The sequence below is a fragment of the Hakea prostrata genome, unplaced genomic scaffold (assembly GCF_041222555.1).
Source record: "Hakea prostrata isolate BN-2017 unplaced genomic scaffold, UWA_Hpros_2 contig_80, whole genome shotgun sequence".
Lineage (NCBI taxonomy): Eukaryota > Viridiplantae > Streptophyta > Magnoliopsida > Proteales > Proteaceae > Hakea > Hakea prostrata.
In genome coordinates, this window is record NW_028291199.1 from 12,826 (window position 1) to 84,914 (window position 72,089).

A 72,089-nucleotide genomic window follows, 5' to 3' on the forward strand; every position below is an offset into this window, starting at 1 on the left:
GTTTGGGCTAGTAGAGGACTCCTGAGATAACCTTTAGCTTATGCGATGATTATCCCTTCGATAATGATTATCCGCAGCCGTCAATTCGAGTCTGCCATCATTAGGGTGATTACCCTAATCCATAAGTAGGATTAGGGCACGCTTGCAGCCGAATAAGCTTTCTTCTTCAGCAAGCCATCTTCCGGATCCGGTTCGCTCGGGAGCGAGTCGGATCTCTCCGTCTCGACCGGGGTCGAGGGTCGGACCAGGTATGAACCCGGTCTGATCATAATCACTCCATATCACGAGCCCCCCAGACCAAGCGTTCGGTCGATCCCAAGGGCTTGGTTTTTAACTGGGTTCGTCGTTAGGTGATAATCTCTGCGTGCTTCATTAAATGTCATATCACATTTAATGCGGTGGTCACTTTTCCTCGAGCGTTGTGAGTGTAAGGCCACATATCTCCTTGCAGTTGATCTGCGTGGCTCACGACATCCAAGCGACGGTTTCCGAACGCCTATTTCGGATTCGTGAGTTCAAACTTTCAAAACGTCTTTCAATCTTGATCGCTGATTTTGAATCAATCTCGATCATTCAGATTCCCGAACACTCGTGCGGGAGTTTTAAAAGCGGTTCGTTGTCTTCGTAGGTTTCATTCTTCCTGTCTGGAATTTGAACCTTTGTTGTTCCCTTCGCGCCTTCCTGCTCTCAAGCTTCCGCCTCACTGAATCAGTAAGTTTACTGGTCTTTTTCTTTTTGTAGTTTACTGAAACAAATAATGGCGAACGATAAGGCTTCTCTGGTACCCAGTGTTGGTAATAGCAGTGAGGCTTTTGCTTCTCCTGCTCCCGAACAGTCGGATAGTGATAACAAAACCCTAACTGTCCTCTGGCGCGAGTTCGCTGAAGTTTCTCAAAAAGGTTTTGAAAGAAAAACCGAAACTTCTCCTGTCCTTCTCGAGTCTGGATCTTCCAAGATTGTTGAGTCTTCTAGGCAGCTTCAAACTTCCGGGTCCGATGGTGGACCTAGCTCTGTTCCCTCCATTTACGATGAGGAAACCCTTCTTTCAGCTGTCCAAGATTTTGATTTTCCTTCCTCATATCAGGTTAGGGCTCCCCACCCCGATGAGAGGTTTGATTCATCCCTTTCGGGTGAATTTTCTCTGTATATAGATGCCTTTGGAAAGCGGGGTTCGCTTTCCCTTTTTTAATCCGTTGTTCTCCATGATTCTGAATCATTGGAACATTTGTCCGGAATGCTCCTCCCCAATAGCTGGCGTCTTATCGTCGGCTTCTTGGGTTTGTGTTTTGAACTTGGCATTACGCCATCTCTTTCTCTCTTTGTACATTTTTATGTTCTTTCTATCTCCCATCCTCCCGGATGGGTTTTTCTGTCCAAACGCAATAAGGCTGAACTTGATTGGAGGGGCAGCATCCTTGTTAAAGGAACTTGCCCTTCTAACCACAAAAGATGGCGCGAACGATACTTTTTCTGTTGAGCGCCTCCATCAGATCTTAACTTCCCAACCACCTGGAGGAGGTGTACTTCTTCTTCCGAGAATAACCGAGGCCTTCCCTTATCCGAGAGAAGACGAGGCGGCCATCGGGAAGATCAAATCCATTCCGTGGTATCAAGAGATACATGGACTTGAAGTGGAGTATAACTCCATCCTTCGATCTTGGGGCTTGGCTCATTGTGAGCTTCTAACCACCATCCTTTAATTTGGTGAAGTGATATGTTTTTAATTCGACTCTTGTCCTTCTTCTTTGCGGTGCCTCCAAGAATGAACCCCGAAAGCTGCGGGTGAAGGCCGCTAGGGCCGTTGTGACAGCCGAGCAACGATCGCCCAGAGCCTTGACCGTAGATCAAGAGGCTTCTATTCCCTCTCCCGACCCCTCTTATAGGGGTATCAGGAATATCAGGCCCGTGGCTGATGCTTCGGGTAAAGGGAAGAAACCGATGGTGGAGAGGTCTAATGTCTCTTCCTCCGCCCGAACCAAGAGGAGGCATGACACAATTGATGCTCCCTCCAATAAAAAATCCAAAGCTTCAACGGATGGTGAGGAGGTCTTCACCCCCCAGTGGACCCTGAAGCTGACCGACAGGGTGACTCGGGATCCCGAGAAAGCTGCAGAATGGAGCTCCCTCAGTCTTGCTCCTTCTGATCGCCAGGAATTTGAAGCCCTGGATGACACCTCCCTTGTTAGTCAATCTACAAGGTACCGGTCTTCTTGCTTAGTTATTTTTTCATAATTCCTTATGACTTCTTCTGATATTTTCCGCCTTTCCAGGAATGCTGTGTTGAGCTTTTATCAACACATGGAAGCATTGAGCCGGGTTGGTCGCACCAGCTCCTTGCTGCAAACCTGTGAAGAGAATTTGGCGAAAGCCAATTCTGAAATAGACCAGCTGACTGCAGCTGCCGTGGAGCTGCAGAAAAAGCATGAGGAAGAAGTGATCTTCCTCAAGGAGGCCCTCGAAGCGTCGAAGATTCGTGCCGCTGCTGCCGAGCGCGAGGCCAGGAAGCAAAAAGTAGCTGCCACGTTGTTTGGTGACAGGCTTGATTTTCAAAAGTAGGGAGCTCGAAGAACATCTGAAGTTGGCGATCCCTAGCAAGCCCGAGCATATAAAGCTAGAGCTTCGGAAGGAGTGTGTTCGAAAATACCTAAACAGCGTACCTTTCTCCGAGCTGCTAGGTATCTACAACCTTCAAGCTTATCGCTTGGGGCAGAATGACGTTTGGGAGCGAATCCTCGGATCAATCCCTGCCTTCGACACTGCTCCTTTTCGTGAGGTGTGCCACAAAGAGGTCTTCGGGAAAGTTGGTATGGATCTCCCGGACTGGGCTCAGGAAGAAGATGATCCTTTTCCAGCTGACCCTCAATATGAGGCATACCGGTGACGACGAGCCGGCACTTCCAGAGGAGAAATCACAAGCCGAGTCTCAAGTTGATGCTGTAGAGGACTCAGCCGATGCCATTCTTGAGGAAGGCTCTTCTCATGATCTTGAGAAAAGTCCTCCCGACTAGGGTCCCTTGGGCAACAATGAAGAAAAGGCTTAGGGAGTTATCTTTTTGTACAGATTTACCCTCTATTTAATGAATAGACATTTCTTTCTCATGTTGGCCTTTATATTTCCCCGTCTCCTGCCGAAATCTTGCCTTGAATATCAAAGTATTAATGATAAAACTCATCACTTAACTTTACATTCCTCGCCGAATAATAATCTTGTAGAAATATTGTGAAGATGCGTTTCGGGAAGATGCATTAATCTTCTCCACTACTTCATTTATTGCAAAGTCCGCACGTTTCCCTTCTGCGAAGTTCAAACGTTTTCTTGCCTTTGTATACCATTCACTGTTTCCAATGAATCGGAAATACATCCATTATTTTAATGGCGGTGCGACGATTGGAGGTATCTCTGCATCAGGTGCTCGCTTCCACATGTTTCCATGTGGCATCCCTCCGACCATTGATCTTGCTTTCTGCGGATTTCGAAGCGTCATTTCAATCTAGGTCGTCGGTTGTCCTTAGCCTTCAACCGTCGTCTTAATACCTGAAGCTATTTAAAGCCTTCGTGGGTACTCTCCATCTATCCTGTCTTCTGCAAGTTAGATTTGCTAAAGTGTTAAAGCGACCTTTCGTCCTTCGGCCTGCTTCCGTATTCCTCGTACTCCAACAATAGCTCTATCAACTTCTGAACAAGTGAGTTTCTTGATTACTCATCTCTTTCCCCACTCCAACAATAGCTCTATCAACCTCGGTGGTGGTTGGGGCCAGTGCGGTGGTTTCAGCTAGTGAATCCTCCAAGCGTAAGGCGACTGCTGTCGGTGAATCTTCAAGTCAGATTCCCACGGTTTCTATTGATGTCGTCCTGCGCCTCCTTTGCCCGAAGTGATCGCTCGTCTTTCCCGGGAAGATTTTGATCACTCCGTTGCCGATGGTGCTGCCGACGTCCCTGCTGGTGAGATTGTTGGTGCACCCCCGAAAGAGACTCTTCTGGCATCTGAGGCAACTATGTTGGCGTCTGATGAAGGTGTGGTCCCAGCAGGTGCTGCTCCTATTTCCAACTCCAGTGCTTGTTTGGCATCCTCCTCCTCTCCTTCCGAGTTGGAGGATTTTGCCACTAGGAAGCGCCGTCAGGTGACAAGTGATGCAGCTCATCCTTCTCTTGGTGTAGCTTATCCTTCTCATCCTTCGCTCTGAATTAGTGTCAAACGAGTTTGACAGAGCGTTGGAATGGTGTCTCGCTGCTCGAATGACTTCCCGAGAGCGCGGTTCTTTCCAAACTTCGAGATGAAGTCTTTACGAAGTCCTTGGTGATGTAAGTCTTTCTTCATTATCCTCCGATTCTGAAAAATTACTTTTCTGCTCCTCGTTAACTCGGAAGTTGTTTGCAAGAGTCTTGCTTTGGTAACTTCCACAACCAAGTGGAAGCGAGTTACTAGGCTCGATAGATTGAGCAATGAAGTTTCTAGGCTTCGGGAAATCTCCGAAGCTAAAGATGTTGAGGTTGCTCGCCTTCGGAATCTAGCTCGGGAGGTGGCAGGAGAAAAAAATTCGATGATTGGTCGTCTTCGGTCGGACTTGGATGATGCCGGGGAGAAGATCCGGCGACTGGAGCAAACAGTTGGAAAGTCGGGAGCCAAAGGATCCGAAACGTTACACGAAAGGCAAGCTGTCGTTCCTTTGCCCGAATCCCTTCCAATCGATGTTCGCAGAGCCTACGTCTTCAAGTATTTACACGGTAGGCCTTTTGTTGATATGCTTGAATGCTTATAACTTGCAGGGCGTAGCGGGATGGTGAGAACGAAGTATGGGAATCAATATTAAGGAAGGATCCTCATTTTGATACAACTCCCCTACGAGTGTTGTTTGCCATCTGAAGTATTTCTTGACACGGGTATTCCTCCTCCCGACTGGACCAAGGATAAGATTGATCATCCACATTCCGATCCAGATATTATGCATTATCTGGAAGATTCTCCTGTTTATTCTCCCCTGGAAGAAGTCAATTATGACGAGCTTGTCCTGAATGCGAGTTTGGTCGAGGACCATGCTTCTCCTGGACAAAGAGTATGAAATTGCGGAGGATTTTATGCATACCGAAATATTTTTGTAATCCTCATTTCTTCTCTTCTTTTCCTTGAATCCCCACCAATGGTTGACTCATATGTTTGTTCTAGCAAAGTCGCGTTGATCTTGTATAACTTCTCAACAGTCACCTATGATGACTTTCTTTTTTGACCGAAGATTGTATCCAGCTCTTGTAATTGTTTTGATACTAGCATCTTTGGATCTTTTGAAGAAATAAGAAATTAACTTTATCTTGAACTTTGCTAGCCACTTGAATCGCTGTTGCATTAGGTCTTAGTTGTTTGAAACAATGCCTTTACTTAAGGATTTCCAGAGAAATACAATAAGCCTGAGAAGGAACTCACTCGGGTTTTAAACCGATGCCTTTACTTAAGGATTTCCGGAGGAAATACAATAAGTCCGAGAAGGAACTCACTCGGGTTTTAAACCGATGCCTTTACTTAAGGATTTCCGGAGAAATACAATAAGTGCGAGAAGGAACTCACTCGGGTTTTAAACCGATGCCTTTACTTAAGGATTTCCGGAGAAATACAATAAGTCTGAGAAGGAACTCACTCGGGTTTTAAACCGATGCCTTTACTTAAGGATAATTCAAAAATTCAATAAGTCTTGAAGGAACTTACTCGGGTTTCAAACCGACGCCTTGCAAAAGGAACTCACTCGGATTTTCATCCGATGCCTCGACTTAAGAAAGTCCAAAAATTTCCATAAGTGTTGAAGGACCCACACGAATTTTCATCCGATGCCTTATAGTTGGATCTTGTTCTTGAATGTGGTGTATGATGTCCAAAAATTGCATTGATTGAGTTGAAAATGATTACATCGCGAACAAAATTGAAATCATCCTCAAGGATAAAACTTTTTGAGATGCCTAGCATTCCACGAACGATCCAACTCTTTCTGGGTGTTGATGTTCTTCAGCACTGTAAGCTCTGAACCGACCGGTTTCACAACCATATAAGGTCCTTCCCAGGAAGGGTCTAATTTTCTTTGGTGACGCGGGTCAGAAGCTAGGGTGTTTCTCAACACCAAATCTCCGGCTAAGTACCGACGATTCTTCACTCGAGTATTATAATGAGACGCTATCCTTCTTTGATAATGTTGAGTTCGTGCTATTGCCTTTGCCCGAACTTCGTCCAACAAATCAAGACTATCAAGCAGCCCTTGTTCATTTGTCTTTTCCTCGAACTCACGATCCCATAATGTCCCCGCCATTATCTCCACTGGTGCCAATGCTTCGGATCCATATGCCAACTTGAATGGAGTTTCTCCTGTGGGTGTTCGAACCGTAGTTCTATAAGCCCACAGTACATTATGAAGTTCTTCGACCCAAGAAGCTTTGTCAGCTTCGAGTCTTCTCTTTATTCCTTCCGGTAGCGTTCGGTTAGTAACCTCTACTGTCCATTGCTTTGGGGGTATGCCACCGAGGACATACGATGCTCGATCATATATGTTCCACAGAATTGCTCAAATTGTGGACGGTCGAGGCTGAGTACCATGGTCGGTGACAATAATCTTTGGAATCCCAAAGCGATATATGATTGATTCAAGCACAAATTTCTCCACTTTTTTCTCGGTAATTGCCGCCGGTGCACTGGCTTCTACCCATTTTGTGAGTAATCAATTGCTACTATCAAATATTCCCGTCCTTTGATGCCTTGGTGAATTTGCCCATGATATCAATTCCCCACATTGCAAAGGGAACGGGATTTAGAATTGAAGTCATAGTTTCCGCCGGGCGCTTCGATACTATAGCATGAATTTGACAGTTACCACATCGACGAACGTACTCCATAGCAGCCTCTTGGACCTTAGGCCAATATAACCCAAGTCTCAGAATTTTGTGAGCCAGGGCTCGTCCACCCATGTGAGCTCCACAAATTCCTTCATGAACCTCGGCCAAAGCTGATTTTGCTCCTTCGGGGCCTATACATCTCATAAGGGGTCCAGCATAAGATCTTTTGTATAGTCTCCCATTACGAATGACAAATCTAGCTGATCGAATCTTGATCAACCTTGCCTCTCTTTGGATCCTCGGGTAATTTGTCATCCCTTAGATACTCGATTATTGGATCCATCCAACAACGTTTCTACTTCAATATAAGAAATTTCTTTCTCATGATAACTTGGAAAAGTTATCTCTTCAATGTAGACCGAAGGGTCTAGATTCTTTTCCTTGGCATTGGCTAGTCGGGATAGCTCATCCGCCTTTGAATTTTCATTCCTCGAAATCCGAGATATCTTCAAATTCCGAAATTGGTTTTGAAATGCCTGCACTATCTCTTGATATTTCTGCAAGCGTGGTTCTTTAATACCATACTCCCCCTGGACTTGGTTGACTATAAGTTGAGAGTCACTATAAATAGTAACATCTGCAATAGATAATGCTTTTGACAACCGAAGTCCTGCTATCGAGCCTCATATTACGCCGTTATTACTTGCGTCAAATGCGAATCTCAAAGCATATCGAATAATAAATCCTCTTTGGACTTTTTAATAGAATTCCAGCTCTGCTCCATCTTTATTACTTGAACCATCCACATATACCTCCCAAGTGGTTGGTATAATGGGATCCTCAATGGTGGGTTCCCTTTGGTGCGGTAGTTTCTACTACAAAGTCGGCTAATGCACGAGCCTTGATTGCGATTCTGGGCTTAAAGCTCACTTGGAACTCGTTGAGTTCAACCGACCAGGACACCATCCTTCCGGACAAATCGGGTTTGTTAAGAACTTTACTAAGAGGAAAAGTTGTAAATACCTCAATTGGATGAGCTCCGAAAATATGGCCTTAGCTTCCTGGCGGCCATCATGAGACGAGCACGCTTCTCAATCTGTGAATATCTTGTCTCCGCATCTAGCAACACGTGGCTTACATAGTAAATCGGCCCTTGTTTTTTATCTTTTCCCCGAACAAATCTTGCACTGACCGCCGAAAAGGGACGTCGCTAGATATAGCTGTAATATTTTCCCCTTCTCTGGTGCGGACGGGATCGGTGGTTGTCCAAGTGCTTCTTTTAATTCCTCGAAAGCTTTACGGCACTCTTGATCCACTTTGCTTCCTTACTGCCCTTCGGGTCTTTAAGTGCCTTGAAGAAAGGCAAACATTTTTCTCAGGACTTGGAGATGAATCGATTTAAAGCGGCAACTCTCCTGTTAAACACTTTGTACATCCCGAACGGTTTTGGGAGCCTCCATATCAATCGAGCTTGTATTTTGGCGGGATTAGCCTCAATTCCCCTCTGTGATACCATGAAGCCCAAAAATTTGCCCGAGGAGACTCCAAAGGCACATTTTTCAGGCTTTAGCTTCATTTGATGTTTTCCATGATCTTGAGAATACCTCGAGTCAAATCTGCAATATGATTTGCTTTTGTAAAGCTTTTCACTAGCATGTCGTCAACATAAGCTTCAACATTCTTTCCTATCAGCTCTTTGAAAATCTTGTTGACGGCCCTCTGATATGTTGCTCCTGCATTCTTCAGGCCAAAAGGCATGACCTTGTAATAATAGCTCTCACGATCAGTCATGAAAGCCGTATACTTCTCATCCTCCTTATTCATAAGGATCTGATTATACCACGAGTAGGCATCCATGAAACTTAAAGTTTCATATCCTGCGATCGCATCTATCAAGAGGTCAATCCGAGGCAACGGGTAGCAATCTTTTGGGCAAGCTTTGTTAAGATCTGTGTAGTCTGTACACATCCTCCACTTCCCATTCGCCTTTTTTACCATTACCACGTTGGCCAACCAAGTTGGGCACTCAATTGGTTCTATGAAACCAGAATTCTTAAGTTTTTCAACTTCGCTCCGAACGGCTTCATACTTTTCAATGGAGAAATTTCTTCTTTTACGTATCCCTTGGTTTCGCCTTAGGGTCTATCCGAGTTTGTGCTCTGCAATGGCCCGATCGATTCCGGAGCATGTCCTCGGTGAGACCATGCAAATACATCTTTATTCCGTTGAAGAAAAAACTTCAACTCATCTTTAAATTCTTCCAATTTGTTTAGACCCGATATAAGTAATCTTTTTCTCATCCTCGGTACACAGCTGGATTTGTTCCGACTTCTCCTTTGGTTCGGGTCTTTGCATCTCTGTCTCTTCCCGATCATCTCGAACTTCTATGGGGAGGGCGAGTTACCTTCCTCGGGCCCTCCTTGTCTTTTAAATAGGCAACATAACACACTCTGAGAGATCTTACGGTCGGAGGAGACTTGACCAATTCCCATATCGGTCGGGAATTTTATCTTCGGGTGCTTTGTCGAAACAATAGCACCTATCTTGGATAAAGATGGTCGCCCGAGGATCATATTATAAGTGGCAGTTCCCGAACCACCAAAAAATTAATTCGGACAGTTGTTTCCTTAGGAAAACTTCCAATGGATAAATCCAACTGGACCGATCCTTCCGCCACTGCAGATGACCCTGCAAAACCATATAGATGTGTGGATGAAGGTTTCATCAAGTCTGATCCACCTTCAATTTTTGATACACTTCGTAGGAAATTAGGTCGAGCTGCGGACCTGTATCAATCAAAACTCTATGCACTTCCCGTCGTGCAATCTCTACATTGATGACTATAGCATCATCATGAGGTAAACAAACATCTCTTTCGTCTTCCTTGCTAAAGGTGATAGAATCTTCACCATTCAGCTTCTTCCGCTTCTGCGTCTCTCCGGTTCCAACAAATTTGGGTTTTGTTTTCGGACTCCGGAGTGATTCGGGCTCTGGTCCCCGAAGATGGTAAGGATCGGTGACCGAGTAGCTTCAATCACCTCCTTAACTTTCTTAGTCTTCGAGGCCTCCCTTGATCGTTCTGAACTAACCGAACGATCCCTTTTAGGAGCAGCCGCACGTGGCTCACGTGGCTCCTCCCTTCTTACGCTAACTTGGCCCGGACGAGATGTCCCCGAGATATCAATCTCTCAATATCGCCTTGGGATGACGACGCAGTCATTAGTATAATGACCATAGTCCTTGTGGAATCGGCAATACTTTTCTCGATCCTCTTGCTCTCCGGGTTTCAAAAGAATTTTAGGCGGCCACTTTAAAATATTTTTTCTTTTGAGGATATTTAAAATATCAGCCCGAGGAGCATTCAATGGAGTGTACTCACTTTTACCGGGGGACCTTTGGCGCCAAGGCTGAGATTTTCCAACCCGATCACGAACATTTTTCTTTGGCTTCGCCGCTCGGGGAGCCTTTTGTTCCTTATTGGAGACTTTATTATCTCCTTGGCGCGCATCTAGAATCTCCATGACTTCAGCCTACTTCTGGCATCTCTGTACCAACTCAGCATAAGTCGCAGGCATATCCTGTAGTAATAACTCCGGGAGTTTCCGATTAGTGAGTCCCGTGAATAGAGCGAGTTTTGGCTACTTGTTCATCCAAATTTTCTATCTCCATCGTCACTTTGTTGAATCTTTTCGGAAACTCTCGATTGATTCGCTCTTTCCTTGTTTGACGATAAACAAGGTTTCTTCCGTTTTCTTGACCTTGTATTCCACTCTGGAATCGCCCTATGAATTGGCGCGCCAATTCGTCAAAGTTTACGATCCTCCCCAGAGGGAAGGTTCGAAAACCACTTTTGTGCTTGCTCCGATAAGTGATGAACCAAAAACCCTGCATAAAATTTCATCAGAATTACAGAAAGCGCCATGGTCATTGGTAATAGCCGATGTGAGCTATTGGATCTCCGGAGCCATCGAATGTTGAAAAGGTAGGCAAACGGAAGTTATGGGGAGACCGATATCCCGCAATTGGCTCGGCAAAGGGAGTCTTCCGAATTAGTGAGTAAATATCCTCGGTTATTCTTCCCTTAGCCAATTGCCCTAATTTCTCATTGATGTTGGCCAATTCTGACCAATGCGGGTCGGGTGATCTTCGACAATATGATCACGACCTCGATTAACACGATCATCCCGTGCTACTCGATCATCACGAACAGCCCGTCCTTCCCAAGCATTCCTCTCGTCGCGAGCTGCTCGATCATCACGAACGGTTCTTCGACGGTGGGTGAGTGAGTTCTTACCCTGTATCCAACCTTGTGTTTGAATCGGTTGTACTCTCTTGCGGTCTGTCGAACCGATCGTCTCGCCTCGGTTGATCATCGATCCTCCTAAGTCCTCGGTCTCCTTCACGGAAATTCGATCGATATTCCGGTCTTCGCCAATCTCTGGTCACGTGGCAATGCACGTCTCCCTGAATCGCGTTGATCGGGCTCTTGTGGTAAAACCACTCGTGCAGTGAGCATGCGGAGTGCTTGGCTCACCTCCAAGAGTTGAATCTTTACCTGATCCAATTGATCTTGGATTGTATCGGGGAGGAGGATTACGTCCTCCCTGGCCACCATCTACCTCGATAGGATTTTGGCTTTCCTGGGGAATATTTGGATTATTCACTCCGGGGATCCGAACACGGAATTGCGTTGTGCGTGCGCTGCTGCTGATCTAGTCACCATGGCTTTTCAAGTTGTTTCCCACGAGACGGGCGCCAATTGATGCGTCCAAAATCTGCTCAGCCCTTAGATCTCCTCGTGATGTCTGCCAAAACGAAAGCGTCGGATGTGGCCCGACCGCTGGGGTCGGGAGTCCACCTCCGAAGGCTAAGTCGGTTGATGAACTTAATCACAAACGGCTATGCTAGAAGCGCAGAGCTTAAGGAATGAAGAAGCGGGAAGGGTGATCTAGATAGCGAGATCGGCGATAGTTTAGGTCTATCGGTATGTATCCGAACTGAGTCTCGAGATAGTATTCTTTTTCGATCCCCTCACCTTGTATGGTAGTGAGGTTTATATAGAGTGTACCTTCGAATCTCCTTCGTTGGATGCACTTGAGCCTTCTTCGGGTAGTCGTTGGATCTTATCAGTTAGATCCGTTGAGCAATAGACTTCTACTAGTTTGGGCTAGTAGAGGACTCCTGAGATAACCTTTAGGTTATGCGATGATTATCCCTTCGATAATGATTATCCGCAGCCGTCAATTCGAGTCTGCCATCATTAGGGTGATTACCCTAATCCATAAGTAGGATTAGGGCACGCTTGCAGCCGAATAAGCTTTCTTCTTGACAAGCCATCTGGGGGGGGGGGCCCCTCCGGGCCCGGTTTGGTCGGGGGGGGGGGGGGGGGCCCCGCCGGGGCGGGGGGGGGGGGGGGGCGGGGAGAAGCCGGGGGAAAAAAAATAACCCCCAAAAACCCCCCACACTCACCAAAAAAAAAAAGGGCCCACAAATTAAATTGGCTTGATTGATCCGAATTAATTACAATCAAGACAATGCAAAATCTTTTTTCGCGCATCTAGTTCACGCCATCAAATAAACACGTGTTCATATTATTATTAAGGTAATTGAGGTATTTGGGATTTTAACAATAAAATTAATTGAAGATTATTTAAGATTTTAACTATTAAGGTAATTAAGGGTATTTTGGATTTAAACAATAATTTTTTTTTTGTAACAAATAAACGGGGTTTAGCAACCTTGAAAAAGAAAACCACTCAACCATGCAAATCTTATCCGCCAGTAGGATCTCCTCCAATTTTTGGGGTGGATCCAGAAAGAATCGCGTAGGTTCCTCTAAAGAAGTTGGTCCCTTCGTGATCTAGTCAGCAGCGTAGTTGGACTCCCAGTACGCATGTTGGAAACTAATTCCTTCATAGCTTTCCACTTCTTCCTTTATTGCTTGCACCACTCTTGCTTTTTTCCCTTGTATTCTTGCATTAAGCTTTAAGAGGATCTGATTCCACATATAAAGGCATGAAATTCTTTTTGCGTGCAATGTTAATTCCTTCATAGATCGCCTACAATTCAGTTTCTAAAATATTCATCTTCATTTTTCTCTTCATGAGTCCTCCAAGGAAAGCGCCTTCTGTGTTGCGAATTACTCCTCCGTTAACAATAATTTTAATTCAAATGTACTTTAAGTTTTTAACTACTATAATAATTAAGGGTAATTTAGGGTTTAAACTAAAACGTCCTTTTGGTTAAGGAAAGTTTGGAGTTTTAAAGAAATGGTTTACTTCAAAATTAGAATTTAACTGAAAAACTTAATTGTAAAGAGGTGTTTGATACATTTGCTAGGTAAAAAATGAGGTAAATGATATTCTTCAATTAAAATGCCATTTGATCAACTGCAAGGGGAAATAAGTCACATTTAGCCTCAATTCTAGAGGTAACACGGCTAGAAAACAGGAGAAGATTAAAAAAAAAAAAAAACCTTACTCATTAGGGGAGTCTTATAAATAAAATCTAATTGAACCTGTTAAACATCCAATGTGATATTAGCTAAGGCTCTTTTTTGTATCAATTATCATTCTCAATTATGATGTTTTTTCATTATTTTAAGTTGTTTGGCATCTATTATCAGTTTTATTTTTATTTGAAATAATAGAAAACTTCTAAAATTCATAATGAACTTTTTGTCTATTATGAATTATGGTGAGAATTTCATTCTCTTCATGACTTCATTTTTACACAAATTTACTTAAACTTTTATGATTAAGATGATGGTAAAATAGTCAATACACATTTTTTTTTTTATAAAAATCATACTTTTTCCCTCTTTTATTACTTGCTCACTAATATTTACTAACAAATTTTTATTTTGACACTAAACTTATTTTTCATTCCATAAATTATTTTTAACAAAATTCATTAACCTGTTTGGTTACATGAGGCTGGATATTTCAAATATCTAGAGATTTTAAATTCATAGATTTCAAATCTAGGGAGTTATAATTTATAAAATTAGATGTTTGGTTGTGGAATGAAATTTGTGGATTCATCCTAAAAAACTATTTGATCGATGTGATTTTTGTAAATGTGCAAATGTATAGCTTTATTGAAATCTTTGGATTTCACCCCTTACCCATAAATCTACAGATTCACGTTTTGAGTATAAAAAGGTGAATCTCTAGATTTCATGAATCTAGAGATTTTTACAACCAAACGGGTATAATTCTCAGATTCATGAATCCAGAGATTTCAAATCTCTGGATTCATGTAACCAAATAGGCCCTAAATCATTTTTCATTCTTGACCAATAATGAATTCTTGTACTTATTTCTTTTAAATAGACATAATAGAAAATGAGAATCGATACAAAAAATAGTCTAAATCTCAAAAAATAATTGGATACAAATATGGTAATGCTAGGGTGTTGTCTAAATATGACCCATATAGACTATTACTTTTAAACACAAACTAAAATCGAAAATTTGATCTCAAATCGAACCATTAATAAGTTTGGATCACCTCTTTGACAAAATATTGTGTTTTCCTAGCCCTTCTTCACCATATAAAATGATGGACTCATTTGTAAATATTAATAAATTAAAAATAAAGATTATAATGAATCTCATATGAGCCCCACCTTATACTATGTGATTCAAGAGCATCAAAAAAACATATTGTTCTTCTTTGACGAGGAGCTAATGTGGACTTGCCATCAATATCTCCACTCTTAACCAAGGTTGGTAAAGTGATAAGATTCATACTTCTCAGTGGAGAGGTCATGGGTTCAACCCTTGCGGACGACAAAGCCTCTTTTGAAAATGTAATTAAGGTGCGCGCAAACTCGCCGCATGAACCTAAAAAAAAAAAAAAGAGATTAACAAACTAAACCGGCTTGATCGATCCGAATTTAAAATTTTTAATCGTGCGTCCAATTCACGCCAACAAATAAACATGTTCTGTTTTTTTTGGCCAAAAATAAACACGTGTTCATACTTTATGTATATGGATATGCGAATCAGCTTTGACTTCCAAGAAATGCCGACCAAACCAGACAACGCGTGACAAAACCATAAGATTATAATGGTGGGTCCCACCGCTGGTCAAATTAGCCACTTGGTCTATGGCGTGATTCTTCTTTTCTTCTCCTCCTCCTCGGCTCCTCCTCCTCTTCCATCTTCGGTTTGTTTTTTCGATTTTGAAGACTTTCTCCGGTTCGAGTTGGGAGCTAATTTCTGAAGCCTTTCTATTGATTCTTCAGGAGCTCCCAAGCAGCAAAGCAAGTTCCTGCTAGAAGCTTACATGGAGGAAAGCAAAATAAGTAAGTTTTCTCTCGCTAATGTTTTGTTTTCTGTCCTTCATCGGAAACTTAGACAAGAATATATATGTATATAGTTTATCTGATACGGGTTTATGCCTTTATGGTGTTTGTTAAAATTTCAAGCCTATCCAAGGGTGAAAGTGAGGGAGGAGGAAGAGGAGGAAGAAGACGAGGAGTTCTTTGCATCAGAAGATGAATCTTTTGTACAAGAGGAGACTTGTTCCTTACCTTCGACCAGGATATTAGAATCTCTCTCTTTACAACACGATTCTTCTGTACCCAGAATTTCTTCAGGTGTGTTTTCTACTGTGGTCGTTCTTTTTCTTTTTTTGCCTTTTGGTTTCTTAATTAATTTGACCCTTTTGAACTCTTGGAGCTTTGGAAACTTCTCCCCGACTTGGAATGCTAAAACTGATTTTGAAATTAGAAAATTTGAGTGTAGGTTTCATTATCTGTTATTCACTGGGAACTTTAGGCAAAGAGAACACCATGTTCTTGGGCTGGTTTGGTTTAGTTTATGATTTGGGGACCTGTTATCCAACTTCTATTTGAAAAAAAGTCTCCATTTTCATCTTCTGTAGTTAACCTAAAGAAGGGTAAAAAAATGTATTTGTATAATCATCAACAGTGAACATGCCACTGAAAATGTTCATTCAAAATCCCCAGAAATATTTAGGGTAATATTAATGATCAGGCTAATCTTTATTTGGTTTTATGCACTAATATTATACCATCTGCACCCATTTGATAAAACTCCAAGTATTCAAGTGGTGGGATTTAGTTTTATTTTGAAACAGGGCCATAAGGTATTATATGCACCTAATAAATAATGTTTTAGACGCTAAAATGGGGAAATGTAAGACTTCTTAGATGATCTTCTCTGACCAGGATGGGAAGGAATTCATTCTAGTATGGATTCCTAGAGCCAAATTGTTGGTTCTCAATACTGGTATGGACGTACATTAAACTATTGGTTCTATGAGTTCACCTCTTGGTTCTTGATTGATCATTCTTATTTGTTTCTCAAGGTTTTTGATGGTTTCTTACCAACAAATTAAAATACTCACAGTAGACTGCGAAGTCAAAGTAAGGTTCATCAAACCTGATAATGGTCAGAATCTGAAATGATTATACATGAATGCATTAGGCGATATGGTAGAGTATGCATTTCATGGTATTCTTCTCTACTACAGCAGCTACATCCTTGTTATTCATCTTTTCTAAATAAAAAGATAGTATTTATTCTGCATAAATAAAAATAAAGGCAGCAATTACTGAATCAACAGGTTATGCATTTTCTGAACTAATGAAGTAATTATAGAAAACACCATTAAGTTATTAAAAGACCTTCATGTGCACCATGTGGTATTAGAGTTACTTTGGAAGAAATGGTGAGAAAAGATATGAACAAAAATCAGTTGATGATTGATATGGCTTTAAGCAAAATTTAACTGCAATATAGGATACATATGCCAAGACCACTTTCTTGGGTAAAGCACTTATTGGTCATACCTGTAAAGCGTGAAAAAGAGTGTAGAAAAATGGAGGCCTGGAATGTCCAAGATGAGAGATGGAGAGATGTGTTTATTATGCATGTCAATACCTTCTTTTTCTGCTCTGGTGGAAAATAATACCAGGGGAAAGCAGTTCCACCTTCTAAGGGGACTTTCCATTTTCCAATTAAGAAAAAAAAGGGTAGAAAAAGGAAGTCTTCATGACTCATGATTTACAATTCTATCTTAAGTTGAAAGTTTCCTGTGAAAAAACTATCTGATGGAAGATATGCAGGAATTGCCTACAATGATGGTTGGTTTGGGCCTTTCAGGTTGCAACTTGGTCTCAACCTCAGGTCCTTAGTGATATGATAAGGAATTGATTGGTTTGAGTAAGGTACTCATCGACTATAGAGCCTTTAATGTAGAAGTTGTTAAAAAAGAACCACTCTACAGTAGGATTGCTGATTGGCCAAAAGGATGTTCCAGCAACCATGATCTCTTCTTGAAAGATGACAAATCAAAGGTAATTTTGGTTTATAGATCTTCTCCCAGCAGAAATAATTAAGTTTCGCTCATTTCTTTCTTAATCAAAGAATTATAGAAGAAAACAGAAAAATAGAGAAGGGGAAGGAGTTTGGGTAGATGGTTATCTCAGTCTTAGGCCTCTACCACAACTATCTCAGCTGTTCAAACTAGGATTCTCCCAGATCTCAATCAAGCAAACTGCAAACGACAACTTCATTGATTTAAAACTCTTGAGGGTCGAGCGTAACATAGAAAGTGTGTGATTGCTAATTGTTCACAATGAAAATAGGAACTTCCGATAAAATCTAACTGCCATACACCAAAACAGAAACACCCATGTTAGTGAACAGAAAAATAAGAACTAAATGAAATTAGAGGCTACCTAAGATTCTATTGCGATGAAATAAAATATACTTTCTAAAATAGAAAATACAAACTGAACTTTGGATGCATTAAGAATAGTGTCTTCTTCCACTAGATGGCCCCACAAATTCTTCTAAAATTGCAGTATAGGGTGTGACACTATTCACATGAACGGTATCATGAACAGTGTTTTGGTCTTCTTTTCTTCATACTTCAATCTGCATCAGCTCTGCCCCACTAAAAGGAAATGCATCTACAGTCTAATGAAATAGGGACAGTTTGGTTTGGCACACATCCAGTTTCAACCCAAAGAAGGGCTCTAGTGGCTCATGGATGTTTCGATTGTAATCTTCAAGACATAGAGCTTTATCTTAAAAAATTCAGGTGGGATCGCAAACTCTGTGGTCGGCCTAGATACCATCAATTTTTTGCATTGGTTTGCCCATGGACGTGTCTTCAACCATGTCTGCTTTAAACTTGGGTTCTTTAAGATGTTCGTAACCATTCATAGTTTCCTCAATGTTTTCTTCAGCTACCTTTCAACTTGTAGGCCAAGTTGCACATTATCCACTTTGTTTCTACAAATTCTTCTATTCAAGACATTTGAAACTTTAAGGACCAAATCTTACTTGACTACTGAATTGGAAGTCTCAACATTAGCCTCAACTTCATGTTCTAGTCACTGGTTGGAGGTTTCTTCTCTTGCTGCTCTTCCATCTCCAGAACTTCAACAACCACCATGGTAACATCAGTTGGTGGGGACCAAGTGTGTCTTTAAGTTTCTAGAGGACCTTATTGAAAGGAGACATTTTCATGAACTCCTTTAGGTACTTATTCTCCAACTCATACTTCATCTCCAAAGTCATAGGTTCACGTCCTCTGGCTATGAGTATCTTTTCATGGAGTTTTCATCATTGTCTAGCACTAGTTGATCGGGATAAACAAACCTTTACTTTTATTCTTCTGTTGGGTTGTGCCAGTCAAAGTATTCCTCTAAGGAACCCACCAATCAAGGAAGAGGAATAGATCCTGCTAGCCAAAAAATTGAAGGAATTTCTGATTTCATCTTCCTTATTTAACATCAACCCTAGGAGCTGATAAGCTCTGATACAAAACAAAGTAGAATTAGTTCAAGTAAGAATCACTCTACAGTCGCATCCACGAGAGGCCAACAGCAGGTTTCAGCATCAATGATCTCTCTTTTACGATGAACAATTTAGTAGTGTTATCCGATTTTTAGATCTTCTAGCCAGAAGCAGCAATGAAGCTTCAATTGTGATTTTTAAGATAAACTGATAACGTTATAGAATGAAACAGAAGAATAGAGGAGGGGAAGAAGAGGGCATAGAAGGATAGGAGGAGGGGTTTGATAAACAATTCACTAGTATTATCCAGTTTATAGAGCTTCTGACCAGCAGAAACAATGAAGCTCCAATTGCTTTTCATAAAAGATAGCTCATAGCATAATAGAATGATCCATAATAATACTGAAGGGAAGAAAGGACAGAAAGAAGGCACTGGGGATAGACGGCTACCTAAACCTTGAGCCTCTTACCCCAGGTATCTGTTGAATCAAAGATCTCACACATCTCCATATCTCAAGCAAGCAAACTGGTACTTCATTAATTTAGAACTCTGAACTCTGGAAGGCCCTTAGAGCATTGCACATTATATAGACTGAAGGGTTGAGCTAAAAATAAGAAGTGCTTGCTACCAATTGTCTTACTGCCAAAATAGAAACTTCTTATAATATCTGTCTGCCATACATCGAAATAGAACCGCAGGTTTTAGAGAGCAAAACTGAAAGAGTTACAAACTGAAACTAAAAGCTACCCAAAATTGTATCACAATCAAGTAAAATAAACTTCCTAAAGCTGAAACTATAAACTAAACTTGGGAAACAACCACAACAACTTTTATGATGAAAGTTTGTAGAATCCATGTAGAAGGGTTTGTCTAAGATTTTTCCGGTGCTGACTGCTGCCTGATGCGTCCTCCCATACCCGGGCTTGGGACCGGCAGCAAACATGGTGGAGTTGAGAAACTAAACTTTGGTAGAATCTTCCTCTACTAAATGGCCAAGATCTTCTAAAAAGCATCCCCACACAAGGCAAATATGGACCATAACACTATTCATGTGAATAATACTCTGAATAGTGTTTTGAAGCTTTTTCTCTTGTCATATTTCAATCTACATTGGACTTGCAGGAATATAAATTAATAGATTGTTATTGGAAAATGATTTATTAAGGTGCGGTTCATGAATTGTGTGATAGCAGTATGTTCTACTTTGAGGTTGGTGCATCTTGTTCAGAAGGTGGGATCTCCACCCTCAAAAGTAAATTCTCAAATTTGAATCTCAGTTTGAAGCTATATATGGCTTAAAAATGTTCTTCATTCAAAGAATCTTCAATCTTATTCAAATAAAATATTGAGCTGTACCCACCTTTTGTTCTTCAGCTCTCCTTTATACCTATAAAAATGTTAATACCTCAAATACCCCAGGAAAGAAACAGAAAGAACCATAACTCATAAAGCTACGTTACTTTGAATTCTAAGAAATTCCCAATTTAGTTTCTAAAAAAAACCTGTACCTTTTCCAAGTATAGGAGATCAATAAGGACAGTAAAGTCCTGTATTGAAATCTGAATATGAAACACCCATATATTGATATCTGAATATGATGACCAGCTGGATTGATTTAATAATTTCTTGTTTCTTTTTTCATTTTATTAGCAAGAATTTCTTGTTTTTTTGAACAGATGAGGAAAAGTCTGTTCTATTCTACTTGCACTTTTTCGAATCTGGGTAATAACAATCTAGTATTTAGCACTGTTCATGCCTGTGATGCAGGGAAGCAGTCTCAAAGCTCACCATCAGTTTCAAGAATCTCAGATGACGCAACAGCATCAATTTCTATAGTTAAAGGTTTGCTTAACCTTATATCTTCTGTAATCACAGTATGTTTGGTTCTCCTTTTTATATCAGCTACTTCTACTTTATAGTTATCTTTTTAAAAAAAAAAAAAATTTTCCTATAGACAACTATAAAATAGAACTAACTAATATAAAAGGAAGATGCAATATCATTCTCAGATAAGTTTCCTGATTTACAGGAGGGAAGACCATCAAAGAAATTGATGAAGAGAACAGAATCAGAGCTAGTTCAATTCCACGTCCTCGTGCTGTCATATCTAGTCCTGGTATTTGATTTGACTCTCTCAGATTTTTAATATTGTCAAGTCTGTGCACATTCAATTGTAGGATTCTCTTTCTTCCAACTTCTGAAGTAGTAAGCAGGATCAACAGTGCAACTACAACATCATATGTTTTCAATCCAACTTTGGGTACCATGAAATGGATGGGCTGTAACCCCTATAACTTTCGATATCACAAACTACCAGTTAATTTTGAATAGATTCAAGTCCGCAAATCAGCCGATTCAAATCAACTTGAACAATTATTGTCGAGCATCAATTAGTGTTACAGAAGTGTATACAGAGAAAGCATAAATGGGAAATGTTTTAAGTCTAAAGATCCCTCAAATTTAATACATCCAAGAGTTTGGTCAAGAACTCCCATGTTACCCTCCACGGGAAGCAAAGGAAAAAGGGCAAATTATCAGTCAAGTTGCTATACCATCTTTCTTGCTTTTAATTAAAGTATCATTGTTGCTAATTCACCATATTTCTTGCTTTGGTTTCAGATAACGATTGGCTGGTTCGAAGTAGAAACCGACTTGCAAGGGAGAGGTCTGCAAACCCAGAAGAGGATAATTTAGGTATCAAGTCACTCGACCAAGTTAAGGATAGATGCAGTAGAGCAGCAGGTCCAAGGAAAGGGTCAGATGAGCCCAGTTATCATAACAATGGTCGTACTACAAAGAAAAGTCCTGAGCAAAAAGTTCCAAAGCAGAAAACATCTCTTCGAAAATCAAGGCCGGAGTGGGTATCAGACTGGTAATTTAATCGTTTGATAGCTTGAAGTGGATCAGCTTCTCAACAAAGTTATGGCCGGATTGCTCACGACAGATTCAATTGCAATATTTTGCTTCTAAATATTTCATGTATGAGAGTAAATATTGCTTTTAGAGTATGTAGCCTACTACTCCCTTTTAAGAATCTCAAGAGACCTACTAGTTAGATATTGTTCTGTACAACAGTTGCACCATTACAACAGTTTCCCTCACACCATTAGCTATCTTGCCTTCTTTCTGTCCCTGGCTTTTGATATGTTTGTCGATCCTTTTCAAGAATTAATTGGATCCATGCTTTGTTGTCTTTGAATTGAAATATCAATTGTGATAATGGAGCAAAATCCAACACCATCGACCCAAATTTTCACATAATAATCCTCGGCCAAGGAACTGGACCCATATCCTGTCCTTAAAAAAATGGTTTGCCCTCAATGGCATCCAAGGTTTAATCGATTTGTATTGTAATCCAGTTTTAAGTAATAACAAGAGAAACTGTTTACCAAAAGAAACAAGACAGAACCAGATGAAAAACAGTCAAAACACGCATCTTAGCATCCATCAAGCTCAAACAGGAAGTGAAATAAACAACCTCATCGGTCGGATAACAGCAACCAAGCAAACAGTTTTCTTGGTAAACGTTTCAATCTCATACCGGTCTACCAACAACCCACATTTCAGATTTCACTAACAAAAGCCTTTCTCCGATGTGGTAACACATATACTTGGTCAAAATCTTATTATCATTACTAAACCTAATCCCACAATTCATTTTGCTGTCACTCGAAATCCACAGTTAAACCAAAATTATTTGTTCTGCAATTTTCAGTGAAAATACAATAAAAAAGAGGCTTGAAAGCCAAATGACACACTGCAAAATTATGTTCCTCCTATGCCATTGTCTCTAGGCTTTCTGATGACCCTTGCTCCTTGGAGGTGCTTCAGTCCCTGGAAACAAACAGAAAACAATGTTACTATTAACATGTGAATACTACGGAAAATGATCTCTGAGCTGCCAACGTGAAGGTGCGAGAGAACACTGTAAGCTAAGGGAGTCAATTTGGCATGGTACGATACCATACCGTGCCAAATACCGGTATTGTACCGAATTGACACCTTTAAATTCAAAACCCAACACTACCCAACCCATATCCATTACAAAACCCACCATCGCTCAACTACGGGTATCAAATTCAGTATACGGTAATACAGCACGGTATGCGCTACATACCAACAGCATGCTAACTAAAACCAATATTGTACCATATCAAATGTCAAAAATTCGGTCTTCGTACATACAGTACCAAATTTACTAAAACCGAATTTGAAACAGATACCCCTTAAATGGCGCGGTTTCAGTATTGGTGAACGGTTCCGGTACTGAATTGACACCCTAAACAGAATTATACTAAGAAGAATGGTTTCTTTCATACCAAAATTATATTGTATTATCTATATAGTATTTACATCGTTTTCATATTGAAACCGTACTTTTATGCAAAATACCGTTTTCATACCGTACCGTACATATTCGGTACAATACGGTTTAGGTATGAGGTTTTCAAATTTGGTACGGTATGGTACTGAATTACCAGCACTGTATCGAATTGACACCCCTACTGTAAACTATGTACTGCCATATCCTATGCCAACAGCTCAGAGACCTTTTTCCCAATACTAGACAACAGAGTTCAAATCCACACACACTACTTACTCGTGCATCCTCTAATGGAAAATAAAAACCAAGGTTAGGGTTTAGGAGATTTCTGCCTGGATGAGAAAATCAAAAGGTACCTTCTCTGAAATTGCTTTTGAACCTTCGAGGCAAATGACGGAGATACCTCATTCTTCCAGTTCCAGTGGTCTTCCTCCTAATAGCCTTCACACTCCAGTTATCTGTTTCTCAAAGAAAAAAAATACCCATACCTTAAAAAGCTTATAGTTAAGACAGACACAGTTGAAAAGGGATTGCACACTCAATGGTTAATACTCAACCCAATGACTTGAGATAACAGAAAGCTTCATATAATCAAGAAAGACAATGAAAGAAAGACAGAGATTTGACCAGGAAGGGGAGCTACATGGCAATGCTCATGACTTTCAATTAGCACAAGGCAGCAACAATTTATCCACTGTACCAGTCGGGAATTCATTTTAAAGACACCTATTATTATTAGTATTACTTTCTAAAAGTGTTAATACTAAAATGATTAAATGTGACCATAAGAATTCCAGAAGAAAAGGGCAGGCCTTCCGTATCGGGTTTGCCCTTTTTCTTTTTCTTTTTCTTTTTTTTGAAGGGGGGGGAATTCCAGAGAATCAGGAAATTGAAGGAAATGCATGAATTGGCTGTAAAATTCTGTAGATGGAAGGCAGGAGGCAAAAACCTTATTATGCACACAAACAAAACATACACATGACAAGCAAGAAATAGACAGACAACAAACCAATTGCATTGACAGGATTCTTGAATCAATTAATATAAAGGATGATATCACACAGAAGAAAACATTAAAGTAATTCCAAACATTAATAGCTTAGTACTATGCTATTTTAGTGGCAACCAGGGTACCGCCCTTAAATTGGATCACCATTGACCCATAAGCAATATAAATAACTCAATTAGAAAACCAAATGCAATTTTGTAATTAAGTTGGGTTTTCAAGACCAAACGTGAATAAACTACTTGAGTTTAACAAACTGTTAACGTGGAAGATATTTCTAGACACTACCAAAAAAGAAATGGGAACCTGTAAAATCAAGACCAGATAGTAGTGAAAAAAAATTAGATATTGCTTAAAGTTTAAAGTATAAGAAGGATTCTTGTTCCCTCCAAAATATGAACTCTGTCCAGAGCAACCCCTCTTGATTTCAAGATGGAGCACATGCATTAGGGGTGCTGTTTGATCTGAAACCATATGCATAGAATTACAATCCTAACTAAGAAAAAAAGACAAAATATATCACATGTCAAAATACTGAATTTCCTGCAAATTGAAACTGGCAGTAGGAAAATGGATAAATGAAAGGCCACCATTGAAAGGCTTCATTAACCCCCCCCCAAAAAAAAAATTAAAATTTCAGATACAATGCATTGCTTTGTTGGAGAGTTTGATCAAGTATCTCTCAAACTGATGGTTTGACAATAACAAGAATGAGGAAAGGAACTGAGTACAATAAGGGAAGGAAGATGAAAAAAGGGAAGTACAAGATAAGACAGAACAACTGCGAAATAAACTCAGACTCACAGGGAAAGGAGCAAAAAGAAAACATGTAAGCTAAGACACCATAAGTGGTAAACCAAGCACAAATAACATTCCAATCACCCCAATCCCATAATCCGTTACAATCTTATACAACACCAAAGCAAAACTCCTATAAACTCTAAAACTGGAAACATAATTCAAGGTTAATTTAGCCGATTATTCCTATGTTTATGGAAATTAAAAAAAATGTAACAAAACAAATACCTCCAATTGAGATTTTCCAGTGATTGCACTGGTTTCAACATTAAATTAGTCTACAGAAAAATAAATAAAATAACGCTTAGCGGTGATGCCTGAGTATCAGTTAGGAACCAAAATCTAACATGTGAGGCTGGCTCATGAAGTCTATCTAAGGTTGACGCCTGAGTATCATTCCTTCAGCAGTCCAGAAACTACAGGAAAAAAAATATGCCCGACTGTTTGTTCAGAAACCTCATCTAATTCCTGTCCTTTTATATCTGTCTAATTTATCGAGGTTCACTTAAAATTTCTTCTCAATAATCGATTGGGCAACAAGGCGGCTTAACATACGCCAAAAATCAACTAATGAACAAACTGTTACCACTTCTTCAACAATCTAAAAAAAACCCAAATCCAAACAATTTCAATTACTAGATGATGATTAGATCCTTTTTGCGCTCCCCAATTAAACGAGCGTTTTTTTTTTGTTTATCAATTAACCCGATTTAGTGGCCCAACCACAGGAGAAATAAACGTCACAGCATAACATAAACAAAATTCAAAGTAATAAACAAACTGTTACCACTTCTTCAACAATCTAAAAAAAAACCCAAATACAAACAATTTCAGTTCTTAGATGGTTCTTAGATCATTTTCCCCTCTCCAATTAAACGACGGTTTTTTTATAAATGAACCCGATTTAGGATCCCAACCACGGGAGAAACAAACGTCACGTAACATAAACGATATTCGCCAATCTAGAGTGCACGAGAGAGAAAGGGTGGTTCTTACACTTGCGAATACGAGCAGAGGGGAATCCACAGGCAGCACAACGGCTCTTCTGGAGATGAAAGCTGCGACGTCCGCAACGATTGCAGAGTGTATGAGTCTTATTCCTTCGCTTACCGAAGCTTCCCGTACCTTTTCCCTGTCACAAATAAGAAAAACAAAACAAACAAGATCGTTAATGGAGGAGATGATTAGGGTTTAGATTTCGCAAGGACGTAGAGAGATTGAGAGGCGAACCATTTCGGCTTCCTTGAGATGTGTTCTCTTGTGGCCGCCCCTAGGTGGAGATGGGAGGAGAAGAACAAAGAACAAACCAGTCTCCCCAAAAACCCTAGCACCCCACTGCCGTTTTTCTCATGATGCCACGTTATATATATTGAAACGATATTAACGTCGCTCTTTATTACCTAAACCGTTCGATTAGAATTGGGATCCACCGCCCTCTATTGTGCGGTAGCTGTGGGCCCGGGGAAAGAGGAAATCTGGGATTCAAGTAAATGTGTTATTTATTTTTTTTTTTTTTTTTGTAAATCAAGTAAATGTATTAATTTCATACTAAAAATCGTTTAACCATTTACACATAAATAAATAAATAAATAAAAATAAAAATCGTTTGACCGTATCAAACCACACAAACATCACCATTTGAAATTCCGTACGGTACAGTATCGGTTTCAGGCACTCATACCGTCGGTATGTACCGAAACTGTACCGTATTAAATTAAGGGATATAAATGTAATTTTACAATTAAAATACTTTACCTTTACCTTATCCCTAATTCCATTTTTCAGTCTTTCATTTCATCATTCACTCCTCTTCTTCGACTTTGTGAGAGCAGCGACAATGAGAGGCAGAGCGCCAAAGCACAGAGAGAGAGTTGTGCTTATAATTTATTTCTCCTTTTTCTTGCCATATAAATCCACACATAATTTTTTAGTCGACTAGTCAAGATCTTCTTCTTTGTTGATGCCTTGAAGGATTCAATCATCGATGGTTACCGAAATCGTATCGAACCGTTTTTGCAAATACCGAAACCGTACTATATAAATTCGGTATGATACGGTTCTGGCTTTCGGTATTCAAAGTTGGTACCCTATCCAATTACCAAAACTGTACCGATTGACTAAGGGTGTCAATCGGTACAGTTTCGGTAATTCGGTACGGTTTTGGTACGGTACCAACTTTGAATACAGAAAACCAGAACCGTACCGTATTAAATTTTGAACGGTACAGTATGGTGAGGTTTTAGACGATGTGGTTCGGTACGGTACGGTTAAATGGTTTCGGTACGCAATTGACACCCTTAGGTTTAACTTTAGTTAATGCGCAACACTAAGCTACTTATGGCCACGATCGAATGAGTGATCAAGGTTGAAATCTCGACCACTCTTTTGCTTATATATATATATACTAGTAAAGTAATGACACGTGCAAATGCACGTGGCCATATGAGAGAGAAAATAAATCGAGTCAAAACAAGATAAAAATTTTTTTTTTATTAAGAAGATAATTGAAACAAACAATCAAGTTTTGGGGTGAGGTAATAATGGATGAAACTTTTGAGAAGAGAGTAAGTACATGAAAAATAAGTACAAAAACTTCAAAAACAAAAAGAGATAAAGAGAATTATTATTGAAGCAAATAAATCTGAATATTGCGCACAAATAGGAATCTAATTATTGTTTTTATTAGTTTTATGTTTTTCTTTCCCCTAAACTATGTTATACAGTGAATGCCAATTTCTTTTGATCTAAGATACCTTTAGCATCAAGGTTTTCTACACAAATATTCATTTCCTACAATTTTTAATTTAATTGTTTACTTATTTATGTCCTTATCAACTTTTATTTTTTGGGCCATTATCAACCCATCATAGTGATTGTGGGCCCATATGTTGGGGGAGGGGAAGGAAAAGACGTGGCAGGGGCAGAAGTTTGAACCTATGACATTTTAGGACTTTCTACCTCTACAAAGGAGGTTGTGATCATTGTCAAGTTAAAAACTCATTTCCTTTCTTTTGATGGTTTCTTGTTATTGCTATTTTAGACATTTAATTGACTTTTCGTAGAGCTTAAATCATTAGTTGAAGTGATAATTTTTTTATAAGGATAATATAAAGCTCTTTTCTAATTTGATCTCATAAATAAAAATTTGAAATATAAAAGACATGTTCATTGATTAGTGGGTTAAAATAATCGGAATAATGATATTTGGTTGATAGTAAACAATATAATTGTGTATTTGTTCAATAGGAACGATGAAGGCGCAAAAGACAATAATAAAAACATTGAAATCCAAGTATTCTACGTATAGATCTCCATTGCATCTATTAAAGAGAAACAATAATGGTTTTCTGCCGAGTTATGGATTCAATTTCTCTCTGCTGCATATAATGTTCTCCCCTAAACAACAAAACATAATCAATCATTGCTTCTTTAAATATGCAAAGCTTTACAAAATTGAATTGCTTACTCAAAATTTTCATAATTTGAACAATTCAATGGGTTTCGTCCGAAGAGATATAAAGCTAACAATCACGATAAGAAACTTTTTCACACATCAAAATTTCATATCAACTCAACAATCTTAGCTATTGGCTAAATTTATGCAGGACTGCGCTGGTTCTTTGACTTAGCTAATACATGTTCCTATGGCCCTATTAGGGCTGCAACTGGGCCGGGCTGGGCCAGGCTTTTGCAATCCCAAGCTCAGCCCTATATGGTTAATTTGAGCCCATTCCCCGCCCGCCCTAGTTCAGGGGCCAATAATGGTGTCGCATTGTCCCCCCAGCCCCTAAGCCCTCGTGGGGGGGGGAGCAGCCATTCCCCCCTAATTGGCCCTAATTGAGCCGGGGTCGGGATGGGTTGGCATTGGCCCCGATTGAGACTGCCCCGATTGGCCCCTGTCCCCGGCCCTGATTGGCCCCCCCCCCCCGACCCGATTGCCCCCCTCATTGCCCCTGCCCGATTGGCCCAGGCCCTAATTGGCCTTGTCCCTAGCTTTAATTGGCCATATCTTTGGTCGTAAATATCAAATGTAAGACAGGTAGTAATTAAAATACATATTAAAGTAATTAAATACTTAAATTCCAAACTCAATTCTGGAAAATAAAATATTAAAGATGTCAACAAATAATCCAAAACTTAGATTCAATATGTATTTAACTATTTATACCCATTTAGATTTTAGAGAAATAGAGAAATCCAAATTTCTAGGGTTTTTTAATTTGCTCTCTCTCTCTCTCTCTCTCTCTCTCTCTCTCTCTCTCTCTCTTTTATTCTGTTTTTTCCTTTGGTTTTTCTCCAGCAGCAAAGAGTTAAAATTATTCATGAAATAGAATAAGTAGAGAGAAGAATTGTAATTAAATTTAGGCATATTTGAAAGTCAAGTCAATTATAGAGAATGTCACACAAACTCTTTTTGTAAACTTAGAAACATCAGAGATTCATAATTCAAAAGAAATCTGATAAATGAAAATTTTATCTTCAAAGTCAAGAATTTAAGCCGTAGGTAGGTATGTTTTCATTCACAACTGTTCAATAAATTGATATCTTTGTTCAATACAAAAAAAATCATATTCAAAACCTTGTTAACAAGTAAATCGACAATAATTTAGTATTCAACAAAAAAAAAAAGTATTTTTTTCATAGTTAAAGAAAATGATGTTTTAGTTACAAACATAGCTATATATTTTTAATAATTTTTTTTGAAATATCACAGTAGATTTGTTAGATATTCATGATGAGAAGTTAGGGTATAGATTTGTTAGATATTAATTCTTTATGTAATAGTTTTTATTATTTATAATATATTATCTCGCCTGAGTCAAAAAACAAAATCCATATTTTATTGAACTAAAAATGACTTTGTTGGAAAAATAAAAATTACCTTAAAAATAATATAAAAAGTGAATTTATAATCTAATATGATCAATGTGACTAAATATCAAAATCAAGACTCATATCAATGTTAGTATGAAGATCAGGGTAAAATTCTAGTAGTGTAGTACATGATCATCGTCAAATTAATATTAAGATTAGAGCCAAAATTAGGGTCAGGATCAGGGCCAAAATCAAATAGATGCTTCTTACATTGGTAATGAGGTTATAATTTATTTTTATTAATTTTCTACAAAACATGATCATGTTTTTAAAATTTAACGCGTGTCAAGTATCCACCTATATGTATTACAATTAATTCCTCTCCATGTGGGTGGAGGGTCTAGAGTCTTTAGACTCAAATCAGGGCCAGGATCAGGGTCAGGGCTAATATCAGGGCCAAGATCAGGGCCAAAATAGAATCGGGGCACAGGTCGGGGCCAAAACATCGGGGCGTGGGGGGGCCAAAATCGCGGTCAAAATCGGGGCTTGGGTCGGGGCTAAAAATCGAGGACGGGCCGGGATGGGGGTCGGGCGGGTCGGAGAGTAATCCCGAGCCCGCCCTTGGCCCTAGTTCGGGGGCCGAATATTTTGGCCCTAACCCGCCTTTAGGGCCAAAATCTTTAGCCCAAGCCCTATTCGGGCGCGGGGGAGGGGGGGGGTGGGGGGGGGGTTAGGGGTAGGCAGGGTCGTGAGGGCCAAACTTGCACCCCTAGGCCCTATGCAAAGGATTGTAGAAGAAGATGACTTCTATGGAACTTAAATTGTGTAAGTCACCCCAAGTTTGTTTAACATGAGAAAAGTTATATAAAAACATGTACTCCTCTTTCGCCGCAAATCTTTTCTTTGACTATTGTATCCCTCATTTTTATTCAAATGTCATATTTTGTCCATTAATTTTCTTATCTTTTTTTTATTTTTCTTTACAAGTTGTTGGTACCCTTTGTAATTTTTTATTTATTTTCATTTATAAACTAAATTAAATTAAAATTAGGAAAGAAAATTTCCTCGTATTGATTTCGTTCTCTTATATCAATCCTTAATAAATAAAATTTTATTCAAATTAGATATTATTATACAAAATAACTCCTAAGTATTGTTATTTTAAATCAATATTTTATCAAAATATTATTGATAAATTAGTTGCCTTAAAAAAAACTCTCATAATCTTATTAAATTCTTTCTATCTCAAAAATAAATAATAATAATAATAATAATAATAATTTAAAATATTTTCCTAAATTTTATTTCTCAATTCCTATATCCATTTTTTTTTTCTATCAAAATCTATTCATCTCCTTAAAACTTTTTTACGGTTGACCAAACAATTTCATTTCATTTTATTTATTTTTTGTACTTTTTTGAATAATAATAGAATATGATTTAAGATACGAATATTGATATTTTGTAAGATATATATATTTTTTAATAAAACAATAAAATACCGTACAATTGGGTAATTTTTTTAGAAGGTAATGTAAAAAAATAAACAAACATAAAATCATATCCAAAGAAACCATTAAGCATTAGAATGATATGAATGGTATAACAACTTTGTTGTTATCTAGGTTAAGTAATACCATTAAGAATAGAATGTATGATGTTATAAATATCAATTAATTATTTTAAAATTCATAGATAAATTACTGTTTAGTATGATGGTCTTTTTATCTATTACTTTCAAATTTGTACTTTCATTTTTTTCTCATATATATATACATATATGAAGGATTAAGATATTGAGATCTCTGAAATTATTTTATGAGATATCCCGATATGCAATAAAATAAAGACAAACACAAAGAAAAGAAGCGATAATTTTCTAGGGAGAATGGTATGCATCCCAGTTAAAGGAAAGATAAAGCCTTGCCTTCTACGGTCTCTAAATTGATTTCCAACTGAATATTGGGAAAATCGTTTTCAAATTCAATATCCTAGTTGAGACTTGGGGATATTAACTTGAAATGTTTTTACTTCTCTCCAAAAAATTAAAGAAGAGAGTTGAATACCCATAATAAAAGTGAAGAATGATTAATTAAGCACAAATACTGAATTTTTATATCCAAATTGCAATTGGTTGACTGCCCCTGTCTTTTGGTGCCTAGTAGCTAGATTACATGGGTCTTTTACAATTGCAGTCATTATGTCATCAACATGTCACGGTGGTTTTTTAATGAACTTGAGCTGGTGCAGCTGGAACACTCTAGCTAGAAATTGGGTTCTGGAGAATGGATTAATGTTGTCGTAGAGTAATTGCAATAAGGATTAATATGATTTTTTTATTAAAAAATTTAATTATTTATGCTTCAGAAAGTTTCAATTTTAGAATCTTACATGCCCAGCAGTAGAGATACGGTTCAAAGGTGTTGTATTTTGAACAAGTGAGCGTAAATAGCCTTTCAAATATAGTGTCAACATATGATTCAAATTTGAAGGTGTCATCAAATTGAAAATAGAAAACTTGTCTTATAACTCTAACAATTAGAGAGCAGCTAGAGCTCTACTCAAAACATACTTAAGTTTAAGAGAATTCAATTCAACAAATCATTATTCTTGGTTCAGTTCTAAAAGAAGGTTTAAATAATAACCAAGTCAAAGACATCTAGGCACAGAAAACAATAAAGCAAGCTTATCTAATTCAGTTCAAAAAATATTCAAAAAATTCCAACACTTTAGCATTGTCCACCCTTCTTCCAAGCCTCCAAAACCACATCAATCTGATCAGCTGAGTGCAGAACCCCCTCCTCACATGCTATCTTCCTCTCTCCCCTAACTAACATTTTCTTTCCCTATTAGATTGTTTGGTACCTGCAAATATAAGATGATGATTAATAAAATTATACAATCCAATTTGGGAAATACCCCTGCTGAAACACAACTGAAATACCCCTGCTGAAACACAACTCCTATATACTCATTGGCATGGTCATTTGAAAGTTTTTTTGAACATTGGTACCACTTGATTCCTCACACGCGAGATATAACAAGAAGTAATGACAATATAGAATCTAATTTGATATGTCTTATCTCTCTTAAAAAGTTGACACATGAAGGCAAACATGTTTAAAATCATTTAAAGAGATATGATTAGTTCTCCAATGCAAAAGACCATCAAACCAAAAGTAGGCAGCCATTTATTCACAACTCTACATGAAAGCATTTTAAATTTCAGGAAAAATTGAATTTCCAAACAAAATTCAACCAATCTCTAAACTCACATGATATTGTTTCATAATTGGCAAGAAAAAATGTTACCTTCAGACTTTGGAATTGGTTTTGCATCTATAAATCTTCACCATGCCTCACAACTGTTTTAACATATCTACATGCAAAATGTACATATATGAGAAACCAATCATGCTAAGTATCATTTTATTTCATAAATGTTGAAATCAATAATTGATGTTTATAACATTGGCTATTCGTTGATTACCAAAAAAAAAAAAAAATTGGCTATTCGTTACCCCTCCACCCCTAAAAAAAAAGTTTATTCTATTCTTAAGAGTATTGCTTAACCTGAATAACAATAAAATAGTTATTTTATACCAAAAAGATAGCTGAAATCAAAAGTCTTGTGGTTACTTTGCTTTCTTACCACCTATTTGATATATATTTGCAATGTAGAGAGTTGTGTACAACAATGATGTTATATATATATATATATATCAATAGAATTAAATAGATGTTTAGTTCACATATATAATACTTAGTACGTGGGTAAAGAAAAAATTTCAACTTACCACAATGCACTTTATCAAGATACTTACACAAATGAATGATATGAATGAATGGATTCAAAAATCCAGCCCCATATACTTGGTGCAAGATTTTCAAGATCGTGTTAGCACAACTAAGAATACTAAATTATTCTCTTCAAATTCAAATATTAGATGATGTTCATACCTTTTGAGAAGAAAAAAAGAGTAGCATAATAATTTTTCTATTTGTAATTGTGAAGTCAAAATAAACAATCCTTTGCCAGAGATTCATAAAGTCGGGAAGAAACCTAAATTCGTGACACAAAATAAAAAATAAAAAATTACTACACCAAAAGAAATCATAGTTCATATATCATAAAGTGAAAGTAATTATTTTGAAAAAGTTAAAGGAAAGTGGGTAAGATAGAGAGGGAGAATGTGAGAATAATAAGATAATTTTCCAAAAGCAGTTGAAATATTTCACCGCATTACCGAAAATATATACTCGATGCTGTAAATTCCAAATGTAGTGGAGCAGGAGGGATAAATAGGAGGGATAAATATAATCTGTCCAAGCCAAAATAAAAACATTAAAATTAAAAAAAAAAATCTCTATGGAGCAATACCAATAAAAAATACAGAACATCAAAATTTCTCACAGAATATAAGTTGTTCATCTGGTCTATCATGCGTGGATTTGTTGCTCAGAATTCTAGTTTTCTGTGTAATTTAAACATATGACAGAACTTTTGCAAAAAAAATATAAGAAAGACCGTGTGTTTAGTATACTATGAGACATTAATGTTTTGCTAACTGAACAAGCTTATCATCATTCTTGTAAACATCTAAAGCTAACAGTTAATAAAAATAAAAACAAGAAGATTTGATTATTTGGTTCCATTGGTTGCTAAGAGAGGTAGTAAGAGCATTTCTAGTAACAACTTTTTTCTTAAGTTCCATTTGCACCAAGTTTAGAGGGGATAAATATATATCTGCATTTTGCAAGACAACATGTATTATTGACCTAGAGAGGTGGTTGTAGAAAACCCTAAAATTTATATTAAAGTCACAATTTAAACCATGTCACTATTTCTGTCTTCCACCAATTACCACCACCCACTACAACCATTTTTCGTCATGCATAAGAACAAAATCAAACTAATCAAACACATCTCGAATGTTAAAGAAAGAAAATTAAACCATATTAAAATAAAGAGTTAAGTACGATAATCTGGAAATAGCAATTTAATACTGAAGGCTGTTGATACGGAATCTCGCTCGTCCTTCCCTGTCACGAACCTGCAAGATACGAGCTCTACCTTGGGGGGTCGAAGTACGTCTCTGACGAACAAGTCAGTACCAATAATATGATCTCAACTACTCAATGGAGAACTTAAGTAATTGATCACATAAAGTATGAATACTACCCCATAGTGTTTTACCTGAGGTGTTTATATAGAGCATGGTGATGGAGTTATATTCGGAATATGACTCTAATGAGAGTTGCCATAGGAGAGTAACTCTTTGGGAGAGTTCTTTTACCTAACTTAGACCTCCTTTGTGGTTGTTGGTCGGTAGGACTCTACCCTTGTGAGGTTTCTTATCCTGTTAGGTAGATGTTGTTTATCACTCTGGTCGGTCCTACCATGAATCGCCTGGTCGAACTCTACTAAGTATCGAACCTGGTCAAATCGTGCAACTGCTGGTTCAGACCGGGAGATATAGAATGACCATTTTAGTCATTAACATAAGCCCCCCAGTCCCTTGTGGTCGAGAACTTTGTACTCGGTTCAAGGGAGTATTTTTTCAATTTAAAGGATGCATGGTCGAACCGACCAACACACTCTTTATCGAAATCTGTAACGTCCCACTCATGAGTAGCCGTCATTTTTGCACTGAAGCCGAAGCACGTTCTTCAAAAAGTGTGCGTGTTTTGACACGTGTCATTGCTGTCGCGTCGTATTAAATGTTCGTAGGATGATGAAGAGACTGTTGATCTCCTATCGTCCACGTGATGCTCTTGTCGTTCGTTGGATGGGGATATTTAGATGGTTTAATCATTAAAGGGATTCAGAAGGCCTTTGGATTGGAATCTTTTTCCAATATATAAAGGTGATCGTCGTCTCCTTCCTCATTTCTTCCTCTGTGTTTTGCAAATTTTCCCTCTTGCAAGTTTTTTGAAAAACAAAGTCTTCCTCTTGCGATTGTTTGAAAAAACAAAGTCTCTTTGTCCCCCTGTGGAAGAGTTTACAACTTTCGTTTCTTTAGGAAAGCTTCAAACGAGTAAGTCTTCTGCATCTCTTTTTCCTTCTCTGTTGATAGTAGTTGTAATGGCAGTATTCTTCCTTCAAAAAGAAACCCAAAGATACCTGTAGCCACAGCCACCGTTTGTCAAGCACTCATGTTTGAATCTGAGTGCTGTAGTCCAGCATTGCCATCCTCGATAGAAAAGATAGGAACCAGTGACAAAAACTACAAGAGACACTACACAAACATCTTGACCAAAACTGACGTGAAAATGAACGACGACTCAGCTAACTTCAGGAAAATTGTCCTTCCACCACCCGAAACCATGGTTCACTTCTTCTTGGCAGCAAATTTGGTGACCTTGGCACCACTGGGATCCTTCTTTCCATTCAATCTGGAGTTTCCGGTAGTCATGAGGACCGATTGAGGGAGATTGAACAACCTTGGCTCCGGATATTGAGAGAGATCGAGGGAGATTGAGAGGGATAGAGAGAGAGAGATAGAGAGACAGATTGAAAGATGAAGAGACAGATTGAGCGAGAGAAATTGAGAGATTTGAGATATAAAAATATAAAAATAATAAAGAAATACTGAGATGAAAAGCTATTTAGATGAAAAAAAAAAAAAAAAAAAGGAAATATTGAGATCGTAGTTTATAGAGAAAGTTGTTTGAATTTTTTTTATTTTTTTATTTTTTTTGTATATAGGGATGGTAGTTTGAGATTAGAAAAAAGGGAAAGAAATATTCACTTTTATTTTTATCTCTAATAAAAAAAAATTCTTAGTAAATAAAATGAAAAGAGAAAAAAGGAAGGCGGTTTAAGATTGGAAAAAAAGAAAAAGAAAGAAAAGAAAGAATGAAAGAAATATTGTCTTTTACTCTTATTTCTATAAAAAAAAATATTTCTTAGTTTGAGATAGGCTTTGACCATTTAAAATAAAAAATAAAATTCTACCAAAAAAATATATACAGAAAAAGAAGCGGCAAAAAAAAAAAAACTTCAAATTGTAGCTAATAAGAAAAGCTATTTGTGATGAAAAAAATAAAGAAAAAATATTATATTTTACTCTTATTTCTAATAAAAATAAAAAAAATAAAAAAAAATCTTTTTTCATAGTGATGGTGGTTTGAGATTAAAAAAAATATAAAAAGTACCAAGAATTTGTAAAAAATAAAATAGAATGACAAATAAATTAATATAAAAAATATGACAATCGACCAAAATAAAGGATATAATAGTCAAGTGAAAGATTTGCGGAAAAAGAAGAGTACATGTTTTTATAATAGTATTTCAAATTGCGGCTAATAAGAAAAGCTATTTGTGATGAAAAAAAAAACCCTTTTTTCTTAGTTTGAGATACACTTTGATTTATAAATTTAAAATAAAAAAGAAAAAGAAAAAAGAAGTCGAGTGGAGATGAAAAAAATGAAAAAGAAAATAATCAGTTTATAAAGAAAGCTATTTGAAATGAAAAAAAAATAAAAAATAAAACAAAAAGAAAGACTGAGATATCTTTTACTCTCCTTTTTAGTAAATATTTCTTTAAAAAGAAAGACGGAGATATCTTTCACTCTCATTTTTAATAAATATTTCTTTCTTGATTTGATTTTATGCATTTAAATAAAAAATATATATAAAGAGTACCAAGAATTAGGGCTGCAACTGGGCCGGGCTTTTGCAATCCCAAGCCTAGCCCTATATGGTATAATTTGAGTCCATTCCCATACGGCCCTAGTTCGGGGGCCAATAATTATTGTCCCTGGCCTTAAGCCCTACAGGGCCAAGCCAAACTCATTCCCGCCCTAATTGGCCCTAATTGGGTCGGGTCGGGATGGGTTGGCCCTGATTGACCGTGTTCCTGGCCCTAATTGGCCCTGATTGACCCTGACTCTGATTGGCCCTGTTCTTGGCCCTAATTGGCCCTGACCCTGACCCTGATTGACCCTGACCCTGATTGGCCCTGATTGGCCCAGGCCCTAATTGGCTTTGTCCCTAGCTTTAATTGGCCATATCTTTGCTCGTAAATATCAAATGTAAGACAGGTAGTAATTAAAATACATATTAAAGTAATTAAATTCTTAATTCCAAACTTAGTTCTGGAAAATAAAATAATAAAGATGTCAACAAATAATCCAAAACTTATATTCAATATGTATTTAACTATTTATACCCATTTAGATTTTAGAGAAATAGAGAAATCCAAATTTCTAGGGTTTTTTAATTTGCTATTCAATGAAAATTATGGTTATTATATGTAAGCTCGAAGGGGAAAAGAAAAAGATTTATCTCAATTTTCAATTAATTTCTAACTTCTAAGATGGTCAAGCTTCATTCCAAATTTTCAATTTGTTTTCCCCCAAGTTTCTCTCTCTCTCTCTCTCTCTCTCTTATTCTGTTTTTTCCTTTGGTTTTTCTTCAGCAGCAAAGAGTTAAAATTATTCATGAAATAGAATAAGTAGAGAGAAGAATTGTAATTAAATTTATGCATATTTGAAAGTCAAGTCAATTATAGAGAATGTCACACAAACTCTTTTTGTAAACTTAGAAACATCAGAGATTCAGAATTCAAAAGGAATCTGATAAATGAAAATTTTATCTTCAAAGTCAAGAACTTAAGCCGTAGGTAGATATGTTTTCATTCACAACTGTTCAATAAATTGATATCTTTATTCAATACAAAAAAAATTCATATTCAAAACCTTGTTAACAAGTAAATCGACGATAATTTAGTATTCAACAAAAAAAAGAAAATGTATTTTTTTCATAGTTAAAGAAAATGATGTTTTAGTTACAAACATAGCTATATGTTTTTAATATATATATTTTTAAATATCATAGTAGATTTGTTAGATATTCATGATGAGAAGTTAGGGTATAGATTTGTTAGATATTAATTCTTTATGTAATAATTTTTATTATTTATAATATATTATCTCGCCTTAGTCCAAAAACAAAATCAATATTTTATTGAACTAAAAATGACTTTGTTGGAAAAATAAAAATTACCTTAAAAATAATATAAAAAGTGAATTTATAGTCTAATATGATCAAAGTGACTAAATGTCAAAATCAAGACTCATATCAATGTTAGTATAAAGATCAAGATAAAAATCTGGTACTGTAGTATATGATCATCGTCAAATTAATATTAAGATAAAAGCCAAAATTAGAGTCAGGATTAGGGCCAAAATCAAATAGATGCTTATACATTGGTAATGAGGTTATAATTTATTCTTATTAATTTTCTACAAAACATGATCATGTTTCTAAAATTTGACACGTGTAAAGTATCCACCCAAATGTATTACAATTAATTCCTCTCCATGTGGGTGGAGGGTCTAGTGTCTTTAGACTCAAATCAGGGCCAGTATCAGGGTCAGGATCAGGGCTAATATCAGGGCCAGGATCAGGGCCAAGATCAGGGCCAGAATCAGGGCCAAAATCAGAGCCAGGATCGGGGCCAAAATCGGGGCCAAGATCGGGGCCAAGATCGGGCCAAGATCGGGGCCAAGATCGGGGCCCGGGTCGGGGCCAAAATCAGGGCCTGGTTCAGGGCAAAAAATTAGGGACGGGCCGGGATGGGCTAGGCGGGCGAGAGAGTAATCCAGACCCGCCCTTGGCCCTAGTTCAGGGCCAGAATATTTTGGCCCTAACCTACCCTTAGGGCCAAAATCTTTAGCCCAAGCCCTATTCGGGCTCAGGGCGGGCTTAGGGCGGGTCAGGGCCAAACTTGCACCCCTAGGCAAGAATTTGTAAAAAATAAAATAAAATGACGGATAAATTAATATAAAAAATGACATTTGAACAAAAGTAAAGGATATAATGGTCAAGTGAAAGATTGGCGGAAAAAGAAGATTACATGTATTTATAATAAAAAATAATACAAAAAGAAAGACTGAGATATCTTTTACTCTCATTTTTAGTAAATATTTCTTTAAAAAGAAAGACGAAGATATCTTTCACTCTCATTTTTAATAAATATTTCTTTCTTGATTTGATTTTATGCATTTAAATAAAAAATATTATAAAGAGTACCAAGAATTTGTAAAAAAATAAAACAAAATGACTGATAAATTAATATAAAAAATATGACATTTGAACAAAAGCAAAGGATATAATGGTCAAGTGAAAGATTTGCGGAAAAAGAAGAGTACATGTATTTATAATAATAGTATAATATATATATATATATATATATATAAATAAAGTCCTCTTATCAAATTAACTTTATACTACAACAATTTCAATATAACTTTACTCTATAATTGCAAATTTGTAACTTTATTCAGCTAATTTATATAATAATACTCAAAATTATAGTTCTTTTTTCTATTTTTGTTAAATTTCAAAATTATAATTCATAAAAAAATCAATAAGTTAGAAGCACCTGATATATATATTGAAATACGCTACATTTTATAATTGAAGAATTTGAAAAATCCTTCAACTAATTAAAAATAAATAGTATAATTTAATTAATATTGTTATGACATTAGAAATAAAAAATTTACCTGAGCTTTTCTTCTTATAGGTTAATAGTATTTCAATTTCCTCCACTATGTCAATCATATTCTTCAAAAAAAGATAAATTGAAAATCATTGTGTTGAATTATAACTAAATACATAGAATAACTAAATATAATAGCCGCAAACATTTTGATTATTAATGTGATTTTTGTATGATTATTTATTATTCTCAATCATGCATAATCTATTTCTTTAATTTTTTTTTTAAAAAGAACCTCAAAAAGATATCAACTTGACAAAGATAACCAAAGATGTTTCTTAAAATTTTACAATGGTACACTTCCGTTAACAAATTTCGTTAAGTCATCCTTAGATAATCTCATAATTCATACATTACTATTAATCTCTTATTACAATGTTGCCCCCAAAAAGATTGAATCCTTAATTTCGTCTTGTTAATTTATCTTTAATTATTCATTTTATATTATAAGATCTTGAACAATACAACTAAGGTTTTTTTTTTTCTTCATTTATTTTAATTAATCAATGTTTTAATGGAAAAAAAGAAGAAATCATTACCAATTTGACATAGTTTTGGAGTATTATGTTTTTCGCCAATTATCTTGGAGTGTCCCTAAAGTTTTTCCAATACATGTATAGTGTATGAATAAAGTAGTTCAAAATTACTTAGAAACAATAAAAAAGAAATGATATACTCTTAAAACGTCTCACGTGATTAACATTTATAATAAAAACCATAATTTTAAACATTTTATTGTGTTCATTTAATTCACTACTTCACATTATACAGTTCAAAATATTATTTGCTTTCATAATAAATCCAACAACTTTATAACTAATGTCATATATTAGTATTTATTGTAATTGATTTATTTGGTTGAGAGCCGATCCAATTTAGTTTTGACAAGTTTTATCGAATGTTCAAACTTTGTAGGCAGAGTATTATGAGATCTATTAGAAATTCTGTACACAAATATTTGAAAACTAATTACTTACCATATATATATATATGAAAACTAATTAATTACCATATATATATATATATATATATATATATATATATATATATATATATATCATGCTATTATAAAAAGCATGTACTCCAGTTTCATTGCAAATCTTTCACTTGACTATTGTATCATTTATTTTTATTTAAATGTCATATATTTTATACTATTTTTTTGTCATTTAATTTTATTTTTTACAAATTCTTGGTATCATATATATATATAACCCGGGTTCGATCTCTGGCAACGGCGCCAAAATTTGATCGTGTCGCTAACCAATCAAAAATAAAATCCTATACTAATCTAGCAAGCAGAAAGTACGGGGTCGAACTATGGGGAACTAAAAGGCTAAGTTACTAAGATTGAATTTAATAAAATTAAATTTAAACTAAATCTATTAGCTAATGTAAAACGTTAACTGTGAATATGTGAAGATATTTGGGATTTCGAATCCCCAATGCTTTTCCCTAACCGATATAATTCTACACTTCAAAGTAAATTAGGGATGGTCTTCCTAGATATGCCCTATCTTCGCAAGACTATCGTCCTTCGTGTAAGCTTGGCACGCTTAATTCGCTGAGTTATAGAACATCTTTGGCCAAACTCAAACACAATCAACTAGAAGAGATAGAACAATCAAATTTTGACTATATATATATATATATATATTTTAAATGCATAAAATCAAATAAATAAATAAATATTTTTTTAGAAAGGAGAGTAAAAGATACATTTTTTTTTAATCCAAAACAACCATAACTTTAAACCACTAATAAAAGCACCTAATCATTTACCCACAAATACAGGTCCAATCTGATTCACAACTTGCAATTCAAATCCTCATTGGGATCATGCAAAGCCCATGGGCAGCAAGAGGTATTGTAGAAGATATCCTTGATATCAAACTGGGATTTCATCGGTGTGTTTTCACGCATCATGTAAGAGAATCCAACTTTTGTGCTGACTTTTTAGCAAGTTATGCGAACTCCCTTGGGGAAACTCACTTGTGCCCTAGCGATCTTCCCCCGGATCTGGTTCGACTTGTTCACCAAGATGCTAGTGGGAAACGCTACCAACGCTTGTAATTTTTTTTTTTTTTTTTCTTTTCTTTCCTAGTTTAATATAAAGCACCTTTTCACCAAAAAAAAGCACCTAATCAAATAAGAAACATTTTTTTTAGAAAAGAAAGTAAAAAATATTTATTTTTTCTTTTATTTTTATTATTTCAATTTCAAACAATTTTCCTTGTAAACAACAACTAGAAGCCTTCTTTTCTCTTTTATTTTTATTTTTTATTTTAAATGTATAAATCAAAGCCTACATCAAACTAAGAAATAATTTTCTTTTATAAAATAAGAGTAAAGATAATATATATTTTTTTATAAAAATAAGAGTAAAGATAATATTTCTTTCTTTCCTTTTTTTATTTTTTATTTTTTATCAATCTTAAACCACCTTCTTTATAAACTAATTTTTTTTCAAAAAATCTCAAACAAGTTTCCCTACAAACCACAATCTCAGTCAATTTTTTTTATCTTTATTATTTTTTCGTTGTAAACAACAACTAGAAGCCTTATTTTCCCTTTTCTTTTTATTTTTCATTTTAAATGTATAAATCAAAGCCTATCTCAAACTAAGAAGGAAGTTTTTTATTTTATTTTATTTTATTTTATTTATTTATTATAGAAATAAGAGTAAAAGATAATATTTCTTTCTTTCCTTATTTTTTTTCAATCTTAAACCACCTTCTCTATAAACCATTTTTTTTTTCTTTCAAAAAATCTTAAACAAATTTTCCTACAAACCACGTACTTTTTTTTTTCTTTATTATTTTTTTCTTTGTATACAACAATTAGAAGCCTTCTTTTCTCTTTTATTTTGATTTTTTTTTGTAACAAATAAAACCGGATTTGACAATCCTGAAAAGAAAACTACACAAACATGCAAATCTTATCCGCCAGTAGGATCTCCTTCAATTCTTGGGGTGGATCGCCAGTAGGTTCCTCTAAAGAAGTCGGTCTCTTCGTGATCCAGTCAGCAGTGTAGTTGGACTCCCGATACGCATGTTGGAATCTAATTCCTTCATAGCTTCTCACTTCTTCCTTTATTGCATGCACCACTCTTGCTACTTTCCCTTGTATTCTTGCATTAAGCTTAATCAATAGGTTTGAGAGAGTTTGATTCCACATATAAATGTATGAAATTCTTTTTGAGTGCAACGTTAATTCCTTCATAGATTGCATGCAATTCAGCTTCTAAAATATTCATCTTCATTTTTCTCTTCACGATCCTCCAAGGAAGTCGCATACGTGTTGCGAATTACACATCTTATCTGATTGTATTCTCCTTTGCATAGTGATGCATCCACATTTATTTTGAACCATCATTCCTCAGGATTAATTCATCCACCAGCACTTCTAGGGCATTTGGGTTTTATTGTTTCATCTCTATTCGTTCCCCACATCGATTTAACTTGATTGAAGAGGTTTAAACAAAGCTTTGCACCGTTTCCTGGTTTGGTAAAGATTTCTTCATGGCTTTCTCTATTTCTCCAGCACCAAATTTTATACACCACACAACTGAACTTTATCGCCCAACTGGGTACCAACTTTGACTTTTTCCGCATATATTGAGCATTAGCCAATCCTTTTGATTACTCCTAAAGAACCATGTTTGCATTGACTTCGGCAATATTCTATTTCAAATGCCAAGAGCAAATGAACAATCTTTAAAATTGTGAAGTGTACTCTTTGATTCGCATAAACAGAATCTGCATGGTGCATGAGATTGAAGCTTCATTTTTCTTAATCTAACATTTGACAAAGAACTGATTGTATTGAGAATCTACAAAAAATTACAAATTCTGTTTGGCATCATGATTTTTTATTTTAAATGTATAAATCAAAGCTTATCTCAAACTAACAAAGAAGTTTTTTTTTTTCTTTCCATGTTGGAGTAAAATCTAATTTATTGACAATATATTAACTAAATTGATGTGTATTTATGCTATCTTATAACATATAAGATATTAACGTTATCAATTTAGTTAAAGCATCGTAAAGTTTGGCCTTCTATGTGTAGAGACACCAAAATGCAATTTAGTGATACTTATGAAAAATTTAATTACTAAACTTTATGATGGGTTAAGTTATTAATTGAAACTGTTCATATTTAGTAATATATAAAGGGGTCATCATCCCCAAGGCAAATGCAAGTTTTCTCTTTAACTCCCGTCATTAGAGAGATAATAGAGAAAACAAAATATCTTCTCAAAATGAGGGGTTACATTCAAGGCTTGGAAGATCAACGATCATTATTCAATCTCAGGGATTTAGATCAACGATCCCAATCAAATCCTTTCTAAATATTATGGATTCAAGTAGGGCTGCAACTGGGCCGGGCTGGGTCGGGCTTTTGCAATCCCAAGCCCAGCCCTATATGGTATAATTTGAGCCCATTTTCCGCCCTGGCCCTAAGCCCTACAGGGCCAAGCGAAGCCCATTCCCGCCCTAATTGGCCCTAATTGGGCCAGGTCGGGATGGGTTGGCCCTGATTGGCCCAGGCCCTAATTGGCCTTGTCCCTAGCTTTAATTTTTTTTTGGGTAGATGTCCCTAGCTTTAATTGGCCATATCTTTGGTCGTAAATATCAAATGTAAGACATATAGTAATTAAAATACATATTAAAGTAATTAAATTCTTAAATTCCAAACTCAGTTCTGGAAAATAAAATAGTAAAGATGTCAACAAATAATCCAAAACTTATATTCGATATGTATTTAACTATTTATACCCATTTAGATTTTAGAGAAATAGAGAAATCCAAATTTTTAGGGTTTTTTAATTTGCTATTCGATGAAAATTATGGTTATTATATGTAAGCTCGAAGGGGAAAAGAAAAATATTTATCTCAATTCTCAATTAAATTCTAACTTCTAAGACAATGGTCAAACTTCATTCCAAATTTCCAATTTGTCTTTCCCCCAAGTTTCTCTCTCTCTCTCTCTCTCTCTTTCTCTCTTTTTTTCCTTGTTTTTTTCCAGCAGCAAAAGAGTTAAAATTATTCATGAAATAGAATAAGTAGAGAGAAGAATTGTAATTAAATTTAGGCATATTTGAAAGTCAAGTCAATTATAAAGAATGTCACACAAACTCTTTCTGTAAACTTAGAAACATCAGAGATTCAGAATTCAAAAGGAATCTGATAAATAAAATTTTATGAAAATTTTATCTTCAAAGTCAAGAACTTAAGCCGTAGGTAGATATGTTTTCATTCACAACTGTATAAATTGATATCTTTATTCAATACAAAAAAAAATCATATTTAAAACATTGTTAACAAGTAAATCGACGATAATTTAGTATTCAACAAAAAAAAGAAAATGTATTTTTTTCATAGTTAAAGAAAATGATGTTTTAGTTACAAACATAGCTATATGTTTTTAATAAATTTTTTGAAATATCACATTATATTTGTTAGATATTCATGATGAGAAGTTGGGGTATATATTTGTTAGATATTAATTCTTTATGTAATAGTTTATATTATTTATAATATATTATCTCGCCTTAGTCAAAAAACAAAATCAATATTTTATTGAACTAAAAATGACTTTGTTGGAAAAATAAAAATTACCTTAAAAATAATATAAAAAGTGAATTTATAGTCTAACATGATCAAAGTGACTAAATGTCAAAATCAAGACTCATATCAATGTTAGTATGAAGATCGGGTAAAAATCTAGATCTTGTAGTACATGATCATCGTCAAATTAATATTAAGATTAGAGCCAAAATTAGAGTCAGGATCATGGCCAAAATCAAATAGATGCTTATTACATTGGTAATGAGGTTATAATTTATTTTTATTAATTTTCTACAAAACATGATCATGTTTCTAAAATTCGACACGTGTCAAGTATCCACCCATATGTATTACAATTAATTCCTCTCCATGTGGGTGGAGGTTCCAGAGTCTTTAGACTCAAATCAGGGCCAGGATCAAGGTTAGGATCAGGGCTAATATCAGGGCCAAGATAAGGGCCAAGATCAGGGCCAGAATTAGGGCCAAGATTAGGGCCAGAATTAGGGTCTGGGTCAGGGCCAAAAATCAGGGACGGGCCGGGATGGGCTAGGTGGGCCAGAGAGTAATCCCAGGCCCGCCCTTGGCCCTAGTTCAGGGCCAGAATATTTTGGCCCTAACCCGCCATTAGGGCCAAAATCTTTATCCCAAGCCCTATTCGGGCTCAGGGCGGGCTTAGGGCGGGCGGGTCAGGGCTGCCAGGGCCAAACTTGCACCCCTAGATTCAAGTGAGTTTCCGCACTTAATATTTTCTCAATGATTTGACATGTTTGATCCTGGGTTTAATTTAAGATTCTACAAGTAGCATCAGAGCTATTTCATGTTGAATCATTGTGATTAAATCATATGAGAATGTGATTTGAGAATTAAGGATTTAAAAAAAAAAAAAATTAAAAAAATTGGTTTAATCAGAAACAAAATCTATTCATGGATTATTAATTTTCTTGTTGGCTACACAAATGACCAATATAGATGATTGTTTCTCATTATGATAGTTAATCTGTTATGATTCAGTTAATTAAGTTATTGTATTTAAGTGATTAATTAATTATGGAAGTACATTTCCTAGTTAATGTTCATTTCATTTGAAATTTCCATCATTGTATTTGGTAAACCAATTCCATTATTAAATTTTAGTGATTAATCAATTTAGAAATTCTGTTTTTATATAATTACATAATGAATTTATTATAATATTGATGGTTAATCATTTGAAGATTATGTTTCCTACATATTTCGAATTAAGATACATTTTTTTATTCCCCATATGAAATAAGTATTTGAATTTTGATATAATTTATAGTTCAAATATTGGTATATGTATTTCGGAATCAATCAATTGAAATAATATGTCGCCAAAGTGACCTCTTTTGTGGAGATTAATTTTATTTCAAATTATAAACAGTTATGTGCATGTAACTTATATGAATATTAATCCGCCCAAAGGAAGATTGATATTCAACAGAATTGCATACACATTTGTGGTAATAAGCATGTAACAATTATTCAGTTTTACAAGTGATTGATAAATCAGCCCAAAGGAAGATTTATTGATTCGATGTGTTTTTTATTATTTATGTTTGATTAACGCGCCAAGATATCAATCGTAAGTTAATATTTCAGTCCAAGACTAAATATTAATGGAATGTCCGATATCTTGTGATGGGTTACCCTCATTTGGATTTATAGATTAAAGTTATGTGAGCATGTTTATTTGAATTTGTTATATTCTCTGTTTCAGCTATGGGTTCTGCTTCTAATATATATGCCAAAATTAATTCTATTCCTATGTTGAATGGTTCTAACTTCAAATCATGGCAAGAGAACCTCCACATAGTTCTCGGAGTCATGGATATTGACCTTGTATTGAAGGAAGACCCTCCAACACCTCTTACAAATGAAAGTTCCTCTATGAAAAAATGAACAAAGAAAGGTGGGAGAGGTCAAATCATGTGTCTCATGATCATGAAGAAGGCCATTCCTGAAGCATTCAGGGGCACAATTTCAGAAAAAATAACTATGGCCAAGGAGTTCCTTAAATATATTGAGCAGATGTTTGCTAAAAATGAAAAGGCTGAAACAAGTACACTCTTGGCAAACCCTAATCTTAATGAGGTATAAAAGCAAATGAAACATTAGGGAGTACATCATGGAGATGCCTCATCTTGCTTCTAAATTACGATCACTTAAGCTTGATCTCTTTGAAGATCTGTTAGTGCATTTAGTTCTTATATCTCTTTCCACACAATTCAGTCAATTCAAAGTGAGCTACAACGTCAAAAGGAGACTTGGTTTCTTAATGAGCTCATCTCTCATTGTGTGCGAGAAGAGGAAAGGTTGATGCAAGAAAAGACAAAAAGTGCTCATTTGACTAGAATTTCTAAGGAAAAAATGGAAGAAAAGGAAGAAAAATAATAAGGCTACAAATACAACACCTAATAATAAACAACAAAAGGCACCAGACGGTAAATGTTGCTTCTTTTGTGGAGCTGAAGGTCATCAAAAGAAACATTGTACTAACTATCACGCATGGCGTGCTAAGAAAGGTATGCTTATTAATTTGGTTTGTTCTGAGGTTAATTTAACTTCTGTCACATCCACCTAGCCGGTACCCTATCTGGCATACCCGGGAATGTGATCCACAGTTTAAGGATCAAGCATCTAGGGACCATGCCTCACATACGCGATAACACAATCATGAACAATAATAAAGGTAAAAGCAACAAATAATAGATATCATGAATAAGATAAGATCAACTAATCAGAGTGCGGAAATAGATAATACCAAGTGTATAAGTGTAATCACAAGAATGAGAGAATAAGTAAAAGTCACTCTCTCAAGGCAGCGGAAAAGTAGAAAATCAAGTTAAGTTACAATCCCATGTTTAAAGAGTAACTCAAAGAAAGTTAATTACATATCCAAAATGTTTAACAATGATCCAGGGAAATGGGGCACTAGACAAATGTTTTTTCTATCCTAATGATTGTCTCCTTATAGGTGTGGACGAAGAAAGCCCAGCACGGCCGCTCCCTCACCAAAGTGGGGCTAACCCTGGTACGCAGAATAATCCTCTTCGGCACCATAGCTTTGATCTTCACCGTAGCTACCACCCGGAGGGTAGTATGAGGAATCAAAGTTCATCTCGTAGAGTGTGCCATCAGAGTCTTCAATACCTGCGAAAAAATCTAACAACATTTGCACAAAAGGAATGAGTTCAAAAGAACTCAGCAAGGTAGTTATTACATAATTTAAAATCATACAAATACAGATCATAACATAATGCAATGTGATATGAGACATATGATGAAAATATGATTCTAACTCTATGAATGGTAGTCTCTATGGTAGACATGCTTTAAGCCATAGCACCATACTTCTTTGGGTCGTCAGTCACTCTCCCTCAACCAATTCCGTATCTTGGGACTGCCATAGTAATTGGGTAAAGTCCTCTCAAACCATGGTAGGGGATTCGGTCACCACTCTCTCACATCACCATTTGGTATAAGTATTGGCGCATGTCAAGGTAAAGCCTAGCCCAATGCAAGTAATCTACTCAGTTGTATAAACTCAGATCCAGATACGTCCATTCCTCGCCCTAAGCGATCCTTTCCGGTATCCTTCACACTATAGTCAGCGTAATCCTAGATTACGGACTCATCAACCCTATTGGTCATCCACAAATAGTAAACGGGAAGCTCTCACGTCCTCTCATGGGTTGGTTACCGGTCTTGAGCGCCCGTGAGCCCAAGTCTAGCTATTTGCAACCCTACCAATAAATGGCCCATTTCGGGTATCCGTAGCATGGTTTATGTCCTCTCCCGGGTTGGTTATTAGTCTTGAGCGCCCATCCAACCATACACTATCACGGATCGTTCGGTCTCAATGCCCTTCCGATTCGGGTCTGACACGATAAGGAAAATCCTAGCCACACAACTAGACAATCCTATGTATGTCATCCAATAACCCGGAAAAGTGTCGATAGGCACTTTTGAAGAACATCCCATACTATTCCCTCCGATGCCCAAGGACAGTAGCGTCAATAGGACACTTCCCAATCCCAAGTTATACTTAGACAATCACATATCCAAGTCCATCATATCTCATACATTTGATACATCATCATGATAAAAGTTAAATTATAACATCGAATGGATCCATCATGAATACAAGTAACAAGAATAATAAATCATTATGACAAGAATATATGAATCGCAATACTACTGTTCTAAAACATATATAGCCGTCCTATAATAATCAAAAGCAATTAAGAGATTATGTTCGCTAATTATAATCACCAAGGCATAAGTTCATAACCTATGTGTTTATGGAGATAACCATCCTTACCTTAGGTTGAGTTGATGATGAATCAAGAATTACCAAGGAATGATCCAAAAGTAGTGTTAAAACTGGCTGAGGTTGCTGTCAAGAAGAACAGATGTCGAATGGGTCAAAACTGGCTGAGGTTGCTGTCAGCTAGGGGTGTCAACGGTTCGGGTTGGGGCGGTTTCGGGCTAAAAAACACTCAGCCCAAACATGGCCCATTAAGAAAATAACGATTTCGGGCCGGTTTCGGGCCGGTGCGGTTTGGGTTCGGGCTAACTAACGGTTTGGGCTAACGGTTTAGAATTGGGTTTACTAACGGTTTGGGTTCGGGTTTACTAGCGGTATGTTTTGAGTACCTTGTTAATATGTGAAATTTATCAAGAGTATATGAACATATATATAAGCATTAAGTTATCTCCAAGTCTTTTTGGTTGGGTGTTTAAAATCAAAAACTTTTTTCTACAAAGATTTATAAAATTTATAGAACTAATATACAAAAGAAAACTAGCATCATGATGAATTTTAATGGGTTGTCTTTGCTTATTTTCCTCCTCCTTCTTGACACTTGTAAAAATGGATCAAAATAAAGCATTAAAAGATTTTCAAATGATAATACATTTGCTAAATATTTACTAAGCCTATCTTCCAAATGGCGAAGGCTTTAACAAGCTTGTTGTTTGCATATTCCAAATCAAAACAATAAAGGAAAACAGATGGATACTTGAGGGTTTTCTTGTCTTTTACATTTAAATTTATTTTATTTTATTTCTTTATAACGGGTTTAATGGGCTGGTTCGGGTTCGGGCTGGTTTCGGGCCAAACGGTTCGGGCTAGCGGGCCACACACGGGCTGGCCCGGCCCAGCCCAAACCATTGCGGGCTGAGGTTGTTCAGCCCAAACACAGCCCATTAAGCTTCGGTTTGGGCCGGTTCGGGCTATAGTGGGCCGGTTCGGGTTAGGTTTTGACACCCCTACTGTCAGCAACAAGTTTGGTTGATGGTCCTTGGTCGATGGCATCGACCAAAATGTCTTTGGGGGTTGCATAATGGGTTTTGGGGATTTTGGTCCGAAATTGGTCTTCTCGGGGTTCGGATCGATCCGGAACTTGGAGGGATACTTAAGAACAGTATGAGGGCACTACAAATCAAGGAATTAACATGATCTAATGGTCTAAATAGAAAGCCCCAAATTGAGCTACTAAGTTCAAGAGACAAGCATCCTAGCATGGATTGAAATTGATTGCATTGACATTGAGAAGGCATGCATTAGCTAAGGGAACTTATAGGAAATTGATTAGGATCATATGCTAGTGATAAACATATACATAGCATACTATATACCTCAGTTTTGTACAAGAAGGCATGATGTTAAGAATAAAATCAAAGAATGTATATGCAAGGATTGCAATGGGGGCATAACATCAATAGACAAGTGAGAGGATCATAGGTTAAACAAGAGTGGACACTTGGAGTGATGGTTACAAGGTTGCAGCACCATCTCCAAGGTCTCAACAGCCAAAGAGGGATAGGAAAGAATAGAAAAGAATAGAATAGAGAGTGCAAGTGATGAATCATACCTTGTAGTTGTTGATAGAGACAAGGAACAATGATTAATAATGAGTTTTGGGTGGGATCTTCTTCACAAGTGCCTAGGAGGTGCTTTGGGAAGCTCTCCCCACGTTCTCAGGAGTGATAATGATTGCAATAGGGCTCAAAACACGAGGCTAGTATAAATAGAATAGGGAATATTTCAAGAATCATTAACTTGTCTGTTTGGGAAACTTTGGTCGATGGTCCTTGGTCGATGGCATCGACCAAAGAGGATCGACCAAAATATAATTCAACAGAAAAACATATTTAGTTCAGCAACTTCAGACAGGGACTTGGAGGGCTATACAAGGTCAAATTGATTGGATTTTTCTTCTACAATTCAATCAAAAAGTCTAGTTTGGGGGAATACCTTCAGATTGTGCATAGGAGTCCATTAGGTACTTCAACTAAATCACTCTTCTCCGATGCGCAGACTTTCACTAAATACCGACAATGTACTCAAGTAAGGGGTATCATCGTCAATGTCCATGGGCTCGGTCTCCGACTCATAATTATCAATCAGAAGGGTCCATAAATCTCTTTTACCACCGCTTTGGGTCTTCGGACCTAAACACAACAATGGATCCGGGTTAAGGTCAGGGTTAGGATAGGGTTGGATTTTACAACTTCAGTACCGTGACACACATGGTGGATAGATTCTGGTGCAACAACTCATATCAGTGTGTCTTGCAGGGTTGCCTGAGTTGCCAAAAGCTAAGTGATGGTGAAAAATACATCTATGTAGGCGATGGCAAGACGGTTCAAGTTGAGGCAATAGGAAAATTTAGATTATTGTTAAAACTAGATACTATTTGGATCTTGATGAAACTTTTATTGTATCGTCGTTTAGACGAAATTTGATTTCTATTCCTACTTTGGACAAATTTAGTTATTCTTGTTCATTTGGGAATGGGAAATTTAGTTTGTTTCATGATTTAAAATTGGTTGGTTTCGGTTCTTTATCAGGCTATGATAATCTTTATTTAATTGAATTAGTTGCTTCATTTAATGAATCCCTGCAATTAACTACACAAGGTACTGAATGAAAATTAACCAGTGAGTATTCAGCTGCGCTTTGGCACAAGAGATTAGGTCACATCTCCAAAAGGAGAATGGAGAGACTTGTGTCAGATGAAATTCTTACACCCGTAGATTTTACTGATTTTCACATTTGTGTTAATTGTATTAAGGGGAAACAAACCAATAAAAGGAGATTTGAAGCCAATAGAACGTTAGATGTCTTGGAACTTATACATACGGACATTTGTAGGCCATTCCCTGTAGCCACTCGGAATGGTCAACAATATTTTTATAACATTCATAGATGATTTTTCCAGATATGGTTATTTATATCTCATTCATGAAAAAGCACAGTCCTTGGATGTGTTCAAAAGTTTCAAAGCTGAGGTTGAAAAGCAAAAAAGTAAAAAGATTAAAAATGTCAGATCTTATCATGGTGGTGAATACTACGGCAGGAATGACGGTTCAGGTGAACAACGTCCAAGACCATTTGCTAAGTTCCTAGAGGAATGCGGTATTGTCCCACAGTACACTATGCCGGGTTCACCCACTATGAATGGTGTTGCTGAGAGGCGAAATAGAATGCTTAAAGACATGGTAAAGAATATGATTAGTCATTCTACCTTGCCTAAATCACTTTGGGGAGAAGCACTTAAGACTGCAACATATATCCTTAATAGGGTTTCGACTAAAGCAACTGCCAAAACCCCTTATGAGCTTTGGACAGGTAAGAAACCTAGTTTGAAGCATCTACACATTTGGGGATGTTCAGTTGAGGCAAGGCCTTATAGGCCTAATGAAAGTATACTAGATTCAAGAACGGTAAGTTGCTATTTTGTTGGATACTCTGAAAGGTTTAGGGGTTATAAGTTTTACGATCCCGCTACTAAGACAATTTTTGAAACGGGAAATGCCTGGTTCTTTGAGGATGTTGAGGTTGTGAGGGGAGATAAGGTTGGGGATTGTCTTTGAAGAAGAAGAGGAATACGCTGAAATTCCTACAACTGCTATTGACATTGATCAGGGTTCTATTCCTGACATTGTTCAAGAAGCATACCAAAATTAAGACAATATCCAAGAGCCTCTCATTCCAGAAGAACAACCTCCACCACCTTAAGAACTTGTGTCATCAAGGAGATCCACTAGAGAGAGGAGAAGTGCAGTGCCAAATGATTACATCATATTTCTCCAAGAACATGAGTATGACATTGGTGCGGTGGAAGATGATCCAATCAACTTCCGTCAAGCCATGGAAAGTTCTAAACTCAAAAGTGGATCGATGCCATGAATGATGAGATGAAGTCAATGAAGGACAACAACGTTGGGGATCTTGTCCCATTGCCTATAGGTGTGAAACCCATTAGTTGCAAATGGATATTTAAAACCAAATGGGATTTGAGAGGCAATGTGGAGAGGTACAAAGCACGTCTTGTTGCTAAAGGCTTTACACAAATAGAAGGCATTGATTATAAAGAGACTTTCTCTCCGGTTTCAACGAAGGACTCTTTCGGAATAATAATGGCACTTGTGGCACACTTTGATCTTGAGCTTCATCAGATGGATGTTAAGACTGTGTTTCTCAATGGGTACATTGATGAGACAATCTATATGGTGCAACCAGAAAATTTCGTATATGGAGATGCAAAGAAGATGGTTTGCAAGTTAAAGAAATCCATTTATGGAATTAAGCAAGCTTCTCGTCAATGGTATTTTAAATTTCATCAGGTAATCATCTCATACGGGTTTGAGATGAATATAGTCGATGAATGCATATACCATAAGTTCAGTGGGAGTAAATACATCTTCCTGGTTTTGTATGAGGATAACATATTGCTTGCCACCAATGATATAGGCATGTTGCATGAAACCAAGAGATTTCAATCAAACAATTTTGAAATGAAAGATCTTGGTGATGCCTCTTTTGTGTTAGGTATACAAATACACCGGGATCGTCTTGGGGGTGTGCTTGGTTTATCGCAAAAGAGAGATATTGAAAATGTACTTAGAAGGTTTGGCATGTAAGACTGCAAACCAGGTAATATTCCTGTTGCTAAGGGAGATAAACTTAGTCTCAAACAGTGTCCCAAGAATGATTTTGAGAAAATAGAAATGCAGAAGATTCCTTATGCATCAGCAGTATGGAGTCTAGTGTATGCTCAGGTTTGTACGTGTTCAGATGTTGTGTATATTGTTGGCATGTTAGGCAGATACTTAAGCAATCCTGGAAAGGATCACTAGAAGGCAGCCAAGCGAGTCAGGAGATATTTACAGAGAACAAAAGACTATATGCTCATGTATTGGAGGTCGGATCAGATTAAGATCGTTGGGTATACTGACTCTAATTTTGCCGGATGCCAAGATAGTATGAAATCCACTTCAGGCTATATTTACCTGCTCGCTGGAGGCGCTATCTCCTGGAAGAGTGCTAAACAGTCTCTTATTGCCTCTTCCACCATGGCAGCGGAATTTATAGCTTGTTATGAAGCATCCAATCACAGGGTATGGCTGCGGAATTTTGTCACGAGGCTGCGCATTATAGATGGCATTGAAAGACCGCTAAAGATATTTTATGACAATAGATCAACAGTATTATATTTTAACAACAATAGGAACTCGACAAAGTCAAAGTTTATAGACATCAAGTTCCTAGTTTTTTAAGAAAGAGTTCAGAGTGGACTTGTGTCTATAGAACATATCGGTACAAACTCCATGATTGCGGATCCGCTTACTAAGGGCCTGTTTGGTTACATGAGTCTGGAGATTTCAAATATCTAGAGATTTTAAATCTATAGATTTCAAATCTATGGAGTTATAATTTATAAAATTTGATGTTTGGTTGTGGAATGAAATCTGTGGATTCATCCTAAAAAACTATTTGATCAACGTGATTTTTGTAAATGTGCAAATGTATAGTTTTTTTGAAATCTCTGGATTTCACCCCTTACATAAATCTACAGATTCACGTTTTTAGTGTAAAAAGGTGAATCTCTAGATTTCATGAATCTAGAGATTTTTACAACCAAACGGGTATAATTCTCAGATTCATGAATCCAGAGATTTGAAATCTCTGGATTCATGTAACCAAACAGGCCTTAAAGCATTGCCACCCAAAGTGTTTCATGAGCACATTGCTTGTATGGGTGTGATTTCACTTGAGGATGTTCGATTTTAGTGGGAGTAACTTTGGATGATTTCTTTTGTTATAGACATGTTTTAGTATTATTTCATTTTATGGTTATTTTAGAAGTTTCTTACTGTAGTAAAGTATCAGTTTATTTTCACTCTGATTTATGTGTGGTTTGATCTCACTAAGGTTTTAGGTGGACCAGTTGGAAATAGGCATGTTAAATCACATAACATGATATTTCCATGTTACACATCCACACTTGATCTTCACCATAGTTGTATAGATATATGTGATCATTGATGGGTCTAATCACGACATATAAGTGATGAAGATCGCATTGGTCTCATATTTATATAATTAAAGGAAAGGTTGTTAAGATGTATAATGTTTTGATAGCCAAAAAAAAAAAATAAAAAATTCATGAGTTCATAAGGTATAATATTCATTTATAAAGTTAAATATATTGCCCAAGTGGGAGATTGTTGGAGTAAAATCTAATTTATGGACAATATATTAACTAAATTGATGTATATTTATGCTATCTTATAACATATAAGTTTAAAGTTATCAGTTTAGTTATAAAGCATCGTAAAGTGTGGCCTCCTATGTGTAGAGACCAAAATGCAATTTAATGATACTTATGAAATGAATTTAATTACTAAACTTTATGATTGATTAAGTTAGTAATTGAAACTACTCATATTGAGTAGCATATAAAGGGGTCATCGTCCCCAAGCCAAATGCAAGTTTTCTCTTTAACTCCTGTCATTAGAGAGATAATAGAGAGAACAAAATATCTTCTCAAAAGGAGGGCTTGCATTCAAGGCTTGGAAGATCAACGATCATTATTCAATCTCAGGGATTCAGATCAATGATCCCAATCAAATCATTTCTAAATCTTATGGATTCAGGTGAGTTTCCGCACTTAACATTTTCTCGATGATTTGACATGTTTGATCCTGGGTTTAATTTAAGATTCTACATTCCAATCTTAAACCACCTTCTCTATAAACCATTTTTTTTTTCAAAAATCTCAAACAAGTTTCCCTAAAAACCATGATCTCAGTCCTTTTTTTTTTTCTTCTTTATTATTTATTTCCTTGTAAACAACAACTAGAAACCTTCTTTTCTCTTTTCTTTTTATTTTTTTATTTTAAATGTATAAATCAAAGCCTATCTCAAACTAAAAAAGAAGTTTTTATTTTTTATTTTTATAGAAATAAGAGTAAAAGATAATATTTCTTTCTTTCGTTTTTATTTTATTTTTATTTTTTTATTTTCAATCTCAAACCACTTTTCCTATTAAACATTTTAACATTTTTTTTTCCAAAAAATCTCAAACAACCTTCTTTACAAATCATGATCTTAGTCTTTCTCTTTTATTTTCTTTATTATTTTTTTTTCAATCTCAAATAGCTTTCCTTATTAACTGCAATTTGAAGTTTTCTTTTTTTTTTTTAATAATTATTTACTCTTCGAGATTGAAACCTAAACTATTCAAAGCCACTCGGCTTCTTTTTTCTCAATCGCTCTCAACTTCCTCAGATAACAGAAGACGGAGCAAATGTTTCTCTGCAAGTTCTCTCAACTTCTTATCATGAACGGAAGACGGAACAAGGATTCCTCTCAATCTCTCTCAACTTCTTCAGTTTCAAAACAAGGTTTTTCTCTCGAAGGGAATACAGAACAAGGGTTTCTCTCGATCTCTCTCAAATTCCTCAGTTTCGATGTTCTATTTTTTTAATTGGTATTGCTTCACAAAGAATTTTCTGAATTCTAATGTTTTTATTTCGGCTTGGACAGGTTAGCATACTTTCAGAATGGAATATTATTGGTGAATCGTTGATGTCCCAATCACAATAAGTTGTGCAATTCAATAATATTTTCAATGATTTAGAGGTACATCTATTGAATGTATTTCGTTTTATGATTCAAAAGCACATCTACTAGATTCTAAATTGTTACTTAGATGGTTTCCTATGTGCATCTCTCATTTATTATTCTTCTTTTCTCCAAAATTATATTAAAGGTCAGAATATTTTACACTCTTGTATTTTGATTTTTTAATGATAAACTATAATTTCTTAGTAAAATTCTTGTATCTATCTAACTCTCGAAGACCCTTCTAAAATCTGATTGACATAGTACATATCCGTGAAAAACGATTAGATGTTTTGTATTTTTAATTGGTATTGTTCCATAGAGAAATTTTTGATTATTAATGTTTTTATTTTGACTTGGACAAGTTAGCGTAACTTCTATCTGTGAGAATGAAATATTATAGGTGAATCGTTGAAGTATCAATCACAGTAAGATGAATTATTACCAAACTTGATTGATAGTCATATGTTTAAATGTTTACTCAGGTGTTTGGGCTAGTTAAGAACTTGTGAACATTTCATTCCTCTGTTTTATAGGAAAATATTTGTCAAATTAGTTAGTCAAGAACTCATGCATCTAGAAGCAAATTAGTTAACATTCATCCCAACCACTACCCCATGCACTTTTGACAAGTATGGCTGATATGGAAAGAATGAGAGTATGGACTCCATGCATGCACCAACTGCTTGTGAATTCTGATGGTAAAAATTCATTACTTTGAAACCTAAACTACTAGATTACTTAGGATACGGGATTTGGTAAGTGAATTCTGATCCGAATTTTGGGATGCGCTCCATATTTGCAATACTTTCAGTTATATCTAATGAGAAAAAGACTGCTATTCAAGCCCATCACAAGCCAACATGACAATTAGTTAGTCAAAAGTTTCATTTTTTTAATGTAAAATTTGAACAGTATAAGACACTAGATTGTTGTTCTAATAAGGAAATGACTATTTATCAAGCCATTACAAGGTAACCTAACAATTAGATAAGCAAGAGATTAATCATGATGTTCCGACAGTGTTGAAGAGTGTAAGATGCTAGATTAATTGAGAAACAATAGGAAATTACTTGTTGTGTCGTTGTGTTAAACAATCTCACATTATCTTCAGATCCAACATGTGACACTAACAGCTTGATCATCCCATGGTTGACGAATTAGAGTTACCGAACTGTAGAGGAGATGATGGAACTAACCTCTCCTCAAGGATTGGAATATTGCCTTTGCTGTCCAATGTTTCCTCTTGTTCTCCTCTGTTGACATCAGTGTACAATCTTTAAGTACTTCTCTCAGAAGAGAAAGGTTCGATGGTAACACTATTCCATTCATTTCGATGCCGGAAACCCTGTAGCAACGTTGTTAAACCTTCCTCAATTCCATCATCGGGAAGTTGAGGGGATTATGACACCAACTGGTGGGTTAGATAGCATCAAATCTGCTGAAGTGGCAATGTAGGCCATATATGTTTATAAATAAAAAAGATTCATAGACCAGTTCAAGTCTTGAAACCTTGCAGAAGTAAGTTCCAAAACAAAGTATTTAAAAATGGATAATTAGTACCTTTGTAGTGATAACCATGGTAAAAGAAAACCAAACACAATAGTTTGGTCTATATGTTAACAAATGGAAAAGACCTTTTATTTGGATGACAAATCAACAGAGAAGGATCACTAATAGTGTCATTGAATTTTGTCATCTACATATCTGAACTCGATCCCATGCTGCATTTTTTTTTGGGGGAGGGGGATTAAGATTTCCAAACTCAAGAGGCAAGTGCTAGATTTTTCAACCACTACCCCACTTGCATCCCCAAAAGCAAAAAAACCATGAAACATGAAGAGGTTATATAGTGTGGGGCATGCACTTGATCCTTTGCTGACGAGGAAACATAAAACAAGAGTAAATCATCCAGAATCCTCTATATAATATCTATACTCCCAACGACTAAATCATATTCATAACACTTCAGTAAATAGCGCAATGGATAGCTCTAAGTATGTTATGCAATAAAAGTAACTATATACAATTACAGCTTACATTAGTTAAAATAATATCAAATCAAAATAAAAAAAAATATATTGAAATGTTATGTGACTGCACTTCTCTCCTTTTTTAAAAGCAATCTTAATGAAATATTTAAACTACAATTGTTCTTTCTCCACCGCATGTTCCCTTCTTTTTTAAAAGCAATCTTAACAAAATATTTAAACTACTATTTTTTTTAATAGCCGAAGAACACAACGGAACCTTAAATTTGGCTACAATGAACTATTCAATTTCACATTCAAAATAGTAAAAGCAATTTTAACAAAATATTTAAACTACTATTGATCGACATAATAAAATATTATCTTTTTAAAATACTATATACGTGCATACATTTTAATGCTAAACTAAACAAACAACTACCTATAATCACGTACCCCTCCCTTTTTGTACGTCTCCAATTTTATATACTATTACTAAAATTGTAAACAATTAGGGGAGTTACATGAAAATGGCACTTATGCTGATTATGCAGTGTTAATTAAAATTGGACTTTACCGCTTTGGCATGTGAACTACCATAAAAGAAAGAAAGAAAAAATCGTACAATATTTTATTTAAGGAAATAAAATATAATGTATAAGGAAACAACAAAGATCGAAAAACCGAAAAAAAATAGAGTCCTAGGTTTAGAACTCAAACAAGAGTGTTATATAAATTTGAAGACAAAATAATTTTAAAGACAAAAGCAACTTTTGGGTTAAAGTATGAATCTTTTTGTTCAGTTTACTAATTCATGTAATTTGTGGCTTCCATGTTGAAATTGAGTTAATCTTAGTTGTTCTTGTTTTCTCTAAAATTTTGTTTTGTTTTATATACTTTTAGTATCCACGATCACTCCATTCCGGATCACTCGATCGACAAAAGCTTTTTAATAAACTAAATGATCTACTTCATTTATTAAAAAACTGATCTAACGAAAGCTTTAAGCAGAAAACTAAGAATGATAGATGAATTACAAGATTCCTGTAGAAACTTACTTGCAGATGTGCTTTAACTTGGACGGGAAATGGGATTCTAGCCCATTTTTCCCGGCCTTTCATTCCCTTCTCCTCCCTCTGCTCCTCCTTTTTGACTGAGTAACGTATCGAACTGTTGGCCGTAGTAGCTGGACAATCACATTACTTGTCGTTCAAACGGTGGTGGTTTGTTCTTGGTGCCAAAAGCCCAATTTTACCCCAAAATTACTTTGGGACTACCGCACCCTTAATTTAAAGTATGAATTCATACTTCTTTCCCCTTTTATACTACTCAAATCTTTTCTCTATTATTTGTGTCTTCTCAAAATTTGTTAATCCTTGTTATAGTACCTTCTTCTTTTCCTTTTCTTTTTCTTATCTTTGTTACTTGGTCTATGCTTAAGTGGATGTATTTATTTATGTCTAGCTTATTGGGATCGTAGTATTTATGTGGATTTTGTGTATTTTTTATGCTATGATATTAGCTTTCTTCAAACCCTACAATGTTTTTTCTTCTTGGAGGTTCACTTCTATCCTACTTTGGTTGGTGGAATTGGTTTTCTTCCATCTTGGGAGGATCTATCAAATACCAAAATTAATTTTACCCCGAAATAATTTGGGATTACCGCACCCTTAATCCGAGAAGCTGCATTTGTGTTGCCCAATGAAGTAGATCAAGAATTGTTTAATCTATAGTAGTCACTGTTGATTCCTACTTCTTCAATTCCAACAACCAATAGGAATGTGGATATCCACCTAATGCTGTGGAGTTTGACGTTTGGCTTCTATTTATATTCTAGATTTAGTTGGCTTGGCTGGAGTATAACTGGATAATTTTGGCCTACTCATTGTTGTCGATATCAATTCAAAAGTAGAGCATTTGAGTGCAGTTCGACTCTCATAATTAATACCAATCTTTAATTTATATTTGGTCAAAAATTGATTTTTGGTCATTCTTATATTCTTCTAGAATTCTTGTTCTTTTTTTTTATTTTTATTTTTTTTACTATGCAGTGGTAGACTCAAACAAGAGAAATCAACAGAAGATTAGATTGCAACAAGAGTTCAGCTTGATGACTGATCAGGTATGATAGAAAACCATATAACTCAACGTAAACAATTCGAAGTTTCTAACAACCTGAAATTTCAATTGAATAAATAATTCATGCACTAGAATCCTTTTGAGAGTATAGTTCTTAATAAATGAAGTAGATCAAGAATGTGAATTAGGATATTAGTCTGACTGACAGATCTGAGGTAATAGGGGAACCCTTGTGAGGGTATAATAGATGAACAATAATGATGTATTTGTATCATTAATTTGTTTTGGTTTTTTTTTTTTAATGCTTTTTAAATTAAAATAATAATAATTTTATGGGAAAATATCACTTACCTCCCCTCTTAGCTGGACAAACAGCACTTAGACCCCCTCTTAGTTGGATAATATCACTTACCTCCCCTCTTACCTAGCAAATATATCAAACACCTCCCCTCTGTTAACTTTCTCGGTTAAAATTAACTTTTCCCCTTAAATATTTTTCTAACACCACAAACTACCCTTGGCTAAAATTTTATTTATTTATTTTAAACCCTAAATTACCGTAATCACCCAAACAGTTAAACTACTAAATTACCCTCAATTAAAATAATTATTAAAAACCAAAACACCATAGTGAGAACCTAAATTATCTTTAATTATTAAAAGCCCAACATACCCTTTTTTTTTTTTTAATTTTCTTATCAAACCATTAAAAAAAAAAAACGTATTACAATCAAGTAAAATAAAAAATGCAATTAAAAAAGAGAGGGTATGTTGATAAAATTAAACCTGTACTACTATTTTGGGTTTTTTATTGTTTGATAATTTAAAAAAAAAAAAGGGTATGTTGGACTTTTAATAATTAAAGATAATTTGGATTTTAAGTATGGTGTATTGGTTTTAACAATTATTTTAATTGAGGGTAATTTAATATTTTAATTGCTTAGGTGATTATGGTAATTTAAAGTTTAAAATAATAAAATTTTTTTTTTAGCCAAGGGTAGTTTTGGGTTTTAGAAAAATATTTAATGGTAAAAGTTAAATTTAACGAGAAAAAGTTAACAGAGGGGAGGTGTTTGATATATTTGCTAGGTAAGAGGGGAGGTAAGTGATATTATCCAACTAAGAGGGGGTGTAAGTGCTATTTGTCCAACTAAGAGGGGAGGTAAGTGATATTTACCCTAATTTTTTATTTACTAATTTTTTTTTTTGTAGGAAATATGATATACATTGTTAAAATAAATCATTTGACAAGTTATAAGACTAACTGGAAAATAAAGGTTGTATTACTGTACAAAAGTTTCACTAAACATTATCAAAACAATTGAGGGTCTGAAAAAGTACAAAAGCTAACTTTGATTGATGATGAGAGACGTAATAGTTAAAAAACAAAATTATTTTTTATGATCAAACGTTTACTCAAATAATTAAATATTTATTTTTCGTTTTCTAGAGTACCAAAATTCAAGCAGTCATGTTTAATGATATTGTTGATAAGTTTGATCCTTAGAAAATCATATTTTATAAGTTCTGGAATGGTAAAATCGATAAGTACAACTTTTAGTAATGTCAATAAACTATATAAAATCTTCTTAACCAAATACTTCAGTTATACAAGAAGTTCATGAGTAAGATAAGGACAGTAAGCTAAATATTTACAACTTCATTGAACTTGCTGATTTTAAATACCAAAATTGATATCAAAGAGAAACAAGTGTTTAATAAGTATTTATGCTTTATTTGAAATTTGAAATATTCTTTAATTATTTAGCTACTAAATAAATTTACTAACAATTGTCATTTATTTCTCTTTTAATTTTCAAATGTCATTGGTATTGTAGTCGATGTTAAACCTTTGGCTACAATAATCACAACACAAACAAATGAGAGGGAAAAATCACTGGTTCATGAATACTTACTAGAGGCATCAACGAATTATACTCAATCAATGTTGTTTCACAAGAAGTTTCTAGGTTACTTCTCTTGCTGGACGGGTTGATGTGCTTCCAGTTTTAATCCAATTCCCAAACATGGTGCCGCACATATCACTACACTCTGTATCATTAATTCCTTCATAAATTGGAAGCCCCCTACTTTCCAAATGCAAATGCCATTGAAAAATCGTGATTCATGTCCAAAATACCCCACAAAAATAGCAACCTAGGGGTAATTTACTGTACTGCAAATCAACCTAGATCTCACCATGCCTTGGTCTGAACATACGAAGACCGAGGCTTAATTAGTGATTGGAGAGACCGAGTTACCTTGATTTCTATAGGCCTCCTGATATGATCCCGTGTAAAGAGATTAGGGAAGCAAAGAAATCAAGGGGGAGAGTGTCACATCCACTCAACCGGTACCCCATCGGGCATACTCGGGTATGTGATCCACAGTCCTGAAGATCAAGTATCGAGCAATCATACCTCCCACATACGCGATAACACAATCATGAACAATAATAATCAAGGTAAAAGCATATAATAAAGAATCATGAATAAGATAAAACAAATAATCAGAGTGCGGAATAAAGATGATACCAAGTGTATAAAGATAATTCAAGAGAGAGAGAGAGAGAGAGAGAGTGATCGGAAGTCACTTCCTCAATGGCAGCGGAAAGTAGATCATTCAAGTTAAGGTAACAAAACCAACTCCTAAAGAGTATATCAAGAAAGTTAAATTACAAATCCGGTCTTAATAAGAATTCAAAATGTAACATTAAACAAATGTTTCCTCAGTCACATAAAGTAGATCCTCATAACTATAGATATCCGAAGTCCAGCACAGCTGCTTCAGCACCAGTGTCGGGCTAATCCTGGTGTGTAGCATAGTCCTCTTTGGTACCCTCACAATAATCTTCATAGTAGCCACTACCTTGAAGGTAGTATGGCTCATCATAGGGTGCTTCAAAGGACGTGCCATCGGTCTCCTCAAAACCTGTAGAATAATCTAACAAAACAATTCCACAAAAAGGAATGAATTCAAAGTAACTCAGCAAGGCAGTTAATCCATAATACATAAACCATATGATACAAGTCATAACATGATGCGAATGATATGAGACAGATGATGTAGATATGATTCTAACTCTACATATGCTAGTCTCTAGGGTAGACATGCTTTAAGTCATAGCACCATACTTCCTTGGGTAGGTCTCGAATCACTATTCCCTCAACCATCCAGGTATCTTGGGTTCTCTGTTGGGACTTGGGTTCTGCATCCCTCTCGGACAATTCCATGGCTGGGATTTCGGTCACCGCTCTTTCACATCACCATTGGTATAAGTATTGGCGCATGTCACGGTAAAGCCTAGCCCAATGCAAGTCATCTACTCAGTCATATCATGTCAGATCCAGATATGTCCATTCCTTGCCCGGGGCGATCCTTTCCGGTATTGTAATATCCAGTCCTATTCTAATCTTGACCCTGACCCGGATCCACTGTTGTATTCAGGTCCGAAGACCCGAAGCGGTGGAAGAAGAGATTTATGGACCATTCTGATTGATGATCATGATTCGGAGACCGAGCCCATGGACATTGACAATGATACCCCTTGCTTAAATGCATTGTCAGTGTTTAAGGAAAGTCTGCGCATCGGAGAAGATTAATATGGTTGATGTACCAAATGACCTCCTGTGCACAATCCGAAGGTATTCCCCGAAACTAGACTTCTTGATTGAATTGTGGAAGAAAACCTCACTCAATTTGACCTTGTATAGCCTTTCAAATCCCTACTTGAAGTTGCTGTTCTAAACCTGAGTTTTCTGCTGAAAATATTTTGGTCGATCCTTTTGGTCGATACCATCGACCAAGGACCATCGACCAAAATATCCCAATCTGCCAAGTTAATGATTCCATGGAATATTCCTTTTCTATTTAATATGACCTCGAGCCTTGAGCCTTTTGCAATCATTTTTCTCACCTGGGAACGTGGGAGAGCTTCCCAAAGCAGCTCCTTGGTTAGTGTGAAGGGTATCTCATCAAAGACACTTAGTTTATCATTGATTCTTGTCTTCATCTTCCACACTAAGGTATGACTCCTCATTCCACTCTCTACCCTACCATTTTCTACTCTTTTCTATTGTCATCTTGCTGATGAGACATTTGGAATGGTGCTGCAACCTTGCAACCACCACTCCAAGTGCCTACTCATGCTCAATCCATGATTCCCTTAGCCATTCATTGATGCTATGCTTATATCTCATGCCTAGCATATGTATTCCATGATTTACCTATTAACATCATACCATTTGATATCAAACTGAGCTATAGAGTGTATTATGTTCATGTTTAACATTGCCATATGATTCCAATCGAATTTCTATTAGTTCCTCTAACTATTGCATGCTATTCCTCATCAATGCAATCAATTCCAACTCATGCCATGATGTTTATCACTTGAACTTGATAGCTCAAATTGGGGCTTTTAATTAGACCATTGGATTGGGTTAATTCCTTGATTTATAGTGTCCTACTACTGTTGTTAAGTATGCCTCCAAGTTTCAGATTGATCCGAACACCGGAAGACTCATTTCGGACCAAAATCCCCAAAATCCACTATTCTGCCCCGAGGACAATTTTGGTCGATCCTTTTGGTCGATCCTTTTGGTCGATACCATCGACCAAGACCATCGACCAAAGTTGTTGCTGACAGCAACCTTGGTCAGTTTTGACCCAAATGACATCCGATCTTCCCGACTTCTTTTCTAACTTATTATTGATGTTTGTTTAGGGCCTTAACAATTCTATTGGACTATTCTTGGTATTCTCAATTCATCATCAACTCATCCAAGGTAAGGATGGTTATATCCATAAACATATAAGTCATCAAATATTGAACTGTGCTTTATTTAAAGAATGAAATCCCTAAATTTCCTTTCAATCATTATGAGACTGTTACATATGTGTTAGAACAGTAGCATTTAAATCTTTATACTTTTGTTGTGTTACTTTATCATTTTGATTTGCTTATGTTTATAATGATTCGTTTCAATATCATGATTTGATTACTATTATGAATATGCATTGGATGCATGAGAAATGATGAGATTGGATGTGTGGTTGCTTACGTATGACTTGGGATTTGGGGGTAACCTACTGACACTTCTGTCTTTGGGCATCGGAGGGAATAGTATGGGATGTTCTCCGATGGTGCCTATCGACACTTTCCCGAGTTATTGGATGACATACATAGGATTGTCTAGTTGTGTGGCTAGGTTCATCCTTGTCGTGTCAGACCCGAATCGGAAGGGCATTGAGACCGAACAACCCGTGGTAGTGTATGGTTGGATGGGCGCTCTAGGCCAGTAGCCAATCCAGTAGGGGACATAAACCATGCTACGGATACCTGAAAGGGGCCATTTATTGGTAGAGTTGCATATGGATAGACTTGGGCTCACGGGCGCTCAAGACCGGTAACCAATCCGTGAGAGGACGTGAGAGCTTCCCGTTTACTATATGTGGATGACCAATAGGGTTGATGAGTCCGAAATCCGGGATTTCGCTGACTCTAGTGTGAAGGATACCGGAAAGGATCGCCGGGGGCGAGGAATGGACGTATCTGAATCTGACTTGATCGACTGAGTAGATGACTTGCATTGGGCTAGGCTTTCTTGTGACATGCGCGCATACTTGACCAAATGGTGATGTGAGAGAGTGGTGACCGATCCCCTTACCACGGCTTTTTGATGACTTTACCGATCTTCCCGGGCATTCCCAAGATATGGAAATGGGAGAGTGACTGACGACCCGAGAGAAGTACGGTGCTATGACTTAAAGCATGTCTACCCTAGAGACCAGCATTCATAGAGTTAGGCTCATATCTGCATCATATGTTCCATATCACATTGCATTATTATATGTTCTGAATGTGTATGATTTCTAATTATGGAATAACTTCCTTGCTGAGTTCTTCGAACTCATTCCTTTTTGTGCAAATGTTTTAGATTACATTCCAGTGCTTGAAGATTACGATGGCACCTCCTATTAGGCGAACTATGATTCCACATACTACCCTCCGGGTAGTGGCGTCGGTGAGGATCCGTATATTGGAGCCGAGGAGGATTACTATCCGCACCAGGGTTAGCCCCACAGTTGTGCGGGCGCGCAGCGTTGGGTTTACTTCATCCGTACTGTTGAGGAGACTACCATTAGTATAGAAGAAACCCTAGCATAGTGCCCCATTCCCCTGGTGTATTTGTGGAACCTTGGATATTGTAATTAACTTGTCTTTGAATTATTCTGGTGACACTTGGATATGTAACTAACTTGATTTACTTCTTTTCCGCTGCTCTGAGAGGATGGCTACCACACCTTCTCACCCTTTAAGATTTTGATCACACTTTATTATTATCTATATTCCACACTCTGATTTAGTTAATCTTGTCTTATTCATGATACTTAGTATTAGCTGTTTTTACCATTGATTATTACTGTTCATGATTGTGTTACCGTGTATGTGGGAGGCATGGACCTCAGATCATTGATCCTTGGATTGTGGATCACATCCTGGGTATTCCAAATGGGGTACTGGCTGGGTGGATGTGACAGGTATCCTTCACACTAGAGTCACGGATATTACTCACCGGACTCATCAACCCCATTGGTCATCCACAAATAGTAGACGGGAAGCTCTCATGTCCTCTCACGGATATGACTCACCAATCTTCAAGCACCTGTGAGCCCAAGTCTGACTATTTGCAACCCTACCAACAATGGCCCCTTTCGGGTATCTGTAATATGATCTATGTCCTCTTACGGGTTGGTTACCGGTCTTGAGCGCCCATCAAACCATACTACTACTGTGACACCCAGCCCAAATCTAGCCCGGAGACCCGATCTGTTTTGGGTGAAGTCGGGTTTTGTTTAATGTTGACTTTGAAGTTTGACCGTGATTTCAGTTTTACTATCTTTGAAAATCTTAGGAAGATGTCCTTGTGGGCCATCTCAGTAGAGGATATGGTGTTTGACCCAAAACCCATGGATATTGATGATGGTGTTTCCTTATGGAAAGCTTAATTGATTTGGTGTTGAACTATTTATTTGTGAAGAAGAACTTGGTTGATGGACCTAAAGCTTAGTTGGACCTGGTTTGAAGACTTCCCTCCATACTAGGTAAGTAGTACGATGTATTGAAAGAAGCCCATCCAAAAATATTGAAGTTTGGCCCATTAAATCCTTTGTTTTGAATAACCTGTCCAGGCAGTGGCATTTTGGTAAATATCTGTTTTGAAGGTTTTCAAAAGCTTTATTTCTTTTAATTTCGTGGTAAACTATTCCCACCATGTTTCTAAACCTCTAGATAGTGTGGGATCGACCTTTGAACTTCCTCTTTGGCAACCAATCAACCAACAGGGTCAGTTTGGTCAGTTTGGTGAAACCCTAGTAACTCTTGAACTCTTTGTGCTATTTAAAAGGGGGGAACTCTATGTTTTTCACTCCCACTATGTTTCTAAGCCTTGGAGAACGTGGGAAGATCCCTAGAACCTCTCCTTCGAAGCCAAGAAAGATCCTCAAGCATCTGTTCTAATTTCTTCATCGTTTTCTCTTCTAAAAGGTTGGTATTCAATTCGCTTCTTCTTTAATTCATTCTTTCTTCTCTACTTCTGATATTCTGATTTTGAGAAAGGTATTACACGTAATGACCTCTTCTTTAATTCTTTTAACCCTAGAGTGAATCCCCCAATTCACTCTATGATCTTGAAGCCATATGGCGATGATCCTTGAATTTGATTCCACCAAAGCTCTTAATGATACTTTCCCTAATTTCCTACCTATCTTTATTATTGTGGGGAATGTCTCATATTATTACCATGACCTTCCCTTGTGTCCTCATGATTGAGGAGTTGATCCTTGTTTTTCTTTGGAACAATTGGTAACCCTTTTATTTTCTATTAATTCATTGGACCCTCCCCAAAACCTTTCTTGATTGTAAATTCCTTGCCCTAAGGGTGAATCTTTATTCTTCTTAGTCTTTTCGTGGGATACACGGATTCTTGTTAGTAAATCCCTAATTGTATGATTTGAATTTGTTTCCCTTCACTTTAATTGAGAACCTTATTTTCTCTCATTAGTAGACCCTTTCTAATTCCATTCTTTATTCTGAAATACTAATGAGATGTTCCTTTATCTATCTTAGGTTGTTTTTGTGAGAATTAATTATGGGTAGCTCTCATGAGAGGTAACCAACTCTTATGAGAGGTAACCATATATGAAACCCTATTGTTCTTTTATTTGTTGGAAACTTCCCAACACTTTTTCAGATTGTGCATTCTTTGTTTCTCTTTCCCTTGGGTGATATTTGTGTTAACCTAAACTTGATCACTATATTTTCTTCATGATCCATGTTTAACCTAATTAGGATTTCTAATTATTCTTTCTTCGTTCTTGTTCTTTTTGAGATCAGGAAGAAGATGATGCATTCTTGCAACCATCTATTCCATGATCTCATTCTATTCTTTGAGATCTATGATCATCATCATGATCTTAACCCTAGCTAATAGATTCTTGAAACCTTAACCCTAACCCTTGAATGATCTTTCTGGAAACCTTTTGTAACCTTCCATGTGAGGGAAACCTCATGGGTAATGTTTCTGTTAACATAAACTAGATTTCCTATGATTTCTTGTTATTTTCTTGATAACAATCATTCCCTCTCTTTCCGTGATCATAACCTTTTCATGAGCCATATGTTATGATGAAACCCTAACCTCTTTGTTACAAACCTATTATGATTGATTTTTCGGACTATGATCTCCCCCATGTCTTCATTTGGGTTTGGTTGTACTTGGTCTTCAACCCCATGAGCAAAGCACCCTTGTATAGCAATATACTTGGGGGCGGTTACTAGTGGCGGTTGATTAAACCAAGCGACCGCCTTAAGCGACCGCCCGGTTCTGCTTGTGGGAAAATGCCATATTTTGCCCCCTGTTCGTTATAAATAGCATCCCTCGCCCTATTAACGCATTATTATGTTCGGGATTGCTATTTTGGGCGATTAGGCGGCAGTGGAATCGTGCGGGATTCAGGTCTGAAGTGCTGTTAATGATATGAAACCTTTTCTCTTTTATTCTTGGTGATTCTGATTAAGGTAATGAATCTCCATCTGCAATTCTCTTCTTTTTAACCTCTGATTGATATGAACCCATCCCCTTTTTGTTAGTGGTTACCCAATTGATTTGTTGTATCTCCCTTTTCAATGTTCTTGATGAGATCCTGTCCGGAAAACGAATCCCCGCATTTGTTTAATGGATGGATCCCATCAAGGGGAATGATTTGGGTAATAAATCTTTGTTAATTTTAGGGTTTCTTGTTACCCCCTTGTTCTAGACTTATTAAGCTTGAATTTCGGCTAAGATCATCCCAAAACGGATTGAAATCGGATGATAAAAAGTCTGATTTTCGGAGTTGGAAACTGTCTGAAACAGGGGCGGTCGCTTGTGGAGGTCGCTTAAGCAAGCAACCGCCACACAAGCAACGCTGGTTTCCGATAAGCTGTGTAGGTTTGATTTTTGAATTGTTTTGACTCTTGACTCTTATACATTCTTGTAACCCTATGCCTAGGTGTTCTCTGTTTCAAATAAAAGTCTTATAATAGTTTTTGGATTGCAAGTTAGAGGACTTCTACTAAATTACAGGTAAGGACATGCATTCTTATTTATATGCAATTACATATACATGATGATTCTATTGTTCTATTTACTATTCTTTGATCATGTAACTTGCTGTAATTGTATAAAGTATGTGAATCTTATTGTACACTTGCTGTTTGTGGTATTCATTGATGTACTTCATCTTTTATGATATTGCACAAGCTGTTCATGATATGATAAAGAGTGTTGTAGTGTGATTGTGATGGAAGGGGTATTCCATTGGGATATCTTGGCTTGGGATATCGGGAAGGTTTGTGGAATGGGACACATGCCTGCTGATGTCTCCAGCACTATCATGATTACTTGATGACATACTTAGGGAGTCTAGAATTGCATGGCTAGGTACCCCACATGCTATTACCCTTTCGGCAGGGGAATTGAAGCCGGGTGACCCGTGACAATGGTGACGTGACTATGTTTCATCCAACAGCGGTAACCAGTCCGTGCGGAGACTCGGTGGTCCACTTGTTGGTCATGTAATGGTAGGGTTGCATATGTTAGGGTTGGGCTCATGGACGTCAAGGAGCGGACCGGGTGTCGCGAGGAGTCATGAGAGCATCCGCCCCAATAATATGTGGATGACCATAGGGTTAAGGAGTGGAGTCCAACGAGAGGTATCCGGTCCGTGAGGATTCTCTCTCCTAGGTTGCGAAGGATACTTTGAACCGAGTTGGTTGGTGCCACAGGGGAAGTATCTGGACTTCATATAGTATGTTACCATTATGACCTTGCATTGGATTAGAAACCCCGACATGCGCCGGTACTCATTGCCAACGGTCGTGGTGAGAGAGTGTTGACTTAACCCCTGACCACGGTTTTGAGAGCCGGTGTGGACTTACCC

At 36.6% G+C, this 72,089-nt stretch overlaps 2 protein-coding genes across 2 annotated transcripts; one reads left to right on the plus strand and one right to left on the minus strand.

Annotated features, from left to right (window-relative positions):
• Positions 1–14,963: 14,963 nt before the first annotated feature.
• On the plus strand, positions 14,964–21,753 carry LOC148998969 (uncharacterized). Its single transcript, XM_089141570.1, has 5 exons — positions 14,964–15,122; positions 15,246–15,416; positions 20,360–20,434; positions 20,622–20,708; positions 21,212–21,753. The coding sequence occupies exons 1-5, from the start codon at positions 15,104–15,106 to the stop codon at positions 21,466–21,468; spliced, it is 609 nt and encodes a 202-aa protein (XP_088997696.1). The 5' UTR covers positions 14,964–15,103; the 3' UTR covers positions 21,469–21,753.
• Positions 21,754–22,029: 276 nt separating this feature from the next.
• LOC148998970 (large ribosomal subunit protein eL37x-like) lies at positions 22,030–26,062 on the minus strand. The gene is made up of 4 exons (XM_089141571.1): positions 25,951–26,062; positions 25,717–25,852; positions 23,273–23,374; positions 22,030–22,426 (listed from the first exon to the last, which is right to left on the minus strand). Exons 1-4 carry the CDS (start codon positions 25,951–25,953, stop codon positions 22,383–22,385), a joined length of 285 nt encoding a protein of 94 aa, XP_088997697.1. The 5' UTR covers positions 25,954–26,062; the 3' UTR covers positions 22,030–22,382.
• Positions 26,063–72,089: the final 46,027 nt, after the last annotated feature.

Coding starts and splice junctions, on each gene's coding strand:
- LOC148998969 (XM_089141570.1), top strand. Junction 15,417..20,359: donor TGTACCCAGAATTTCTTCAG/GTGTGTTTTCTA, acceptor CCTGTGATGCAG/GGAAGCAGTCTCAAAGCTCA. Junction 20,435..20,621: donor ATCAATTTCTATAGTTAAAG/GTTTGCTTAACC, acceptor CCTGATTTACAG/GAGGGAAGACCATCAAAGAA.
- LOC148998970 (XM_089141571.1), bottom strand. Junction 23,375..25,716: donor CTCTGCTCGTATTCGCAAGT/GTAAGAACCACC, acceptor TTTGAGAAACAG/ATAACTGGAGTGTGAAGGCT. Junction 22,427..23,272: donor CAAAAGCAATTTCAGAGAAG/GTACCTTTTGAT, acceptor GTTTGTTTCCAG/GGACTGAAGCACCTCCAAGG.